Source organism: Microtus oregoni, unplaced genomic scaffold, assembly GCF_018167655.1.
Source record: "Microtus oregoni isolate MIOR12 unplaced genomic scaffold, Mior012 000080F_ref0000499, whole genome shotgun sequence".
In the NCBI taxonomy this organism is placed as follows: Eukaryota; Metazoa; Chordata; class Mammalia; order Rodentia; family Cricetidae; genus Microtus; species Microtus oregoni.
The window spans coordinates 3,122,401-3,194,489 of record NW_024544538.1 but is presented as its reverse complement, the minus strand read 5'-3'; positions in this window follow the sequence as shown (position 1 = coordinate 3,194,489).

Sequence of the window (72,089 nt, the reverse complement as noted above, 5' to 3'; positions counted from 1 at the left end):
TATGAGGTGGGCTGGGACTTTGATCTCATGTCAAGCAGTGGGTATGCTGATTTCCAACTTTACCCAATCCAACATGCTATTCAATATCTATAATAACCCCCAGATTACCACACTCCTCACAAGACACCATCAAACATTTCCCCTCTGACCCTGGGGTCCTTGTATTTTCTCCAGGGCTCTTGTTTCCTCCCTTCTACCCCACGCACCTTGGCACGCCTCTGACCTCTCATCACTGACCCTTTGATCCCTATTTGTATATTTCTGACTTATGTGGGGGGCATTCAAGGTCTGAATATGAGGCCTTCAATAGTGTTTCCATTGACCAAGGGTGTCTCACACATACTCTTTTCCTTTAATGGAGTATTCAAACTCCACATCTGGCCAAGAGAACTTCAGATCTTCCTTTTCTGTAATGTATGGTGTCTATACTTACATGCTTATCCAAAGGGCCTCTAGTTTTACCTTCTGACCAAGCAAGTCTCTGACATTCCCACTCTGCTCAAAGACAGACGTATATGAGGTAGACAGAAGTCTTGGGCACACTCCTTCTAATCAATAACATTCTTCCCCTCAAGATTGAGGCCTCAGAGAGCAAGAGTAACAAGGAGAGTCTGGAAAGCAGCCATCAGTCTTCAGGGCATTCATCAGAACATCAGAAATGGACTTCTTCCAACCTTAGTGCACTGAACAGGATGACTGGACACCAACCCGTGAGGCTTCAAAAGTGACAGACACCAGCCACGCTCTTGCAATAATGTTCAGATTACTGCATATCCTTCTGAAGATGCCACAGATGATACTGTTACTTTGTTGTTGTTTTGATTGTTGTTCTCTTCTTGGTGTTATTGTTTACTTTTAAGTTTAGTAGAGGACATCTTGATATTTTCTTGGTATGTTAATTATCTACTGGCATTAAAATCCGGCAACCAATTGCATAAATGTTTCACATGTGCTAATCTATTTGGAAACCACAACGTATGCACATCTTCCAACTTTTTGTATCAAAGACATACTGCTATGTAATTCTATTTTGCAAATGTAGTCATTTTATCCAACATTCATATATGTGTGTGTGTGTGTTTTCAAAACTGTTTCTTGTGCTATGATTTATTTTTTTAAAAACTAAATTCATTTATTTATTTACTTTACATTCCAAATGCAACCTCCACCCTCCCCTCCTTGTCCTATTCCATCCCCTTCGGTTCCCACCTCCAATCCACTCCTCCTCTATTTCTGTTTAAGAAAGGGCAGGTAACCTATGAAAATCAACAAAACATAGCAAACAAAGTTGCAGTAAGACTAAGCACCTCCCGTGCACCAAGGCAGTGCAAGGTGACCCAGAATGAGGAGTATGTTTCCAAAGCCTGTAAAAGAGCTGGAGATAGTACCTGTTCCCATAGTCAGGAGACCCACAGTAGGATCAAGGCACACAACTATAACACATATGCAGAGAAATTTCATTTGATGCCATTTGGAAGATCCTTTCTTACATGTGCTGGCCCCTCCTCCTCCTGCAATTTCACAGTGATTAGAAGGATGTTATAAGTACCATATTCAGAAATAAGCCCAATACAACCCGGACAACATCATCTGACTAAGAAAATCTTTCTGATAAATGCCAGTCCTTTCTTGTGAAAGCTGAGAGCAGCTTTCATCTCTGGATTCAAGCATAGCTTCGTGCAAGGAAATTTGCTTTAGGGTGAAACTGGTTTAAGCCTTCATGGGGGCACAATGAGCTTGTTGTCTCTGAGACCAAGTGGAACAATAGTGACATAGAAGCACTGAGCAGAACCAAAGGAGAGAGAGAGAGGGTGAGCAGGAGAAACATTGCATGGAGTAGAAAACTCTTGGATGACAGAAAGAGGAGGTTTGATCAGGGTCTCAGAGGGAATAAGCAGAACTTGCTGGGGCAAAGATTCTGTGTGTAGCTATCATGAGGAGAAACCAAAGTATGATTTGATAATCAAGGTCAAGGGAGGAGGGGGTGAAGTAGCTCTCCAGGGCTGAGGACTACTGGATTCTGTCCAGAAGAGAGGCTAGGAAGACTTTGTACCTATGGAGCTTCATTTGCATCCTGTCCTACAAAGAGCTCTATTGAAGTAGGCTTTTTTTAGAAGTAACTCTAAAAACTTGTGTTCCTGATAAAGGTGGGCTTAGAACCAATGGAACCTCAAACTTTCCCATGTTAATAAAGGGTGATACAGAAATTCCACCTCTGTGCAATATAGCCTCTATGGTTATCTCTATGGCTATAAGAGCCCCATAGATCCTCCCAGGAGGTGATGGTCCTCAGGCATTCCCATTCTGCCCTAGGAAGCTTATTTTTTGCCACGAGAATTTAAAAAATAACCCTGATAGCCAAGGTTCCACAGATATTTTCCAGCTTTGCCTGAAGTTTTGTATATAATCCCTATGGCCAAGGAGGTCTATGATTTTCTTCCTGTGACCACTGATTTGGAATATTGTCATTGGACAAACACATTTTGGATCACACTGGTTTGAGGTCTTGGGTGTCAAGCTTACTTTCTGTGAATAATGAGAAATATAATCACATAATGAATTGTTCAAGAGTGTCCTTATTTCTGTGAATCCATTCTATGACCCCAGAAGGCAATTGACACCACATGTTTGAACACTATTAGACACAATTCTCCAATACTTACATCCTGATGATGAACTTTAACTAATCATGTTGGTGCAATAGATGATTAACAGACACTAACAATCCATAGAAGAATTATATTCTAAAAACATAAAATAAAAACTGTTCTGTCACCTATAAGTATTCATTTTAATACATTTAATTCTATATTTTGTGCTTCGGATGAACTGAAACATGAGCTAGTTTTTCCAACATAATGAAGAAGAAAGAAACATTCTTATGGATCCTGTGTATATTTTCTGTATGCTGCTTTTTCCCTGAAAATATCTCTAAATATGGCTTATTAAAGAGCCATGTGGCCTTCCAGATGCAGGATGACATTAAAAGGAGATTCTGGAGTGACACTCTAAACATGCAAGTTTATCTATGAAAATCCATGCCCCTTTGACTTATTCCCCCATTCCTTCTGATTGAGCTTCATTAAGTTGTATTTTTTTTTTATTTTAAAGCCAGTTAAGTAGAATCCTTTCCACGATAAAACAAAAAACAGTCTCTGCTCAGGTGAGATGCATTTAGAGGGGTTACAGGAGCAGATGAACATGAGTGTGTCCTCCTTGGCAACACACTAATAATATCACCACCACAGACAGGAGCTTTCTGATTTGTTGAGCACATTTCTCATGGAGGCAATGGCAAAGTAGGGGCTATAGATATTGGGGAAGTTGCAGGAAGTCTAAATGAATAAGGGATTGTTGATTCTTGATCTGCATGGCTCCCCTTTCCAGTCCCCATATCCATCATCACCACTTCCTGGAGATCTCTCATCAGCATTTTGAGACTTTAAATTTGCACATTTCCCCCTGCCTCCACTACTAGTGCAGTCCGAAGGCTAAGGAAAGTGGATCTCAAGACACATGAATTCAACCCTGTCCCTAGACCAGCATATCATACACAAAGACCAGTGCTTTGGTCAGTGTTTTACTGCTGTGAAGAGACACCATGATCATAGCAACTCTTGGAAAGCATTTAATTGGGGCTCGATTGTTGCTTCAGAGATTTAGTCCATTGTCATCATGGCAAAGAAGGAGCATGCGATGCATAGGCAGACATAGTGGCTGAGAGTTCTACATCCAGATCCAAAGACAGCACGAAGAGAGAAACTTCAGGTTTGGAATGGTATCGAAAGTCAGCAGAGTCCAGCTCTGCTGACTTCCTCCCAGGGTTCTGTCAGGTTGCCTCAGCATAACGAAAAGTATCTTAGGATAGCTCTAATTTGAGGGAAAAGGCTCATGCTTTCAGCTCCAGTCATGTCTCTTTATTGTTCAGTATTAATTCTAATTTTCTTGCCCTAAGTATCAATAATTTCTTCGCTTCAATTCTCTCTCAGTTCTAATTCCAATTCTCTATTACAAATTTCTGCTCCAATTCATTATTGTTATAATTACTCTACATTCTTTCTTCTTCTTTTTTCTTCTTCATTTTTCTGCATTCTTTACTCTTTCAATCTTATTTTTTCTGCTGCTGCAAATTCCCAAAGGTGTGTGTGTGTGTGTGTGTGTGTGTGTGTGTGTGTGTATCCACTCATTAGCAATAAAAAAACTACAAGAAAAATTCTTAGAGACACATGCATTCTTTGAAGATATGTAACAAAACTTATCAGCTACTTTGTAGCTAACTGCAGCTGCAGCTGTGTGGAAATCTTTGCCCTCTCTTAAAGGGAACCTCTACAGGTTACAAAGAAAGGGAGCTAAACCATTGAGAGATCTAAGAAAGAGACAAAGAGTACATGTACTATTTTACATTTCTTTATTTTTAATTGAGCTATACATTTTTCTCTGTTTCCCTCCATTCACCCTTCCCTTCTACACGCTCCCATTATCCCCATGTTCCCAATTTACTCACATGATCTTGTCTTTTTCTACTTTCCATGTAGATGAGTTCCACATATGTCTCTCTTAGGGTCCTCTTTGTTTTCTAGGTACTCTGGGATTGTGAATTGTAGGCTGTTTTTTTATTTGCTTTATGTCTAAAAGTCACTTATGTCTGAATACAGATGATATTTATCTTTCTGGTGGTCATCTCACTCAATATGGCGTTTTCTAGATCTATCCATTGGCCCACAAATTTCAAGATGTCATTATTTTTTCCACTCTGTAGTACTCCATTGTGTAAATACACATCTTCTTTATCCATTCTTCAGTCAAAGGGCATTTAGGTTATTTCCAGGTTCTGGTTATGTCAAATAATGCTGCTATTAACACAGTTGAGCACATGTCCTTGTGGTACAATTGAGCATCCTTTGGGTTTATACCCAAAAGTAGCATTGCTGGGTACCTCAACAGGTAGGTTGTTTCCTAATTTTCTGAGAAATCATCATACAGATTTCCAAAGTGACTATATCAGATTCCACTCCCATCAGCATTGTAGGAGTATTCTCTTTACCCCATGACCTCTCCAGCATAAGTAGTCATCAGTATTTTTTAAAATATATTTATTTATTATGAGTATAATATTCTGCCTGTGTGTATGGCCAGAAGAGGGCACCAGACCCCATTACAGATGGATGTGAGCCACCATGTGGTTGCTGGGAATTGAACTCAGGAACTTTGGAAGAGTAGGCAATGCTCTTAACCTCTGAGCCATCTCTCCAGCCCAGTCATCAGTATTTTTGATCTTAGCCATTCTGACAGGTTTAAGATGGAATCTTATAGTTGTTTGATTTTCATTTCTCTGATGGCTAAGGATGTTGAGCATTTCCTTAATGGCTGAAAAGCCATTTTAGATTAATCTGTTGAGAGTTCTGTGTTTAGGTCTATTCCCCATTTTTATTACATTATCTGTTCTTTTAATGACCAATTTCATGAGTTCTTTATATATTTTGGAGTTCAGTCCTTGTCTGATATGAGTTGGGTGAAGATCTTTCCCATTCTGTAGGCTGCTGTTTTGTCTTTTGCTTTACAGAAGCTTCTCAGTCTCCCATGTTCTTGGGTAGGTAGAATAAACATAATAAAAACGGCAATCTTACCAAAAGCAATCTACAGATTCAATGCAATGCCCAGCAAAATTCTTCACGGACCAAAAAAGATCAATACTCAACCTCCTATAGAAAAGCAAAAAACCCAGGATAGCCAAAACAATTCTGTACAATAAAGGAACTTCTGAAAGTATCACATTCCCTGACTTCAAACTCTACTCCAAAGCTACAGTACTGGAAACACCCTGGTATTGGCATAAAAACAGACAGGAGGCCAATGGAATCTAATAAAAAAACATGGCTATCAATCCACACACCTACCAACTCCTGATTTTTCACAAAGAAGCAAAAATATAAAATTGAAAAAAGAAAGCGTATTCAGAAAATGATGCTAGTATAACCGGATATTAACATATAAAATAATGAAAATAGATCCATATCTACCACCATACACAAACTCAAGTTCAAATGGATCAAAGACCTCAACATAAAACCAACAACACTGAACCTCATAGAAGAGAAAGTGGGAAGTACACTTGGACGCATTGACACAGGAAACCACTTCCTAAATATAACCCCAGTAGCACAGACACTGAAAGCAACAATTAATAAATTGGATCTCCTGAAACTGAGAAACATCCATTTTACATTTCTTAAGTGTGATTAATAATATCTGGACATGGTTAGTCAGTTAGGTGCTGTTGATCTTTTGGAGGACTAAGATATAGAAAGGACAGATACCTGCAATACAGTTCTAATTCATCATAAACCTTTGAATGACATAGATCTAGCAAGGCCAGACACCTACAGTTTCTCTTTGTGAAAGTTCCTCCTGTAATCATTCCACAAGGACTTTTGTCTGGCTGAATCAAATCATACTCTCAGGGAGTTAATTATAGAGAACAGGCTTCTAAGGCATTCTTTCTTTCTTTCTTTCTTTCTTTCTTTCTTTCTTTCTTTCTTTCTTTCTTTCTTTCTTTCTTCTTCTTCCTCCTCTCTCTCTCTCTTTCTCTCTCTCTCTCTCTCTCTCTCTCTCTCTCTCTCTCTCTCTCTCTCTCTCTCTCTCTCTCTCTCTCTCTCTCTCTCTCTCGCAGTTTAGGACTAACGGTTTGGCTGTATTAGTTTATTTGCCAGAATACACAGTTTGGGGAAAAAGTTATCCTACTTGTAGAACACAGGAAGACTGTGCCTGACATATGAGGAATACAATGGTTAAGAGTCCCAAAGCTAAGTTAGAGTGGGAGCATGTTATCTATCACACAAGAGAATTTGTAGAGACAGTATTTTTCATGGGTCATGCCTAAGTGAATTTAACCTCCATCAAATATGTCAATCTCTGATGGATTGGTCTTCTAAATGCCAGATGATCTACTGTGTAACCTTGCAGATCCCATGAGAATGGCCTCTTTGAAACTTCAAAGCACACCCCAACGACACACTTCTCCAATAAGGCCACACCTTGTAATAATTTCAATAGTGACATTCCCTGGTGACCAAATATTCAAATCTATAAGCATACGGGGAACATTCTTATTTCAACCACCATTACCAACATGTCTTTAACACCAATGTTTCATTCCTCTAACATGGTCTACGGCCTCCCCTCAACTTGGAAACTCTACTGCCTCAATAAGGCTGCCTGCACTCAAGTGGCACTGAGCATTTGCAGCAGCAGGCTCTCCTTGGGCAGTGACAATCTTGTTGGTGGGCCAGCTCCTGCAACCGCTCAGCAGGAGGATTCCCATTAGTACTAGGCTCCTGCCGTACTTTGTTTCTTAGCCTGCATACTTGCAGGATCACTTCAGAAACTTGCTGGGCTGCCATGAGACCCAGTGTATACTCTATTCAGGCATAGAGTCCACTGAACCCAGAATGGTATGAGGGCACAGCTTAACTGCTAATTTTTCAAGACTAAAGTGAGCCTATGTGGTGGGGTAGTGATGAGAGTAATAGCCACCTCTAATTCCAGTAGGGCATGAAAACACACCTCACCTGTTATTATCTCATGTTGTATAGTGCCTGCTGGCTTGCTCAGTGACCCAAGCTGTAACAGTCCTTTTCCAATTCTTACTCCCAGTCTATCTCTGACCAAAAAGCAGGGAATGAAGGCACATGGTGGAATATTCCAGATTCGCCACAAGGGTTAACAGTTTATGGGTGGGGCCCACAAATTGATGTTCACCATGAGCTAATGTGAATGGACAAAGTTCTGGCACATGCTCAGTGAGCCTAAGAGGTTGTGCCCTCTGTCAAGAATGAGTCAAGTCAGATTACAAGATGATGTGAGGGTCCATGGTGAAGTATTTCTGGCAACTGGTTCACAAGGTGGCCCCAACTCGTTGGCATCCACTCTGAGACAGTATATGTGGCCCTAGTACTGATGTGTGTTCAGTAACCTCACCAGAGAGTTGCCTGTTGCATTGGCTCCTGTCTGCACTTCTAAAATAGAAGAATAGATGTCTGAGTCCATTTACCTCTTTGGCAACTGTGAAGGACTAAAAGTTTGGCAAATGAAAGCTGTTTGAGAAGTTTAAATACACACATTTAAAAGGGATAAAAATTAAAGAATGAGAAATATTTTTCTAGACATCAAATTACCAAGTAATCCAATAAAAAATGGGGTACAGATCTTAACAGAGAATTCTCAGCAGAAGAATTACAAATGGCAAAAAAAGACACTTAAGAAATTACTCAATATCCCCAGCCATCAGGGAAATGCAAATCAAAATGACTCTGAGATACCATCTTACACTAGTCAGAATGACTAAGATCAAAAACACCAAAGAGAGTTTATGCTGGAGAGGATGCAGAGTAAGGGGAACACTCCTCCATTGCTGGTGGGAATGCAAACCTGTACAGACACTTCGGAAATCAGTGTGGCAGTTTCTTAGAAAATTGGAAATCTATCTACTTCAAGGCTCAGCAATACCACTCTTGGACATATACCCAAAGGATGCAAACTCATATCACTAGGACATTTGCTCAACTGTGTTCAGAGCAACACCTTATTTGTAATAGCCAGAACCTAGAAACAGCCTAGGTGTCCCTTGACTGAACAATAGATAAACAAAAATGTGGTACATTTACACAATGGAGTACTATTCAGCTGGAAAATACAATGACATATTGAAATTTGGAGTCAAATGGATAGAACTTGAGAAAATCATCCTGAGTGAGCTAACCCAGACCCAGATAGACAAACATGATATGTTCTGACTCATAAGTGCATATTAGACATAAAGCAAAAGATAACGAGCCTACAGTCTCAGAGATCTAGGGAACAAGCAGAACCCTAACAGATACATTCATGGATCCCTCTGGGAAAGGGACACAGACAAGATCTCCTGAAGAACTGCGAGTATGGAGGAAGAAAAGGGAGGGAGCAAAGGAAGGGGAGGGGATAAGAGGAGAGAGGGGGAAAACATGAGGAAACAGAATGCTCAAGAAGGGGAAGGACAGAGAGGGAGAACAAGGAAAGAGGTATCTTGATTGAGGGAACTATTAAAGCACTAGCAAGAAATGTGGCCCTAGGGAAATTCCCAGGAATCTACAAGGATGACACCAGCAAAGACTCTAAGCAACAGTGGAGAGGACACCTAAACTGGCCTTCCCCCTGTTGTCAGACTGATGACTACCTTAATTGTCCATCCAGCAACTGATGGAAGCAGATACAGAGATCTACAGCAAAGCCCTGGACCGAGCTACCTGAGACCAATCCAAGAGAGAGAGGAGTGATGATATGAGCAAAGTGGTCAAGACCATGACAGTGATACCCACAGAAACAACTGACCTGAGCTAATGAGAGCTCAGACTCTAGACTGATAAGTGGGGGAACCTGCATAGGACCAATCTAGGACAACTGAATGTGGAGGACAGTTTTGAGGCTTAGGAAGTCTATAGGGCCACTAGCAGTGGGACCAGGTGTACTTATTACTAGTGTTTGAACTGGCATCTTGGAGCACATTCTGGCTGGAGAAATACCTTGCTCAGCCTAGATATAGCAGGGTGTACTTTGGTCTTGCATTGAAGTGAAGTGTCAGAATTTTGACTCCCCATGACAAACTTTACCCTCTCTGAGGAGTGTATGGAGGATAGGGCAAGGGGAAGAGAAGGACTGGAAATGGGGTAGCTATAGCTATGCGAAATGAGAAAAGATTGTATTAAAAATTCTTAATAAAAAGCAATATATATATTATTTTTCTTTTTTTTAATTGTGTCACTGAATTTTTTAATAGAGCAGTGGTGTGACAGGTCTCTTTGGATAGAGCTTTTTTCTTTCTTTCAAAATTTATGTATTTATTTACATTAAAAATTTAGAAAAAATATCCATTATGATCAAGTAGGATTCATCCCAGAGATGCAGGGCTGGTTCAACATACGCAAATCTATCAATGTAATCCACCATATAAATAAACTGAAAGAAAAAAAACCATATGATCATTTCATTAGATGCTGAAAAAGCATTCGACAAAATTCAACACCCCTTTATGATAAAGGTCTTGGAGAGAATAGGGATACAAGGGTCCTACCTAAATATAATAAAAGCTATTTGCAGCAAGCCAACAGCTAACATTAAATTAAACGGAGAAAAACTCAAAGCCATCCAACTAAAATCAGGAACACGACAAGGATGTCCACTCTCTCCATACCTCTTCAACATAGTGCTTGAAGTTCTAGCAATAGCAATAAGACAACATAAGGAGATCAAGGGGATTCATATTGGAAAGGAAGAAGTTAAGCTTTCGTTATTTGCAGATGATATGATAGTGTACATAAGCGACCTCAAAAATTCTACCAAAGAACTCCTACAGCTGATAAACACCTTTAGTAATGTGGCAGGATACAAGATCAACTCCAAAAAATCAGTTGCCTTCCTATACACTAAGGATAAGGAAGCAGAGAGGGAAATCAGAGAAGCATCACCTTTCACGATAGCCACAAATAGCATAAAATATCTTGGGGTAACTCTGACCAAGGAAGTGAAAGATCTATTTGACAAGAACTATAAGTCTTTGAAGAAAGAAATTGAAGAAGACACCAGAAAATGGAAAGACCTCCCTTGCTCTTGGATTGGGAGGATCAACATAGTAAAAATGGCAATTCTACCAAAAGTAATCTATAGATTCAATGCAATCCCCATCAAAATCCCATCAAAATTCTTCACAGATCTGGAGAAGACAATAATCAACTTTATATGGAAAAATAAAAAACCCAGGATAGCCAAAACAATCTTATACAATAAAGGATTATCTGGAGGCATTACCATTTCTGACTTCAAACTCTATTACAGAGATACAGTATTGAAAACAGCTTGGTATTGGAATAAAAATAGAGAAGTCGACCAATGGAATCGAATAGAAGACCCTGACTTTAACCCACAAACCTATGAACACCTGATTTTCCATAAAAGAGCTAAAAGTATACAATGGAAAAAAGAGAGCATCTTCAACAAATTGTGCTGGCAAAACTGGATGTCAATCTGTAGAAGAATGAAAATAGATCCATATCTATCACCGTGCACAAAACTCAAGTCCAAATGGATTAAAGACCTCAATATCAGTCCGAACACACTGAACCTGATAGAAGAGAAAGTGGGAAGTACTCTACAGCACATGGGCACAGGAGACCACTTCCTACGTATAACCCCAGCAGCACTGACACTAAGGGCATCATTGAATAAATGGGACCTCCTGAGGCTGAGAAGCTTCTGTAAAGCAAAGGACACTGTCACTAAGACACAAAGGCAACCCATTGACTGGGAGAAGATCTTCACCAACCCTGCAACTGACAAAGGTTTGATCTCCAAAATATATAAAGAACTCAAGAAACTAGACCGCAAAAGGCTAATCAACCCAATTAAAAAATGGGGCACTGATCTGAACAGAGAATTCTCAACAGAAGAAGTTCAAATGGCCAAAAGACACTTAAGGTCATGCTCAACTTCCTTAGTGATCAGGGAAATGCAAATCAAGACAACTTTAAGATACCACCTTACACCTGTCAGAATGGCTAAAATAAAAAAACACCAATGATAGCCTTTGCTGGAGAGGTTGTGGAGAAAGGGGTACACTCACCCATTGCTGGTGGGAATGCAAACTTGTGCAACCACTATGGAAAGCAGTGTTTCGGTTTCTCAGGAAATTCGGGATCAACCTACCGCAGGACCCAGCAATACCACTCTTGGGAATATACCCAAGAGAGGCCCTATCATACAACAAAAGTATATGCTCAACTATGTTCATGGCAGCATTGTTTGTAATAGCCAGAACCTGGAAACAACCTAGATGCTCTTCAATGGAAGAATAGATGAAGAAAGTGTGGAATATATACATATTAGAGTACTACTCAGCAGTAAAAAACAAGGACTTCTTGAATTTTGCATACAAATGGATGGAAATAGAAAACACTATCCTGAGTGAGGTAAGCCAGACCCAAAAAGAGGAGCATGGGATGTACTCACTCATATTTGGTTTCTAGCCATAAATAAAGGACATTGAGCTTATATTTCATGTTCCTAGAGAAGCTAAATAAGAAGGTGAATCCAAAGACAAACACATAGGCATCCTCATGAATATTAACCTTCATCAGGCGATGAAAGGAGACAGAGACAGAGACCCACATGGGAGAACGGGACAGAAATCTCAAGGTCCAAATCAGGAGCAGAAGGAGACGGAGCACGAGCAAGGAACTCAGGACCACGAGGGGTGCACCCACACACTAAGTCAATGGGGATGTTCTATTGGGAACTCACCAAGGCCAGCTGGCCTAGGTCTGAAAAAGCATGGGATAAATCCGGACTAGCTGAACATAGCGGACAATGAGGAATACTGAGAATTCAAGAACAATCACAGTGGGTTTTTGATCCTACTGCACGTACTGGCTTTGTGGGAGCCTAGGCAGTTTGGATGCTCACCTTAGGAGACCTGGATAGAGGTGGGCAGTCCTTGGGCTTCCCACAGGTCAGGGAACCCTGATTGCTCTTCGAGCTGATGAGGGAGGGGGACTTGATCGGGGGAGGGGGAGGGAAATGGGAAGCGGTTGCTGGGACGAGGCAGAAATCCTTAATAAATAAATTAATTAAAAAAAAATAAAAAAATAAAAAAAAATTCTGCCTCCTCCCAGCCTCCCTTTTCCCTCCCCCTCCCCCCAGTCCCCATGCCTCACTCCCCTCCTTTTCCCTTTCCAGTCCCAAGAGCAGTCAAGGTTCCCTGCCCTGTGGGCAGTTCAAAGTCCTCCCCCCTCCATCCAGGTCTAGGAAGGTGAGAATCCAAACAGGCTAGGCTCCCACAAAGCCAGTACATGCTGTAGGATCAAAACTCAGTGCCATTGTTCTTGGCTTCTCAGCAGCCCTCATTTTCCACCATATTCAGAGAGTACGGTTTTATCCCATGCTTTTTCAGTTCCCGTCCAGCTGGCCTTGGTGAGCTCCCAATAGATCAGCCCCACCATCTCAGTGGGTGGGTGCCCCCCTCGAGGTCTTGACTTCCTTGCTCATGTTCTCCCTCCTTCTGTTCCTCATTTGGACCTTGGGAGCTCAGTCCTTTGCTCAAATGTGGGTCTCTGTCTCTATCTCCATCCATCGCCAGATGAAGGTACTATGGTGATACGCAAGATATTCGTTAGTATGGTTATAGAATCGGGCCATTTCAGGCTCTCTCTCTTCAGCTGCCCAAGGACCTAGTTGGGGACATCTCTCTGGACCCCTGGAAACCCCTCTAAAGTCAAGGCTCTTGCCAACCCTAAAATGACTCCCTTAATTAAGATATATACTTCCCTGCTCCCATATCCATCCTTCCATTATCCCAATAATCCCATTCCCCCAAGTTCTCCCTATCCTCCTCTTCTCACTTGTCTCTCCCCATCTCCCCTTTCCCCTATCCCACCCCACAACCCAGTTCCCAATTTTTGCTCAGCAATCTTGTCTACATCCAATATCCAGGAGGATAACTATATGTTTTTCTTTGGGTTCACCTTCTTATTTAGCTTCTCTAATTATAGGCTCAATGTCCTTTATTTATGGCTAAAAACCAATTATGAGTGAGTACATCCCATGTTCATCTTTTTGGGTCTGGCTTACCTCACTCAGGATAGTGTTTTCTATGTCCTCCATTTGCATGCAAAATTCAAGATGTCATTGTTTTTTACTGCTGAGTAGTACTCTAATATGTATATATTCCACACTTTCTTCATCTATTCTTCCATTGAAGAGCATCTAGGTTGTTTCCAGGTTCTGGTTATTACAAGCAATGCTGGTATGAACATAGTTGAACAAATACTTTTGTCATATAATAGGGTATCTCTTGGGTATATTCCCAATAGTGGTGTTGCTGGGTCCTGCGGTAGGTTGATCCCAAATTTCTTGAGAAACCACCACACTGCTTTCCATAGTGGTTGCACAAGTTTGCATTCCCACCAGCAATGGATGAATGTACCTTTTACTCCACATCCTCTCCAGCAAAGGCTATCATTGGTGTTTTTTATTTTAGCCATCCTGACAGGTGTAAGATGGTATCTCAAAATTGTTTTAATTTGCATTTCCCTGATCACCAAAGAGGATGAGCATGACCTTAAGTGTCCTTTGGCCATTTGAATTTCTTCTGTTGAGAATTCTCTGTTCAGTTCAGTGCCCCATTTTTTAATTGGGTTAATTAGCATTTTAAAGTCTAGCTTCTTGAGTTCTTTATATAAGTTTAACAGATGTGTGTGGAGGCTTGCTTCCCACTTCTGGTGGATGGAATTCAACAGATAACTGTATTGTATGCATTCTCTCCTTTTACGTCTTCTTCGAATCTGCAGGTTGGATTCGGGTCCCAGGACCAAATTGATTTTACATCCTTGAGAGTCAAGCGCCATTCTCTACCCCGCCATTTTGCAGAACTTGGCCTCTTGGTCTAATGAAGCAATACTTACTGTTTCATTTTTTAATAGTTATTAAGATTTATATTTGCTATTATTTTCATAATAATGACCAGTATAATGGATATCCTTGATTTTCAACTTAACAACATCCTGAATTAACTACAACTGAAGTGGCTGTGTACACCTATGAGGAATTTTTCATAATATCATTTTAAGTGGGAAGACGTACTCTAAATCCAGATCTTTTGAGATGGGAATATGCACCTTGTTTCTAGGCCACACCTTCTGGTCGCAGTCTCTATAAAGGAAATGGAAGACATTCTTGTCCCGTTTATATGTGGAAAGTCATTCTGACTAATACACACAATGTAGGCTTTTTTTTTTTTTAAAAAAATGCCTGTATTATTATAGTATGAAATAGAAATACAACTCAAGTGATAAAGTAAATGAGGTAATTCACCTTATTTGTAATACAAATTTGTTCAACTATAATTCATAACAGTATCCTAGAAAAATTCTAAATGATGATTTGTGAAGCCTTGGAAATACAGAAATGAGTATGACACCAAGGAATTTGCCTGGAAGCAATAAAACGTAATTGGAGGATTTGATAAGGGATTTTTCTGTCCATTTTTTTATCTTACATATTGTACAATGGCTTGAAAGGTCATTTTGTGATTTAAGTGCTCTGCAAAAGCTTAAGGATTTGAGTTCAGATCCCTATCCATGTAAAATCTAGGTATTGTGACATACACACATGTATTCTCAGGGCTGGGACAAGGAATTTGCAGATCATCAGATTCTGGAGTTCACTGGCCAGTCAGCCAGGCAGCCTAAATGAATCAGTAAGCTACAGATTCAGTGAGAGTTTCTATCTCAAAATGAGATGGATTGCCATAGAGGTAGACATCCTCTGTCAACTTCTGGCCCCTAAATGAGCTTCTACAGTTACACATGTTCACGTGCACATGCACACACTTAGACACACATGCATATACTACACATAAATCAATTTTAAATTCTTGACAAGTAGCTGGAGTTTAAAGTTTCTCTGTGAAGATCCATTTGGAGTGTGCTAAACCTAAAAGTAAGGAGAATGAAAATCTTTTACGGTAACCGAGATGATGAGTAACATCAGAGTGAATTATGTTTAGATGATAGGCTATATACATTTTTGTGCTTGGGGTTATAGGAGGCAGGAGAGTAATGAATAACACCTAACATGCTTGTATGTGTGTATGCTTGTGTGTGTGCATGTGATTGTGTTATATAGTGCATGTTATGTATGTACTGAATTCATAGAGTCTGTCATAAATTTATCCAGAAAACACTCAAGTAGGCGATCCATAAAATACAAAATATTATTTGTAATATATGATACTTTGCCTTGTTCATTACATTCAAAGGAATGTATCTAAGGTTGCATTGCTGGGTCTTGAGGAAGGTTGTTTCCTAATTTTCAGAGAAATTGCCATACTGATATCCAAAAGGGCTGTACAGTTTGCACTCCTACAAGCAATGCAGGAGTTTTCCCTTTACCCCACATCCTCTCCAGCATAAGTTGTCATCAGTGTTTTTGATCTTGTCCATTCTTACAGGTGTAGGATTTTGTATTTAATGGATCGCCTACTTGAGTGTTTTCTGGATAAATTTATGACAGACTCTAAGAATTGTTTTGATTTGCATTTCTCTGATGGCTAAGGATGTTGAGCATTTCCTTAAGTGACTTTCAACCATTTTAGATTTCTCTGTTTAGAGTTTTCTGTTCATGTCTGTACTTCATATTTTTATGGGATTATAGGGTCTAAGTAAGTATGGCTGCTATATATTGATAGTTTATTGACTTTTTAAGATAAGGAAGTATCTTCACATCCTAGTTTATGAGATTTTTCTAGTTATTCATAATTGGTACTGGATTCAATGATATATTTTTATTTGCACACTTTGGTTAAGAATGTTTTTTATTTGTATCAATGTGTTCACTCATATTGACATATTTGATTGGTAAACTGTCCTTTCATATTATCAAGTAGCTCTCGTTAATGGTTGTTTTCAAAACCACATCTTCTTGAGTAAATTCTTTTTCTTATAATATTTATATGCCCTTGAAAGATAAATTATTCTGCTTTATTGATTTTACTTCATACAAAGTTATTTCAAGACTACTAAATGGTTATTTTGACATTTAGTTATACTATTTGCCTAAAATTATAGTATTTAATTATTTTGAGTAGTATCTTTATCTGTTTCCCCTTTAACTATGTTCTTATTCTCTTATAATGTTCACTTTTTATGTTTTGGCAAGTCTAGATGGATATTAGTCTACCATATTAATCTTTTTAGAGATAAAATTATTTCTACCATGCACTCATCCTCTGTACTGTGAGCAAGACTCAAATTAAATGCTTTTTAAAATAGTTTGTCTTAGTCATGGTGTCTCTTCAGAGTAATACAAAAGTAACATATACACCATCCTTAGCACCTAGAGAAATGTTAGTTCAAATAAACTTTGAGATTTTGTCTCAGCTCAGTCTAAGTCTGAATGGTTAAGATGAAGAAAACAACCAACAACAGATGCTGGTGGGGTTAGAGGGAAAGAGGAATAGTCATGACTGTTGATGAGAATGCAAATTTATGCAACCACTCTGAATATCAGTATGAAGAATCCACAAAAAACAAAATTAAATCTATTATATGCTCTAACTATGCCCCATGTTCTCATAGGGCCAAATGCATGCCATCCTACGCCACAGATACTTCTTTTTTTTAAAAAAAAATATTTATTTATTAAGGATTTCTGCCTCCTCCCTGCCACCGCCTCCCATTTCCCTACCCCTCCCCCGATCAAGTCCCCCTCCCTCCTCAGCCCAAAGAGCAATCAGGGTTCCCTGACCTGTGGGAAGTCCAAGGACCGCCCACCTCCATCCAGGTTTAGTAAGGTGAGCATCCAAACTGCCTAGGCTCCCCCAAAGTCAGTACATGCAGTAGGATCAAAAACCCTTAAGTTGAAATCACAGTTAGTTCGCAGATCATGCATCATTTTTAAGAGAAGTTTTTATAAAACAATAAATTTCTCTCCAAGTACTCGTTTAACTCCCAGCTTTGGCATTACTCAGTGAGTTCTGGAGCAGTGGTGTGCACTTGAGACATTTACTGGCTTTTAAAACAGAATTCAGATTACCTCGCCAGGATTTGTTTAGCGTCTATCATGTATAATCCAGTTTAATTTCATATTTTTCCTATCAATTCTTCCTTTTAGAAATATTTTCTCTATTTTTTTATTTTGTCTCCAGATCTTTATCTCCCTCCATTTATTTCTCTTCCATCTTCTCTCCTACTGTTGCTTCTTCCTCCTACTCTTCTATTTTCCTTGTAAACTATGAAAATTAATGAGTTAAGGCAAATGAAATGTATGTTATAGGGATCCTATCACCCGGAAAGGGTATAAAACTAAGAAAAAATTGACCGCCAAAATGGCTCAGTGGATAAGGGCACATTCCAGGAAGCATGGTAATCTATCAAGTTCAATCTCCCAGACTAACATGGTAGACAGGAGCCACCTCCTGCAAGCATTGCTACAACTCCATATGCACACCATAGCATACATATATCCACACCTATGCACATATTCACAATTAATAAATCAATGTGTTTAAAATTTTTAAATAAAGCAAAACAGCCAAAGCTACATAGTAAGAACTTATCCCCCCCCCTAAAAACAACAAATATTTTAATGAGAAAAATAGTATAAGCAAGCAAAAAATAATGGTGTATTGAGGGATGATACATTGATGAGAGAATGGTTAAACCGATGGGGTGAAAACAGGAAAAGCATTGTAATAGAAAGGAACAAGTTCAGCTTTTGCTTTATAAAGAAATTTATCAAACTTGACAGTATAGGGAGACAAGGATAGTGTCTGGTAGTAATGACAAAATGTAAAGATTTATTAGAAGTTTGTCCTGTACTGTCTTGTGTTATAAGAGCTTTCCCTGTATTTTTTTTTGTTTGGTTGTCACCCATCATTTACAAAGCTATTTTCACATCAATACTTAATATTTAATTTTGGGTAAGAAATATCAAACAATTCTTTTCCTTGGCCATAATAAAAACTTTTGTGCAAAGATAATTAAAAAGAATAAATAGAAAATTAAAAATGGAGATAATTGAGCGTACATTGTTATTTCTGTTAATATTAAACATGGAAGGTCCTAACAAGGTTTCTAAAGCAATATACAGAACTATGACACTTAGTTTGTAGTGTTCCCATATTATTTAAAATGAGAGAGAACTTGTAACTATTACAAATATAGCTTGAATTTCAGGTAAGTGATAAAAACTAAGATTGCAGAAATAAGTTAATCTTTGCATCAGAAGAAGGACTCAGATAAGTGTCATCGCTTGTTCTGTGTTTCTGTAGAAGAATACTGCACAGTGGGTATTTATAAGAAAAGAAATTTATTTTTCAACATTATGTAGGCTACAAAGTCCAATATCCAGATAGTATCATGTTTTGAAAGTGTCATACTATGTTGGAAGGCAGGAAGAGAGGAGAGAACAAAAGGCCAAGAGAATAAGAGTGAACAAAATGCTGATAACTAATGCATTTATGATGGCATTGTTATCCTGAACTAATCACTTTTTATTAGGCCCTGTGTTCCAACACTATATATCTCAATCCATATCATGAGACCCTATAATAGAGAAAATATAAGAAGAGTTAAAGATGACTAGCATTCATACAAGCACATCCATGGAGAAGATGTTGATGAATCTGATTTGATGGTCTAGTTGGTGTAGGTCAAACAATAGTAAGATTATATGCTGACTAGGAGGAAGCATGTGGTCTAATAGGGCTGACAGAAGAATTATGTTTCCAAAGGATTTCATGGAACTACTAGTCTCATACTAACAATTCCTGAAGACTGCTTTATTTATAAAGAGGACATTAACCACTGTGCGTTAGAATTCCTTTATTTGATTCTATTTTAAAATTCAGTTAGCCTTCATTTTCTGTTTAATATAAAGCTGACACAGATCATGGATTTGAAGGAAATAACTCAGGAACTAGAAGAACTGTTACCATATTTAGTCATGTTGTTGACTATGATGTTTCCAAGTTTGCTCCAATATAAACTGACAGGGTACCTTGCCCACTAAAACTTATTAGTAATATTGGTGTAATACTGCAAATTGTAATAAAAATAATGACCCATATGAGAGACTCTGATGACAGGATTATGTGTACATGAAATGCATTGCAGTTATGTGAATTAACAATAAACTGCTACTTGGAACATTTTGCCGTAATATTAAAGGACTTTAAAGTATGTGAGTATTCTGACATTTTCCCATCATGGTTCCTGCAAAATTATGTCCAAACTGGGGCACAGTTGATAGTGAAAGTCAATACTAACAAGTTATATGCTTACCCAACAACATTGTCATACATACACAATTATTGTTTCATTGTTTAGATGCTTACAGTTTATTTAATAAAGCTCAAGGAAGTTCAAACAGTAATTGTAGTTATATGCAGCAGTTTAGGAAAGTATGAGAGCAATATTCAGCAAATATTGCTGGGACACTCTGAGGGGAATTTTATTTTACTGTCCTCCTTCAGTTCAAGTTGAAACAGAGCATGTAAAGCTATTTAAATGCTCTTTTATCTGTACTTACCTCACCTTCCTTCTCAGATCTCCTTTACCTTAAAATATATATCCAGGACTTTCATGCATTTATTATGTCCTTTGTGTATAAAACTGACATGTTTGGGGTCTGGCTTATGTGACTCCTTTCACATTTCTGAACTTTGAGTAGCTCATGTGAGAATCTGATTGGTCTCTGAGCTTCCCAGGAGCTCAACTAGTGCTAGATGTTATGTTATTTTTGTGTGCAAGAATGAGGAACAATATACAATTGAGCTTGATAGTTCCTTTAAGCAGAAAGCATTTTTTCTCATTCATTTCTTCTCTCGTGAATTTATATACACATATGCACACACGGACATACATCATTCATCAGACAGAGAAACAACATCAAGAAGATAAAAGAAGGTAGCAGAAAATGATGCAGGGTTGATGATGTTATATAAAAGTAGAGAATGGAAGGAGGAAAGAAGGGACAGGGAGAGAGGACAGGGAGGGAAGCAAGAAGGAGGAAGTCAGAAGGTGAGGCGAATGAGGCAGTGAACAAGGCAGGCCAGTAAGCAGCCAGCACTATCATACATACTCATGATTGCTACTCATCACAAATGGACTGTGAAAGCAAAAAAAAAAATGTCTTTTAAAGTCACTTCTATGTTACATTTTCAACTGGTAAGAAGTTTTATAATATGCAATCAATCAATAATTTGCAAGATCATTAAACTCTTACAATAAAATGAAAGAAGCCATTAGGTCTCATATATGTTCACAGTGGCAAGTCTCAAAAATAAATTATAATGAAAGCTGATTTCTACACACCGAGATCCCTGAACTAGAATCCAGAAGACAATTCTCATCAAGGTCCACCCCCCCCCCCCGGATTACAGATGTGCTTGGGCAAATTAAACCACAGATTTATTTAGTTCAAAATGATTTTATTTCTTTTTCTATCTTAATCACAAGGCACAAGAAAGAATATACAATAATATGACTTGCTCGACTAGGTAAGGGTCTTTCATTACTTGAATTCAGACTTGTTTTCCATCGTCATTTGATTGGAACTTATCAATGCACTCTATTGAGCCTTGAACTGTCAACTCAAAGGCAGAGAAGCATTTCTATGTTGAAGCATATTCAATACAAAGCAGGAAAGTCTGGATAGGGCAGAGTGGGAAGCAAGGAAATGTAACCTAAACTCTGGAGTGCATAACTGGGAAAGAAGATTATAAGAAAATGCTTTAAACTAAGTTTCAAGATCACTAAAATTTGTACCTGACTTGTTCATTGTCTACATGCACTACTCCAAAAGAGCACTGAATATGCCAGACATAGATCTCATGCTAGGGAACAAGAACTTAATTTATTTATTATTTTAAAACAATCTTTTCTTATTTTTAATACCAATACTACTTCCTCTGTTTCTTCTGCTCCCCCCCCCCATTTCTACCCACCCAAAAGTCCCATCCACTCCTCAGAGACGGTAAACCTTCTCAGGGGAAGTCAGCAAAGTCTGATACATCACTTTGATGCAGGATCAAGGCCCTCCCCCTGTATCTAGTGTGAGCAAGATACCCATCCCTCCAAAGAAAATTGGTTTCAAAAGGCCAGTACATGCAGTAGGGTTAAATCCTAGTCTCACTGCCAGTGGACCCACAGTCTGCCCAAGCCATAAACCTGTCAGTCACATTCCGACGACCTGGTTTGGTCCAATGTAGGTACTCCGAGCTGTCATCCTGGAGTCAGAGAGCTCTCACTAGCTCAGGTAAGCTGTCTCTGTGGGTTTACCCACCATGGTCTTGACTCTATTGCCTGTATACTCTCTTCTGCCTTTCTTCTACTGGACTTCAGGAGATTGGCTCACTGTTTAGCTATGGATATCATCATCTTCTTCCATCAGTGGTTGAATGAAAATTCTATCATGATAATTAGGGTGGTCAATAATCTGATTACAGAGGCAGGCCAGTTCAGACACCCTCTCCACTAGTACTAGGATTCTTTGCTGGGGCTGTTGTTAAGGATTCCTGAGAATTTTTCTGGCACCAGATTTCTCTTTAACCCCAATTTTGTTACCTATATCAAGATATTTCATTCATTGTTCTCCATCTCTGTCCTTCCCTCATCTCAACCATCCCATTCCTTCATTTCTCCTTGCCATCCCCTTCTTCCCTCTCCTTCCTCTTTCTCCAATCTTTCTTCCCCCAATGCTCCCACTTTTCTCAAGAGCTATTTTCTATTTCCCCATTCCCAGGGTTATCCATGCACACATCTCTTAGAATTTTCCTTCTTACCTTGTTGTTGACAGATGATTCTATCCTGCCGAGTCCCACAGCCATTCAGTTCCAAAGAGCACACAGAGGCTTATATTAATTAGGAACTAACTGTTTGGCCTATTAGCTCACACATATTATTAGCTAGCTCTTACATCTTATATTAACCCTTAATTCTTATGTATGTTTATCCCACATGGCTTGGTACCTTTTCTCAATAATGCATTCTCATCTTGTTTCTTCTGCCTCTAGCTGACAAATCACTCTGCCTTTCCCCTTTTCATAATTCTCTTAGTCTAGTAGCCTCACCTATACTTCCTACCTAGCTACAGGACTGTCTGTGTTTTATTAAACTAATATGAGTGACAAATCTTTATAATCTATAAGAATATTATCCCACAGCATTCCCCCTTTTTTCTTTAAAAAAAAAGAGCTCTGAATTTGATCTCATTTGTTTAGCTTTAGTATATATGTTGAAGGTATAAGTTGCAGTCTATAGGTGTGGGTGGCCTCAGGCCAGTGACAAGTCATATCAGGCCAGTCACAAGGAAGTTGAATTTTCATCATTAATGTGTTCCTTTATCTGGAGCTTTGCAGAGATGGAGAGTTTGAAAGCTTGGTCAAAACTTTCTGGAATTAAAAGGGACGAGTCCTTTTTGTCTGACAGTATAGAAAGTCTCAATTTTGAGGAGATGGGTTTTTAAAAGTTCAGTCCTACACTCTATGCATCAGCCTTCACCCCCAAGTCATGTTGACAGCCAATGGTCCTCCACACATGTGTCATCTTAAATGCTTCTGGAAGAATATATAGAGTGATTTGCTTATCCCTAGAACTACTCTGTACCCAATAATTTGTTTCTGTGGCTTTTAATGACTCATGTATATAGTGAGGGAACTCCCAAATTAGTTTTCCTATGTGCCTTTTATGGCTTGAGAGAGGGCCCTGACCTTGTGGAAAAGTGTCTTAATACAGTGTAACTCAGTAGACTAGATCTAGGGTAAGGCTCCAAGACCTATATATTACAAAAGTGGCCAGGATAGAACTCAGTTATCTTGAAGTATTGTGACATGTTGTTTGCTACTGTGGGATAATGCTCTTGTATCCTGTAAATATTTGTCATTTGTGTTGGTTTAATAAAATGCTCGCTGGTCAGAAGCCAGGCAGGTAGTATAGGCAGGGTAAATAGACTAGGAGAATTCTGGGAAGAGGAAAAGCTCAGTTTGCAGTCACCACCCAAATGCTGAGAAAACAAGATGAGAATGCTGCACTGAGTAAGGTACTAAACCATGTGGCTAAACATAGATAAGAATTATGGGTTAATTTAAGTTATAAGAGCTAGCTAGGAATATGTGTGAGCTGTTGGCCAAACAATGTTGTAATTAATATGGCTTTGTGTGATTATTTGGGTCTGGGTGACCAAGAAATGAAATTGCAGTGTCTATCTGCAATTTGCTGTCCTCTCTATATGTAATTCTCTATTTCTCTCTATACCTTTTTTATCTCTCTATCATTCTGTCATCTCTCTATCATCTCTATACTCCATCATTTCTTTCTCTATTATATCATCTCTTCCTCTATCATCTGTCATCTCTTTCTCTATCCTCTCTCTGTAATCTCTCTATCATCTCAATTATCTCTCTGTCATCTCTTTCTCTATCATCTCTTTTTCTATCATATCTCTGTCATCTATTATCTCTATCTCTATCCTCCATAATTTCTTTCTCTAGTCTATCATCCATTTCTCTATCACCTCTCTACCATCTCTTCTATTTCTCTATCATCTCTTTCTCTATCATCTCTTTCTCTATCATCTCTCCATCTCTCTATCATCTCTTTCTCTATTATTTCTTTCTCTATCCTCCATAATTTCTTTCTCTAGTCTATCATCCCTTTCTCTATCATCTCTTCCTCTATTATCTTTCTGTCATCTCTTCCTCTATCATCTCTTCCTCTATCATCTCTTTCTCTATCATCTCTTTATTATCTCTTTATTACCTCTTTATCTATCATCTCTTTCTCTATCATCTGTTCCTTTATCATCTCTCTGTCATTTTTCTCTATCATCTCTCTATTATTTCTTTCTCTATCATCTCTATCCTCTATAATTTCTTTCTCCAGTCTATCATCTCTTCCTCTATCATTGCAGTGTCATCTCTTTCTCTATTACCTCTTTCTCTATCATCTCTCTTTATTGATTCTCTATCATCTCTTTCTCTATGATCTCTATCACATATTTCTCTACCATCTTTTTTTTAAGTTCAACGATTGAAAACATTTAAGCCATTAGATTAATTTTAATTGTGGGATTTAACACATTTAGATGTAACATATAAACATTTATACAATACCATTTGATGTTTTAATACATGCATAAAATCTGTTATGGATATTTGCCTTTTATCAAATATAAATCTTGCATACATAATTATTCCATTAGTCCATTGCTTCTATTATCAGATTTATTTAAGACAATTGTCCATATCTCATTTTGCTTCTGTTTGCTGTGCTTCTGGAATCTGCTTCAAAATCCTTTATTGCTGCATTGTTGACTCTGTGACCTCCTCTGCTATCAATTTTAAAGGTTCTAACCTTATGTGTAAGCCATAAGTCCATTTTGAATTGATTTTTTAATGATTTTTTTAAAAAATAGAATATAGATGGAAAGTTTCCAATTTGTTACATGTGCTCTTTAAAATTTTACAGCACAATCCATCAAAAATAAAATAATTTCTTCATGGTGTATTCTTATCTTGATGATAAATATATTGGTTTTATATTGATTTATTCCTGGCTACATGTGTCATTGGTCCACAAGTCTCTTTTTTTTGTTTCAAATTTCTAGGTATTTATTTTTTTATTTTATTTTTTTATTTAATTAAAAATTTTCACCTCCTCCCATGTCCTTCCCGCTCCCCCCACCCCCCTTCCCCTCCCTCTCCAGTCCAAAGAGCAGTCGTGGTTCCCTTCCCTGTGGGAAGTCCAAGGTCCTCCCCCTCCATCCAGGACTAGGAAGATGAGTATCCAAACAGACCAGGCTCACACAAAGTCATTACATGCAGTAGGATCAAAACTCAGTGCCATTGTCCTTGGCTTCTCAGTCAGCACTCCTTATCAGCCACATTCAGGGATTCCTCAAAATTTATGCTTTGTAATTTATTCTGCTCAGTTTGCTCCCATTTTCATTATTAATCATCATTAGAGCTACCACGAAACGCAACACTACAGAGTGTATACTTCACTGTTTGAGATTTCCTCTGATGGCAGAATTAATACAAAACTCTTTAGTTTAGCCTCAGGCAGACTCTTCAGACAAAGACAAAAGGCAACCACTGTCTTCACTAAAATATTAGAAGAAAAATTTCTAGGCAACATATGAAAATAATCCCTGAAACGCCTTCCTAATACTGTTGTGTGAATTGTGTCTTTCTTTATTCCACGCCTCTACTAAAATTCTTCTCTGAACCATCTTGAGCCAGCTCCCGACATTTCAAATCATTATCAGCAACATTGTCTAATATGCTCTTACTAGTATGACCCATTAAATAGTGCTTAAAGCATTCTATCGATTTCATAACTCAAAGTGCCACAATCCAAATTCCTTCAAACAAGAACATGGTCAGGCCTATCACAGCTATTCTCTAATTCCTGGTACCAAATTCTTCCTTAGTTAGGGTCATTTATTTAATTTTTTATTCATTTAACATACAAACCACAGATTTTCCTCCCTCCTCTCCTTCCGTTCTCTCCTCTCATCTCCTTTCTATACTCCCATCCTCTCTTCAGAAAAGGTAAAGCCCTCCATGGGAATATCAAGTTGGGGCAGCTCATCCCTGCAACAGTGAGGCTGAGTGAGGCATCCCACCATTGGGAATAGGATCCAAAAAGCCAGCTCATGTACCAGGGGCAGATCCTGATCCCACTGCTCGGGATCCACAAATGGACGAAGCTACACAACTATAACCCACAAGAAGAGGGCCTAGTTTTTTTCCCATGTAGGCTCCCTAGCTGTTGGTCTACCATACACAAACTCAAACTAGCATGGCTCATTTGTCTCTATGGTTTTCTTATCATGATCTTGACCCCACTTGCTCATGTACTCCCTTCAACTGGTCTCCCAGAGCTTGGCCTGTACCATGCTGTGGATCTCTGCATCTGCCTCCATCAATTACTAGATGAAGGTTCTATGATGAAAATTAGGGTAGTTGCCAATCTGATTACATAAGGAGTCCATTTCAGGCATCCTCTCCACTATTGCTAGGAGTCTTAGCTGGGATCATCATGTGGTTTCCTGGGAGTTTCCCTGGTAACAGGTTTCTCCCTAACCTCACAATGGCCCCATTTAACAAGATAACTCTTTCATTGTTCTCCTACTCTCTCCATCCTCCAATTCACCATCCTGATCCCAAATGTTCCCATTCTCCATCCCCTCCCTTAACCATCCATTCCCAGTTTACTCAAAGATCTCATCTATTTCCTTTTCGCAGGATGATGCATGCACCTATCTTAGTGTCCTCCGTGTGACCTTGCTTCTCTAGGGCTATGGATTGTAGCCTGTTTATCCTTTGCTTTTTTTCTAATATCAAATACCACTTATGAGTGAAAATATACTGTGTTTGTTTTTCTGGGTCTGGGTTCCCTTATTCGTGATGTTTTGATCTAGTTCCATCCATTTGTCTTCGAATTTCATGATGTCACTGTTTTTTACCACTGAGTAATACTCCATTGTGTAAATGTACCACATTTCCTTATCCATTTGTCAGTTGAAAGGCACTTAGGTTGCTTCCAGCTTCTGGCTATTATAAATAATGCTGCTATAAACGTTATTGAGCAAATGCCCTTCTGATAATATTGTGCATCTTTCGGTATATGCTGAAGAGTAGTGTTGCTCGGTCTTGAGGTAGATTGATTCCAAACTTTCTGGGAAATTACCACACTGATATCCAAGGTGACTATATGAGTTTGCCCTCCCACCAACACTCCATATCCACTTCAACATAAGCTGTCATCAGTGTTTTTGATCTTACCATTCTAAAAGGTATAAAATGATATATTAGAGTGATTTTGATTCGCATTTTCCTGATTACTAAGAATATTGAGCAATTCTTTAAATGTCTTTCAACCATTTGAGATTCTTCTGTTGAAAATTCTGTTTAGATCTACACCCCAATTTTTATTTGTATTATTTGGTATTTTGATGTTTAGTTTCTTGATTTCTGTATTTATTTTGGAGATTATCACTCTCTGTCAGTTGTGGCATTAGTAAAGATCTTTTCCCATTCTGTAGGTTGCCATTTTGTCTTATTTATTATAGTCTTTGCCTTACAGAAGCTTCTTAGTTTAAGGAGGACCCATTTATTGATTGTTGTTCTCAATGTCTGTGCTACTGGTGTTTTATTTAGTAAGTGGCTTCCTATAATAACGTTTTCAAGGCTATCTCACATTTTCTCTATCAGGTTCCATATAACTGGATTTATGGTGCGGTCTTTGATCTACTTGGACTTGAGTTTTGAGCATGGGGATAGATATGGATTTATTTGCATTCTTCTACATGTCAACATCCAGTTATGTTAGCGCCACTTTTGGAAGATGCTTTCTTTTTTCCATTGTAAAATTTTGGCTTCTTTGTCAAAAATCAGGTGTATATAGGTGTGTACTTTAGTGTCATCATCTTCAATTTGATTCCAATGATCCATATATCTGTTCTTATGCCAATAACAAGCAATTTTTATTATAATAGTTCTATAGTAGAACTTGAAGACAGGAATGGTGGTACTTCCAGATGTTCTTTGATTGTATAGTTTTTTTTTTAACTATCCTGGGTTTTTTTGTTTTTCCTATGAAGTTGAGTATTGTTCTTTTGATGTCTTTGAAGAATTTTGTTAGTATTTTGATGGGGTTTGCATTGAATCTGTATATTGGCATTTTTATTATGTTGATCCTACCTATCCAATAGCATGGGAGATTTTTCCATTTTCTGCTATCTTCTTCAATATCTTTCTTCAAAGGCTTCTCATTGTACAGGTCTTTAACTTGCTTGATTAGATTTACCTGCAAGACATTTTATGTTATTTGTTGCTATTGTAAAGAGTGATGTTCCATTGATTTTTTTTCAGCCCATTTATCATCTATATAAAGGAGGGCTATTGATTCTTTTAGTTAATCTTGTATCCTGCCACATTACTGAAGGGTTTTTTTTTTTTTATCAACTATAGGAGATACCTAGTAGAATTTTTGGGGTCACTTAGGTTTACTATCATGTCATCTGAAAATAGTGAAAGTTTAACTTATTTCCTTCCAACTTCTATCCCTTTGGTCTCCTTTTGTTGTCTTATCAATCTAGCTAGAACTTTGAATAATATATTGAATAGATATGGAGAGAGTGGACAGCCTTGTCTTGTTCCTGATTTTAGTGGAACATGAAATGCCCTTTTTCATCTCTTTTGATTGATTTTAGTTTGAAGTCTATTTTGTTAGATATTAGGATAGCTACACTTGCTTGTTTCTTAGGTCCATTTGATTGGAAAACCTTTTTCCAACCCTTTACACTGAGATATGTCTATGTGAGGTTTGAAGTATGTTTTCTTTTTTTTTATTTTTATTTTTTTTATTGAGAAAAGAAAAAAAACAAATTTCCTCCTCCTCCCAGCCTCCCATTTCCCTCCCCCTCCTACCACCCTTCTCCCCCTCCCCCCACTCCTCTCCCCCTCCCTCTCCAGCCCAAAGAGCAATCAGATTTCCCTGCCCTGTGGTAAGTCCTAGGTCCCCCCCACTCCGTGCATTTCTAGGAAGGTGAACATCCAAACTGGCTAGGCTCCCACAAAGCCAGCACATTACGTAGGTTCAAAACCCCGTGCCATTGTCCTTGGGTTCTCATCAGCCCTCATTGTTCGCCATGCTCAGAGAGTCCAGTTTTATCCCATGCTTTTTCAGTCACAGTTCAGCTGGCCTTGGTGAGCTCCCAATAGATCAGCTCCACTGTCTCAGTGGGTGGGTGCTCCCCTCGTGGTCCCGACTTCTTTGCTCATGTTCTCCAAAGCATATAGTTGTCCTCTTGGCTATGGGAAGTAGACAAAATTGCCGGGGAGAAAATTGAGATCTTGGGGGTGGGGTGGGATGGGGGTAAGGGGAGATGGGGAGAGAGGGGGGATAGGGGGAGAATCTGGGGAGCTTGGGGAAGGGGGAGGATTGGGATGAAGGAAGGTTGGATGGGGGAGCACGGAAGCATGGTTCTTAGTTAAGGGAGCCACCTTAGGGTTGGCAAGAGACTTGAACCTAGAGTGGCTTCCAGGTGCCCAAGCCGAGGTCCCCAGTTAGTTCCTTGGGCAGCTGAAGTTGGGGAACCTGAAATGACCTTATCCTATAGCAATACTGACGAATATCTTGCATATCATCATAGAACCTTCATCTGGTGATGGATGGAGACAGAGACAGAGACCCACACTGGAGCACTGGACTGAGCTCCCAAGGTCCCGATGAGGAGCAGAAGGAGGGAGAACATGAGTAAAGTATGTTTTCTTATACAGCCAAAGGATGGATCTTTTTTCCATATCTGTTCTGTTAGCCTGTGTCTTTTTGTAGGTGAATTGAGTCCATTAATAGTAAGATATATCAATGACTAGTGACCGTCAATTCCTGTTATTTTTTTGGTAGTAGTGTTTGTGTATTTCCTTACTTTGGGGTTTGTTGGTATGAGGTTATCTTTTGCCTGTGGGGGTTTGTTTTTTTTTTTGGTGCAGCTAACTTCTTTGGGTTGGATTTTTCCTTCTATTCTAGTACTTTCTGCAAGGCTGAATTTGCAGAAAGGTATTACTTAAATATGGTTTTGTCATGGAAAATCTTGTTTTCTCTATCTATGGGGATTGTAAGCTTTGCTGGGTGCAGTTGTCTGGACTGGCATCTGTGGCCTCTAAGTGTCTGCAGCACATCTGTCTAGGACATTTTGGCTTTTAGAGTTTCCATTGAGAATTCAGGTGTAATTCTGATAGGTATGCCTTTATATGTTACTTGGTCTTTTTTTCCTTTGTACCTCTTGATATTTTTTCTTTATTCTATATGTTTAGTGTTTTGATTATTATATGGGGAGGGAACATTTTTGGTCCAGTCTATTTGGTGTTCCGTAAGTTTCTTATCACTGCACAGGCATATACTTCTTTAGGGTGGAAAAGTTTTCTTCTATGATTTTTGTTGAATATATTTTCTATGCCTTTGAGCTGGAGTCATCCTTCTTTTATCCCTATTATTCTCAGCTTTGATCTTCTCATAATGTCTTTGATTTCCTAGATGTTTTGTGTTAAGAATTTGTCGTGCATATCTAGGAAGGTGAACATCCAAACTGGCTAGGCTCCCACAAAGCCAGCACATTACATAGGATCAAAACCCGGTGCCAGACGGATGGGGGAGGACCTAGGACTTACCACAGGGCAGGGAACCCTGACTGCTCTTTGGACTGGAGAGGGAGGGGGAGAGGAGTGGGGGGAGGGGGAGAAGGATGGGAGGATGGGGAGAAGGGTGGGAGGAGGAGGAGGGAAATCGGAGGCTGGGAGGAGGTGGAAACTTGTTTTTATTTTTCTCCTTTTCTCAATAAAAAAAAGAAAAAAAAGAATTTGTCGTGTTTAACATTTTATTTGACTGATGAATCTATTTTCTCTATTGTATCTCAAATTCCTGAAATTCCTTTTCTATCTTTTTGTATTCTGTTGGAAATTCCTGCATCTGTAGTTCCTGTTCATTTACCCAGATTTTCCACTTCCAAAATTCCTTCAGTTTGAGTTTCCTTTATTGCCTATATTCAATTTTTAAGCTCTAAACTATTTAAACTGTTTGTTGATTTTTTTTTTTTAGTTTTGTGGTTTACTTTAAGGGATTTATTGATTTCTTACAATTTCCTCTTTGCCTTTTTCTCCCTTTCTTTAAGGGAATTTTTCATTTCTTCTTTAAGGGCCTCTATCATCTTCATAAAGTTATTTTAAGGCCATTTCTTTTCATTTCTCTTGTACTGGTCTTGCTGATGTAGGATCACTAATGTTTGGTGATGCCATATTGTTCTTTGTGTTGTTGAATGTATTCTTACCCTGCTGTCTCCCCATCTCTTCCTCCAGGAGGTTGAGTTGGAGCCTGAGCCTCTGTGGATCTTGCTTCCTCCAGTTGGTACAAGTGAACCTACCATTCAGGTTTTCACTCTTCCTCTATGTACAGCTGGGTCTTTATCCTCCATGTGTAGTTGGTGCCTATGGCTCTGATGGTTACTGGTGTTTTCCCTCCAGGCACAGGTAGAGTCCATGGGGCTGGTAGTCACTATTGCTTCAGGGACTGTTAGGCCTATGGGGCAGTCACTTGTGATGAGGTCAGGATGGTTGGTGGGAGAAGGTGCTGTTGCTGGTGGTACCATGAGTGGGGGAAATGCAAGGGCTAGGGCCTAGAAAGCAGAGTTCCCCTTCTGGAATTTCAGACACCTGTTTGTCCAGGAGCAGCTGAGGCCAGTGCGGTTGGTGGTTGCTGACTTGGATACATATGCAAGATATGGATGGCAATAGAGAATTCTGCAGCTTGATCACTAAGGGTGCCTTGGGTCAGTAAAGAGCAATTAACAGTGTTTGACTAGAACAGAGAATGTGGGGAATTGGGTGAAGAAAGAATGGAAATCTAGAGAAGTACTAAAATTTGATCATACAGTTTTGTAAACCATTTAAGGACTTAAAAGACTGTTCTGATACAAGCAGATGATAATTGATGATTCACTGAGAGACAATTACTATTTTCCAGGTGTCTTTTTATAATCAATATTGTGGGTTATCATGTGCCACAGCAAGTGTGGAAGTCAGAAGAAACTTGATGAACTCAGTGTTCTCCATCAACCATGTGGATCCCAGGGATTTAGTTCAAGTCATCATCCTTATCTGCTAAGATATTTCATCAAGTTCTGTGTGTGTGTGTGTGTATGTGTGTGTGTTTTCTTAAGGACAATTAGGATTTAAAAGAAGAACACTAGAAAAGGCAAACTGAACTCTTAATCACTGTTTTGAAAGAGGAAAATAGAGTAGAGAAAGGGGAAAAACATACTGCTTGAGTTAAGTTGCCATGGGGGTCTGCCACATGATATGAAGCTGGGCTTTGCAGAAAGTGTAAGGAAGTCCAAAGTGTTTGTGAAAGCACAACTATAACACAATAGAAAGAAAAGTAAAACATATGCTTTTATGAGTAATATAGAAAATCAGGTTTATTTGGGAAGGCACACAGACATCCTTGGTAAGAGTTTGCCTCAGAAATGTATTGAACATCTTTTGGGACAGGTTATGGAGGATGTGTAGGGAATGCTTGATTGTTTGTTCAAGGGGAAAAGTTAGTAGGTGTTTAAAATGGTTGGACAGGGGATGATATGCAGCCTGGACTTGGGAACCAAATGAATTAGGAGTACAAAGGTGACAATGGTGAAAAAAGAAGTCAAGAACAATCTATACACTTCTGGCTTAGTCTAGTAGGTTAATTGTGGTGTGTATATGCTAAAAGAGTACATACAGGAAAAGGAAGGCAAATTCTTTGCAGAGATAACAGGGGAAAGGATTAAATACTTGACATATTGTCTTTGGTTATATATAAAAAGAAAATTCATAAATTAAAATTAAAATATAGCAGGTCATTAACAGACTAACGGTAGTTCAAGACTTAAGTATAGGCAGGACTGTGAACAAGCATGATTGAAAAGACTCATAAAAAGAGGGAAGCAATCATAGTAAACACCAAGATTTAAAGGATAATCAGACAAAAAGAAACAGAGTAGAACTGAGAATAAATCAGGAATAAATGGTGTTATGAAATCCAGAGAAGAGTATGCTTCAGGAGGAGTTTGTCCAACACTTTTTTCATTGTGGAGATCCATCTCCCTTTCTTACAATCCTCATAAGGTATTGATAAGAATGATGAGCTGAACATTCTTTAAATATCCTCTCAGCTTTCCTATTCTGCTCCATGGGAGACTTGAAACATGTAAATGGAGCTGCAAGCAGGCCTGCTTTTCGTCCCACCTGGCTCCCCCACAGCTAGCTTAACACCCGAAATAACAACACACAAGTTGTATTCTTTTAAACACTGCTTGGCCCATTAGCTCTAGCCTCTTACTGGCTAATTCTCACATCTTGCTTAACCCATTTCTAATAGTCTGTATAGCACCACAAAGTGGTGGCTTACCGAGAAAGATTCAGCATGTATTACCTGGCGGCTGGTTCCATTGTGTCTGTCCCGGAGAGGAGAGGCATGGTGATTGCCTCACTTCCCTCTTCCTCCCAGCATTCTGTTCTGTCTACTCCACCAACCTAAGTGCTGGTCTATCAAATGGTCAAGGCAGTTTCTTTATTAACTAATGAAATAAACACAAAACAGAAGACCCTCCCACATCAGAAACATCCTTGGGCTGATGGTAGAAAGAACAGTAAAAAATTAGGGCTTTAAGAATCCTTAACTATTGTCACCAGCTTAATCAAATTGCCTACATAGATGAATCATATCTTTAACACACCAATAACAATTAACACAAGTCTAATAAATTGATAACAAAGAAACAGCATACTAAACGATAGCAATGCATTCCTGAGTATCTAGTAGGTGATATGTTCTGTCATAATTTATCCTTTAACTGATATACATAGCATAAATACAAGTAAATATTGGTGTCCATATGTTAGAGAAGAGAAAAATCAAACAAAATTTTACTGAATGTGTAAAGTACTAATTTGTGATATAGGCAGATTTTGAGAGTGGTTCTGTGTGATTTCAGCTTTCTCCACAATGTAGAACTGTCCACCCAGAAGTGCTTCTAGTTCTTGCCATATTTGAAATACAGAGGATACAACTTCCTTTCTCCTTATTTTATCATCTCATCAATCTTAGTCAAATTATTTAATAAAATAATTGAAGTCAGTTGAAAATTTAATCTTGTCTTGCAGTATTATAGATGTCTCTATATTGTCACAGCAAAGTGATCTCTTTTAAGATCACATCAACCAGCATCCTCACAAAAATGGGCATAAACAATTGCAAATGTATGATCCTCTAAAACTTTCTAATATTAATGGTGATTTGCTTTCATCAGATCACATCTTGCATGCGTTCATTTCCCCATCCCTTTTTTTTTCATACAAGCCTCTCCCTAAAATGCCTGTGTATTTAGTTTGTCTATACAATAAAATCAGTTGTGTATAAACAGAAAGAGGAATAATACAAACCAGCAATATGTCCTACAGAGGCATCTACATATAAGTGAATGCGTGAAAATTACACATAAAATATATACTAAAATTCTAGGCAATGCATGGATGCACACATACATTTGAGCATGTTTCTGTATGTGATGGCACAAAGAATATGAAATAGAAATGACTTTTACCTATGTTCTTTTGTATTTTTTTGAGTATATACCACCACACATGGTTCATGTTGTGCTGAGGATGGACCCTAAGTCTACACACATGGTAAACAAGCACTCTATCAACTAAGCCACACCCACTACTCTGCATTTTTAACTTAATTATAAAGGCTTGAAATAATAACAAGAATAACACAAATTGTATCCTATCATTAGTCTGCTAAAACCTGAATGGGCCTAGGAAGCAGGTGGTGAGAGGAGGGGAGGGGTGAGAGCAAGAACTGGGTTTGGATTGTATAATAAAATTTTATATATATATATATATATATTAAGAGAGAGACTGAATGGGTATCTTACCTTCCCACAATTTTTCAGTAGGTATCTATCTCTGGGGAGCTTTTAACCTGTATGATTTGAAAACTACCTTTGCACAAGCTGAGGATGACATCTGCTCAGTTTTTATTGCATGTGATCAAAAGTGGGCCCAGGACAATATAATTGATTTCTCTTTTCTGTGTTTGAAATTGATACTCTGATGGACTGGTCACAGACAATTGGTTGAGCTGACCCTAAACTACTTTGGAAATAGCAGCTGGATTATCTTCTTTAGGTTAATGAATACAAAGTGAGTCTGTAATGAAAAGATGAAATAAAATCATTGAGGGACACAAAAAGCATGATCACAAAATGACTCAAAAAAGAAAATGGGTTGTTATGGAGGGATTATCTTTATTCTTGGTTTCCTGGAGTCCAAGAAGTATACATGACCCTGGTTCCTGTTAATAAGCCTTTATTTTTGCTTACACTACTGTGTAACATCTGCCATTTGTAACATGAAATTGCTTGCCCAAGAAAACTTTTCTGCTGAAACTTCAAACAACAACAATGTGACTTCAAATGAAAGATCCCATGCACTTGATATTCCAAAGGCAGAACAAAAGAAATTGATTTTAGAGCTGTTATTTCCTTCCAACCTAATTGAAATTTACAATATATCACTTCATGCTGTGAGGTTAAAAGTAGTCTTTGGGACTGTCCCCTTTTGACTTGTTGAAGAGAAGGACTAAATTTATGAATTTTTTTTAACACATATTAATTCTCATCTTCCTTTGTGTCTAGTGAGAACCAAAAAAAATGTAGCTAGTTGGAATTTTTGTCATCTATCCCCTTCAAAAGAATAAAACAGGATCTTGATGGGGAACTTTTTTCAGCCAATGGCCTTTGAGAGGCTGGACCAGGAGGGGTGTGGCATAGGCTCAAAGATCTCTTTGAAAAAAAGGAAAATTAAATTGGATAGTAGGTATATTAATGTTAACTTATAATAATAATGCTAATATAATAATATAATAACCCTAAAAATAATAATAGTGAGTAATAGAGTGAATACTTTTGAGCTATTTTTATACACAATTTACATTGTTATAGATTCTTGTATATTGACACAAATTCAAATTATATTTGTTATATTGAATATGCTCCAATTTCTGTTTACAATATTTGTACACCTATGCAAAGTTATTTTGCTAGATTTTATGCATGCTTGTTTCTATCTCTGCTTTAGAGATTTGTATATTGTTACAATTTTAGGATATATCTATCATAATGCATTATATATCTCTAACTTTGATCAAAATGCTTATATATTGTTTACATTTTGAGGTCATCATTTGTTGCACAGTTGTTTAAAGATTGTTTAATATTCTAATATGAAGTCTTAGTCTTTAAGTTATATAGGTAGTAGTTATTATAGCTCAATAGTTGTCCATGTTTGTCATACTTATAGTTAGACTAATCAGGTTCATAAGATACATAGAGATTGTATTCTGCATAGATGAGTAATCTTCAAATACCTCAAGGAACTGTAGAACATGACATTTAAATTACTTAGGGTTCTGTTGATGTGAGACACGATTGATTGCTCCTTGCAGCACTGATCTATTCCTGAAAGAATGTTGAGCGCTGAAGACACTCCACTTGGAGCTTATTTTCTTCTTGGCAAAACTGGCCTTTGGTCAAGGAATTGCCCTTGTCTTGACCACTGACAAAATGCATGGGGTCTGGACTGGACAAGCAAGATACAAAAAAAAAAAAAGACTGTCAAATCTTGCCAAGATAGGGTAAGATGGTTTGTAAAATCTTCCTGCCTCTGAAAAAGGTCTGTCCGTTACTCTAGGCCTTGGCCAAAGTTGTTTGCTTCAACATTGCAAATGAGACTTTGGGTGATTGCCCAGGTAGCAGGATGTCTCTGTCATCTACTGCAGATTTTGGAAGCAGCTTGATTGGCCTTACTGCCTAATTAAGTAATATTATATCTCTCTTCTCTTGCCTCGATGGGGGTTGAAGATTTGATAGTTGTAGCTACCTTCCTCTTATGAACTAGCCAACACATTACTAATACAAGACTAAGGCTCCTTAGGATAAAACAATTATTAAAACATTTAGCATATATTTTTTGCTTAATATTGCCTATACTGGTTATAATTCTAATTTTTATACTTGATATCTTTTCTTATTGTATATAGCTTTGTATTGGGTTTTGACTTTCTTATTTAGACAAAAGGAGGAGGTGATGGGGAACCTCCTTCAGCCAATGGCCTTTGAGACGCTCGACCAGGTGTGATGTGACTTTAGGGTACCAAAAAGCACTCAGGAGAGCCCTTTCTGCCTCTTTCCATTCACTACACCTGGATGTTGGGCCCTGTTCCTGTTTCCCCGTTGTGATCTGTGAGTTTTCCTATTACAAAAGAAAAACCTTAGCATACTCTATTCGGAGCTAGTGTGGGATTATTTGAACGCTGCCCCCCCCCCCCTCCCATTTGACACATTCTGCTTCAGGATCTCTAATAAAATCTTCTAAGACTCAACTTCATTTATTCATGGGTCTCATTAAAAATGGGGTTTGGAGCTGGGCTGTAGCTCAGTAGTACTGTTTGTTCAGCATTTACAATTACTTGGTTTCAGGTGTCAGAACTGCAAAGTTCGAGTGAATTTTAATAAGGCCAAAGTGTCTCTGTCACTGATTCTGTATATATTTGAAATATTTTCCTATGTGTGCAACTTAATCTACTTAGTACTATTGAAAACCAAAATGTATTTTCTCAAGTATGATTCTAACTGAAATATTTCTTCAAACTTTCAAAATTCATTTTTATTCTGTTTTATAACTAAGCTCTCCAATAAGCTTATTTATATTCTGTGTCATAATATAGACTTTTTATCTGTATGTGTATCTTTTTTCTGTATGAAACAGTAATAAAATAAAAGATTTTTAAATGTCTCACAGTAAAAAGGTAGAATAAAAAATAATAAAATATATTATATGCCAGTGATAAAATTCCCGTTGGACTTACTGCCCTTTAAATCTTCCTCATCCCTATGTGGCTGCCTTTGAATATAGATGCCATGAATCAGACATTAGCTCTTGAATGCCTATGACAATGTGATTTTGCCCCAAGCCAAAGATAATGCCATCTGGCTTATACCGACAATTTGTTTATTTTCACAGGATATGCTGGAAATACCAGGGTAAGGCAGACTGGGTGATACATGTTGAACCAGTGAAATTAGCAATGAAGGTAGAAGCAGTGATTTCTTCCTGCATTTCCTCTCCCAGAAATCTTCAAGTGGTCACAAAAGATAAAATTGAAATAATTCAGAGCAGCCAGAAGAATCAGAAGGAAGTTGATGACCTCTGCAGGAGGCCCCCTTATTCCTTTCAGAGTTTTTGACAAGTGTTAGAAGTAAACGTCTGCGATAATAATTCACTGCATCTGTTTGCACTCCAGTGTGATATTGTCCTGTTTGTGGGGTCTCAAGACCCTCATTTGTCCAGTCATACCCTTCAGTCATGAACTTATTGCCAAATTTTACTCTAGCAAACATGAATAATAGACTTCCTGTCTATCTCCCTCTGCCCCAGTCAATCTTATTGTTTGTTACTATTCTTAATTCTTCCAAATGTCAGTTTCTTTACAATTATCCTGTCTTAAATCTTAAATCACCTTTAGCAGAATCTTCTAGCATTTATGGCAGAAGTAGTGCTATCCCTGATAACCAACTGGCAATTGAAGGTTCCTTAAAGTAGGAGCTCTACAATGTTCTGGTTCTTACTGAAAAAAGTTCATTGGAGTTGATGCTAGCTTTGGGAGAAGTGATCTGCAGGCCATTTATCTTACTGACAAAAAGTTGATGGTATTTGAAGATGCCAGGTGTGTGGGGTTCCACAGCCCCTATCTCTTACTTAGAAGATACTGGCAGTTGAAGCTCCTATGAAGAAGAGCTCTCCTATCCAATTACTGGAGACTGATTGGCAGTTGTAGTTGCATATGGGATGGTGCTCCAACAGGCCTTACCTTTACTGAGGAACTCAGGAAGCTGCAATGAGGAGCTGTTCTCCAAGCCCTCTCTATCACTTACTTAGGAGATGTTGGCAAATGAAGCTGCCATGAGGGCCATCTATAGGCACTAGCCCTTACAGATGTGTTACTGGAAGTTAATATGTCATGGAGGAGATAACTTAAAGGCCCCATCCCACACTGAATAGCTGTTCGCCATTGAAGCTGCCATGGGAGCAGCTCTCCAAGCCCTATCTCTTACTGAAGGTATATGAGAGATAAAACTCACATGAAATGCCTTTCTGGTCCAGTCCCTTATTGGAGATGCTGTTAGTAGACTCTGCTATGGAAAATACTCTCCAGATAATATTCCACACTTAGGACCTATTAGTAGATGAAGCTGCATTGAAGGAAATGATGTACCAGGCTCTATCCCATACTGAAGAGTTGTTGATTATATCAGCTGTCATAAGTATGTGCTCTACCTCAAATTTTATCTTACTAAGGAGCTGAAGGCAGTTCAATCTTCTATACTTAAGGGTTCTCCAGGTTCTGCCTCTTAATTGTAAGCTATGAGAGGTTCAATCTCTTAGGGGAGGTTCTCTTGGGGTTCTATCTTTTGCTAAATAGTTACTGACAATTGTAGCAGCCTTGGGAGAGGTACTATTCAGGACTCATTCCTAATTGAGTTAGAGCTGGTTGAAGATGTCATCGGAGAGGTGCCATATCCCTTAGTGAGGAGATGTTGCTAGCAGAATCTGCCATGGGAAATGTTCTCCAAGTTCCAGCCCTGACTAAGGAGCTACTAGCATATGAGTCTTCCATGGGGAGAAGTGACCTTAGGCTTAGTCTTAGAATTCCTTGGATAAACACCATGACCAACACCAATTTAGTGAAGAAACAATTAATTTAATCTTATATCTTGCAGTCCATCATCCATGGAACTCAGTTCTGGCACTCAAGGCAGGAACCTGAAGTCACAAGCTAAAGCAGAGACCGTGGAAGAACAGTGTTTACTGAATTGCTGGCAGTACCATGCTGAGCTTGCTTTTTTATTTCACCCAGGAATAAATGCCAAATAAGGAAACCTCTGAAAATGAACCGAACCCTCCCACATTAATGATCTATCAAGAAATTTTTCTGTGAGTTGGCTATAGGTCAATCTTTTGGAGTTAATTTTCTCAATTGAAGTTCTTTCCTCTCAGATGATTTTAGCTTTTTCCACCTTGAGAGACCGTTAGCCAGCTTAGGCCCTATCCATTACTGGAGAGCTATTGACAGTTGAAAATGTCATGATAAATGTGGCAAACCACCAGACTCTACTCATACTGGGGAGACACTGGTAGAAAAAGCTGTCAAGAGTGTGGTGATCTTCCATCAATTTTTTTCCTACTGAAGAGTTGCTGGCAGGATGATTTACTATGGGCAAGTCATCTCCAGGTTTTCTACCTTACTTATGAGCTAACGGTAGTTAAAACTGGCGATTCGGTTTTAGGAAAGTACCCTCCATGTCAAATCCTTTCTTGGGACAGCTGGCAAATGAAGCTGTCAGGAGGGTGGTACTCTTCCAGCCCTCCCATTTCCTTAGAAGATGTTGGCAGTTTATGCAGCCTTATCCCTAAGCCAAGAGCTTTTTCCAGTTGAAGTGGCCATGGGGTAGATGCCCTCTAGGCCTTAGCTCTTATTGAAGAGCTATTAGCCATTGAAGCTGCCATCAGATATGTTTTCCTGGCCTTATCACATACTGAGGTCCCATTGGAAATTGAGGCTGCCATTAGAGAAGGTGCTTTACAGGCTCAGTTCCTTACTGAGGTGCTTTGACAATTCTTCATTGAGGCAGACCTATGGACTCTGTCTCTTACTTAGATATTCAGAGTTGAAGCTGTCATGAAGAGATGCTCTCCGGGCCCTATTTCTTACTGAGTATCTATTGGCTGTTGAGGCTATAATGGAGGAGATGCTCTCCAGGCCCCATTTCTTACTTAGAAGCTAGTTGCAGTTTAAGATGCCATGGAGAGTGTGACCACAATGCAGTATCTCTATATACTGAGGAGATATACGCAATTGAAGTTGCTATGGGAAAATATTCCCCAGACTCCATCCTGACTGAGGAGTTACTAGCATATGAAGCTTCTAATAGCCAATGTGACCCTGAAGCCCTCTATTACTTGGGGTTTCTATTGCTTCGATAAACATCATAAGCAAGTTCATTTGGAGAAGAAAAGGCTTATTTTATTTTACGACTTGTAGTCCATTATTCATGAAGTCAAGACAGAAACTCAAGCCAGTAACATGGAGGCAGGAACTGAAACAGAGATTATGAAGAAATGTTGCTTACTAGCTTGTTGGTCACTGCTTACCCATCCTGCTTTCTTACAGCACCCAGGATAACCTTTCCAGGAGTGGTACCTCCCATAGTGATCTGGGCATTACCACACAAATCTTCAATTTAAAAATCCGCCTAGGAGTTGGCTTCAAGCCAGTCTTTAGAAGGCATTTTCTGAAACAAGTTTCTTTCATCTAAAATGGCTAGCTTGTGTAAAGTGGACAGAAAACAAAAGCTAAGCAGAACAACAGTCACAAACTCTATCCCTCATTTTAGCTCTATAGGCAGTTGAAGCTGGCATGAAGGATGTGTTCTCAACCCTATCGCTCACTGAGCAGCTACTGACAGTTGAAACTGCCATAGAGGAGGAACACTCCAGGCAATATACTTTACCGAGGAGCTACTGACAGTTAATGCAGCCATGGAGGAGGTGTTGTCTAGCCAATTTCTCTGATGCCTGTTCTTGCTTGTCAACTTATCTGCATTGGAATTAACTAAAAGCCAAATGTCTCAGTACACCTGTGAGGGGTTTTTTCTTAATTAAATCATTTGAGGTAGGAAGACCCACTTTTAATACAGATCTTTGGAGTTGGGAAGATTCACCTTTAATCCGGGCCACACCTTCAGCCTATATAAAGGACAAGGAAGAAGGAAGCTTGCTTGCTCTACCAGCTTGCAATCACACTCACTGACAAATCCATTCCTTCACTGGCATTAAACCCTACTCTTTTGGGATTCTGATATATACTGAAACCAGCTGAGACATTCAGCCTCATAGACTGAACAACTACTGGATTCCTGGATCTTCCATTGGTAGACAGCCATTGTAGAACTAGCTGTACCACAATCAGAAAGTCATTCTAATAAATCTGCTTTCTATAGATATAAAATTATTCTATTAAGTTCTGTTACTCCAGAAAATTCTAATATATTATCCCTTACTGACTTTCAGAGTATCCATTGAAAATTCAGGTGTTATTCTAATAGGTCTATATTTATATGATACTTGGTATTTTTACTTTACACCTTTTAATATTCTTTCTTTGTGTACATTTAGTGTGTTGATTGTTGTGTCCCAAGAGGAATTTCTTTTCATCTATATGGTGTTCTGAATGCTTCTTGTACCTTGATAGGCCACCTCCTTCTTTGGGTTAGGTAAAATTCATTTTATGGTTTTGTTGAAAATATTTTCTGTGCCTTTGAACTAGAATTCTTCTTCCTCCACTTCTACTATTCTTAGGTTTGGTCTTTGCATACTGTCTCAGATATCCTTGATCTTTTGTGCCAGGAGCTTTTTAGATTTAATATTTTCTTTGACAGATATATTCATTTCTTCTCTTGAATCTTCAACCCCTAAGATTCTCTCTTCTACATTTGCATTCCATTGGGAAACTAGTCCCCATTCGAATTCCTTAAATTTTCACTTCCAGGACTCTCTCCGTTTATGTCTTCTGAATTGCTTCTATTTTCATTTTCATGTCTGGAGCAGTTTGATTCTGTATGATTCACTAGTGTTGGAGTGTGGTGGGGAAAAGGGGGCTTATCAGGTGGTCGCTACAGAACTGGAGAAAAGACTGGTGGATTGGATTTGGAAGAACTGAGTGGAAGGTGGAGAACTGTAATTAGTCTACCTGTTTTCCTGATTGGAATGGCCTGTGGGTTTCCAGGAAATGCCTGTTTGAGTTGGGTGCAGAAATAAAGCAATGAGTGGGGATAGGGAAGTTTGGAGGGCAAGATCTGTGGGATCCACTGGAGATGGAGCAGATAGAAAGGGGAAGCTGCTCCCGGTGGGTTGTGCAGAGCAGGAGATGAGACTGGGAGACTGTACTTGATGGGGATGAGAGAGAGAATTAAAGATCTGAAGTTAACATACCTGCTTCCCCAGCTTTCTTTTTTATAGCCCCCAAGTCAATTTGCCCAGAATGAGCTGGGCCCTCTTGCAGTAACTGTCAATCAAGAAAAGGCCACACGGGCTACATTAAGGCCAATTTTGGAGGTGTGTTCTCAGTTGATACTCTTTCCCCTTAGATGAGTCTAGGCTGCAACAAGTTGATAAAACAATTTCCAAGAACAAGGCCCTCTTCCCTGCATCTAGGCTAAACAAGACATGCCTCCAAGGGAATGGTCTCCAAAGAACCATTTCATGCACTAGGGATGAACACTGTTTCTGAAGAGTGGATGGAGGATGGGTGGGGAGAAGTTGGGGGGAGTGGGATGACAGGAGAAATAGGTAACTGGGGTATGTAAAATAAGATAGTTCTAAAAATAAAATAGAAAGAAAAAAACTCTTGCCAGAAGAGGCCCTGCCCCTTATTGGGGAGTCGCTGGCAGATGAATCTGAAATCAAGGAGGTGCACTATTCCCAGCACTTTCCTAAGAGGCAACTGGCAGCTGAAGCTGCTATGGAGGATGTGCTTTCCAGGCAATATCCCATATTGAAGGGCTATTGTTGGCTAAAGATGCCATGATGGCATCTGTTGGACAAGTGTCCTTAGTAGAGGAGGCTTATCATTGCAGGAGTTATGTCCTTGTGGAAATGGGCAGTTCCTTGTGGGAGGAGGCATGTCCCTGTGGAAGGGGGTGTGTCCTTGTGGAAGGGGGCTTGTCCTTGTGGGAGAGGCATGTCCTTGCAGGAGGAGGCCTGTCAGTCATTGTAAGAGGCCTAACCTTGGTGAGGGGGCATATCCTTGTGGAAGAGTGTGTGTCCTTGAGGAAGGGGGCTTGTCTTTCCACTTCCTGAAGAGTTATTGACAATAAACATTTTTATGAGGAAGTTCTATCCAGGTTCTTTTCCTTACTTTTCAGTTATTGTGAGCTGAAACTGCCATAGGGAGAGGCTCTCTGGTCCTAATTCCTTATTCACTTTTTTTTTTTATTGCGAAAAGAAGAAAAAAAAACATAAACAAAAAACAAGTTTCCACCTCCTCCCAGCCTCCCATTTCCCTTCCCCTCCTCCCACCCTTCTCCCCCTCCTCCCACCCTTCTCCCCCTCCTCCCACCCTTCTCCCCCTCCCCCCCACTCCTCTCCCCCTCCCTCTCCAGTCCACAGAGCAGTCCGGGTTCCCTGCCCTGTGTTAAGTCCTAGGTCCTCTCCGTCCATATCTAGGAAGGTGAACATCCAAACTGGCTAGGCTCCCACAAAGCCAGCACATTAAGTAGGATCAAAACCCCCTAGCATTGTCCTTGGTGTCTCATCAGCCCTCATTGTTCGCCATGTTCAGAGAGTCCGGTTTTATCCCATGCTTTTTCGGTCACAGTCCAGCTGGCCTTGGTGAGCTCCCCATAGATCAGCTCCTCTGTCTCAGTGGGTGGATGCACGCCTCGTGGTCCCGAATTCTTTGCTCATGTTCTCCCTCCTTCTGCTCCTCCTTGGGACCTTGGGAGCTCAGTCCAGTGCTCCTGTGTGGGTCACTGTCTCGATCTCTATCCATCACCAGATGAAGATTCTATGATGATATGCAAGATATTCGTCAGTATTGCTCTAGGATAGGGTCATTTCAGGTTCCCAATCCTCAGCTGCCCAAGGAACTAACTGGGAACCTCATCTTGGGCACTAGGGAGCCCCTCTAGGGTCAAGTCGCTTGCCCACCCTAAAGTGGCTCCCTTAACTAAGAATTGTGGTTCCGTGCTCCCCTATCCACCTTTCCTTTATCCCAATTCTCCCGTTTCCCAGGTCCCCCCTCCTTCCCTTCTACCTTTTCTCTCCCCATCTCCCCTTACCCCCATCCCCCCCACCCAAGAACCCATTTTCTCCCCGGAAATTTGGTCTACTTCCCTTAGCGAAGAGGACAACTATATGTTTTTCCTTCGGTTCACCTTCTTCCTTAGCTTCTTTAGGTTCACCTATTGTAGACTCCGTGGTCCTTATTTATGGCTAGAAACCAATTATGAGTGAGTACATCCCATATTCATCTTTTTGGGTCTGGGACGAGAACTCAAGAAACTAGACTTTAAAATGCTAATTAACCCAATTAAAAAATGGGGCACTGAACTGAACAGAGAATTCTCAACAGAAGAAGTTCAAATGGCCAAAAGACACTTAAGGTCGTGCTCAACTTCCTTAGCAATCAGGGAAATGCAAATCAAAACAACTTTGAGATATCATCTTACACCTGTCAGAATGGCTAAACTCAAAAACAGCAAGGATAACCTTTGCTGGAGAGGCTGTGGAAGAACGGGTACCCTCATCCATTGCTGGTGGGAATGCAATCTTGTGCAACCACTGTGGAAGTCAGTGTTTCGGTTTATCAGGAAATTCGGGATCAACTTACCCCTGGACCCAGCAATACCACTCTTGGGAATATACCCAAGAGATGCTCTATCAAATGACAAAAGCATTTGTTCAACTATGTTCATAGCAGTATTATTTGTAATAGCCAGAACCTGGAAACAACCTAGATGCCCTTCAATGGAAGAATGGATGAAGAAAGTATGGAATATATACACGCTAGAGTACTACGCTGCGGTAAAAAACAATGACTTCTCGAATTTTGCATGCAAATGGATGGAAATAGAAAACACTATCCTGAGTGAGGTGTCCCAGATTCACTTTCTTTTGAAAGTTGAAGTTGCCTTTGGAGAGGTGCTCTCTAGGCCCTCTCCCTTACTGAAGAGTTACTGGGAGGTACACTTATAGTGAGTGGAAGCCACGCTCCCGCCCTAGCTCAGACCAGAAGAAGGTGTTCTCCAGTCCTCATCTCTTCCCATGGAACTAGTGACAGATTCACTGGCCTTGGGGAGATGCTCTCTTTTTCCTGCATGAAGAGCTAATGACAGTTGCTGTGGTCAGACACCATGATGGAAAACAATTTAGCAAAAAGGGATTATCTCAGCTCTCAAGTCACATTTCATCAAAGACTGGAATCAGGGCAGGAACTGACAGGAGGAACTTATAATAAGGAACTGAAACGGTGTCCAGGGTTCATGGAGAAACCCCTTTCCTGGTTTGATCTACATGGCTTGCTCAGTCTGTTTTCCTATCTACCCCTGTACCATTTGGCCAGGGGCAACATTCCCTATCATGGACTGGGGCCTACCACATCAATCACTAATTAAGAAATTTCCCCACAGTCTTGCCTACAGGGTAGTCTTATAGAATCATTTTCTCAATTTTGCTTCCCTCTCTTCAGATAACTCTAGGAAGTATTATCTAGCTACCAACCCTTAATGATGAGCCTGATGAAGAGGGCATCTCTAAGGAGAATTGTGATGGTTTTTATTTTAATTTATAGCAAGTTTCAGTGTATGGTACCACATTCTTTTTTATTATTATTAAAAATTTTCACCTCCTCCCCTCCTCCCATTTTTCTCCCATTCCTCCTACCCCTTCCCCCTCCCTCTCCAGTCCAAAGAGCAGTCAGGGTTCCCTGCCCTGTGGGAAGTCCAAGGTCATCCCCCACATTCTTACACATATGGACAGCACTAATTTGAGTTAAATGGTTAAGAAGTTGGTAGGGACCTATATTAAGGAAACTTAGAGAGTTAAAGGTGAAATGAAACTTAAATACTCTCTTGTTTAATCTCATACTTGAATGAACTACTCAAGAATAAAGAACCAACTGTTTAATTGATTTTTAAGACTATTGAAAGAAAGAGGATACAAGTAGAAAATAAAGAATTTAAAGTGTCTTTATTTACATATTTTATGATTTTATACATAAAAACCAAATATTTTCACAAGAAAATTCCAATACCAGATAAATACATTCAGCAAAGTAGTAGGATACAAAATTAGGACAAAAACTGGAAGTCTTCCAATATAAAAATTATACAAACACTGAGAAGAAAAGAAAGAAGCAATGTCATTCACAATAGCCTCAAAAATATGTTGGAATAAATCTAATCTGGGAAAGTAAAGATGTTTACAATGTAAACTTTAAGACACTGATGAAAAAATGAAAAAGATAGCCAAATATGGAAGGACCACTGTAACACAGTTAATAAATCCCAAAGGCAGATACTGGGATTCAACCTGAATACCAGAAAAGCAAAGCAATCCAGGAATCCTCAGAATGAGACTGTCAGAGTGCTGTCTCCTCCCATCTTATATTCCTCTCTAGTCCTGGGATTAAAGATGTGCACCACTACTGCCTGGTTTCTATGGCAAACTAGTGTGGCTACTGGGACTAAAGGTGTGTGTTACCATTGCCTGGTCTGTAAGGCTGACCAGTGGGGCTGTTTTGCACTCTGAACTTAAGGCAAACTTTATTTATTAAAATACGAATGAAATATCACTACAGATCATAAACACTCTTGATAGGATCAATTTTGGAAAATGCCCATCCTACAAAAAGCAATCTAAAGATTTGACACAATCCCCATTAAAATTCCAATGTAATTCCCCACAGAAATTTAAAAAGCCACCTTAAATTTTACATGGAAATATAAAAGATCTAGGAGAATGAAGCAACAACAAATTCCTGGCAGTACCACCATGCAAGATCTCAAGGTAAGTCACAATCAATAGTAAAATAAACATCTCGGTACTGACATAAAAACAGACTCATTCATGAATGGAATAGAATTGAATGACTACATACAAACCCACACACTTTCATCCACATGAATTTTGACAATGAGTCCATCAAAACACATTGGAGAGAAAAATTACATTACAAAAAATGGTACTGGTCAATATATATATATATATATATATATATATATATGAATGAAACTTGATTTTTATTTTCCAACGTGCAAAAAAAGCTCAATTCAAAATAGATCAATGATCTCAACATCAGACCTGATGCTTACATCTGATAGAGGAGAATGCACTTGAAGTCATTGGCATAGGAAAGGACTTTCTGAACAGGGCTCAAATAGTGCAGTCATTAAAACCAACAATTAATAAACAGGACCTCATGAAACTTAGAAGTTCTGTGCAACAAAGTATACTATGCTTCAACTGAAGAGACAGCCTACATAAATGGAAAGCATATTTACCAGAAATACATCTGGCAGTAGGTTCATATCTAAACTATACAAAGAACTAGAAAAATATTAAACAGCATGGAAATAAATAACACAATTTAAAAATGGGGCATGGAACTAAACATAGTTCTCAAAAAAAGAAATACAGATGGCTAAGGAACATTTCTAAACATATTTAGTAACTTTAGTCATTAGGTAAATATGCATCAAAATTTATTTGAGATTTCATCTCAGTACAGGCACAATGACTAAGATTAAAGAAAGCAAATAAAGACAAATGCTCGCATGGATGTGGGGAAATGGGAACACATGTTCACTGCTAGTGGAAGTAAACAATAGTACAGACACTATGATAATCAGTATAAAGATTCCTCAAAAAACATCTTTGAATCGATATACCACATTCTATATTTGGATCAATCTACTTCTGTGATACCTACTTTTCTACATTCATCGCTGTTCTATTAACAATAGTCATGAAATGATAACAGTCAGGATGGAAAATAAAATATTGTGTATTTACATAATGTAATATTATTCATCCATTGAGTAATTTAAAATACGAAATTCTGAATGATGCAGGTAAATTGATGGAACTGGAAACAATTATCCTATTTCAAGTGAGGTAACCCAGATCCAGAAATACAAGTGCCATATATTCTCTACTTTTGCAGATTTTATCTTTGAATCTTCAGATATTTATGTTTAATTTGGAATGCTCACAGAGATAGGAAAATTGCTGAAGGAAAGAAGATATAAGACATTAGTATAATGGCATAAAGGGGAATAATGGAACCAGAAATATTAAACCAGGGTGGGTGAAGCAAAGGGCAGGGGCTATGGGAAAGAATAAATAACACTGAAAACCTTCAGAAAAAGTAAAATGGCCCAGGAATAGAAGCATAGGCATTTAATCCAAGTTCTTGGGAAGCAGAGGTAGGTCAATCTCTCTGAGTTCAAGCATTGTCTAGTGTGGTTTAAATAGCAAGTTCCAGCAGTTCTGGAATTACAATGTGAGACTTTTTCTCAAAAAAACAAAAGAGAAAAAAGTCATATGAAGCCTTCTATTGCATAAGTAAGATTATAGAAAACAAGAAAGAAAGAAAGAAAGAGAGAGAGAGAGAGAGAGAGAGAGAGAGAGAGAGAGAGAGAGAAAGAAAGAAAGAAAGAAAGAAAGAAAGAAAGAAAGAAAGAAAGAAAGAAAGAAAGAAAGAAAGAAAGAAAGAAAGTGAAGGTAGAGCTAACTTATAACAGGCCAACAGTTTTCCTCCTGGACAATAGAAACAAGCAATTAGAAGTTCAGTTCCATGAATGAATTACTTCTTTTGGATTAGTTGCCAGTGAGTTCCCATAGACCCACATTGCAGGCTATTGTCATTGCTTTGTTTTTGGTTATCATCCAGAACTTAATGGCAAGATTCGATTGCTGAGGATAACAACTGAGCTATTGACTATGCATAAATCAAGCTAGACATGACCAGGAAATTCATCTTTTCTGGTTAGCTTTCTTAAGGCTGGAAGTTGCAGGAACCGCTTGTTCATCCCCGCCACCCAGAACCTAAATAATCACACAGAAACTGTATTAATTAAACCGCTGCTTAGACCATTAGTTCTAGCTTCTTATTGGCTAACATTTACATCATCATTTAACCCATTTCTATTAATCTGTATATAACCATGAGGTCGTGGCCTAACAGCAAAATTTCAGCATGTCTGACTCTGGCAGTGACTCCATAGCATCTCTCTCCCTACCTTCCTCCTCCCAGCATTTAGTCAAATTTTCTCCACCTACCTAAGTTCTGTCCTATCAACAGGCCAGGGCAGCTTCTTGATTCATTAATGGTAATCCCAGCATACAGATAGGAATCCCACATCACCTTCCCTTTTCTATTTAAATAAAAAAAAGAAGGCTTTAACTTTAACATAGTAAAATTACATATAACAAAACAAGTATCAAGAAAGAATTACAGTTACAATATTTCTATTTACTTTATCTTTTATCATAACTAAGGAAAACTATAACTACCTATCTATTCTTCAATTCCATCAAAGACTCCAAAAGGATATACTATTACCTAAGTAAACAGGAAGTACATCAATTCTGAGCTGGCGTGGGAATTATTTTAAGCATCCTTCTTCAGCTATATATAGTATGAAAGAAAAAAGCCACTGTCAGTCTTATCCAGATCTGAATATTGTGAGCTGTAATAATGAAAGACCTGGCAAAACATATGTACTGATACAATAGTGGCACAAATATCATTAAAATAACTAACCACTTTTTGATTAAATTTGTCTTATTCCATAAGATAAAACCCATGCTTGGCACAACTGTTAGGCTACTAACCTAAGACAAGACAAGTATAGGCTCTTGTAAATGGACTTATGTAAACTAATTCCTTATGATAAATTCTGATAGCTACAGACTATGAATCTTGCAACCATTGTCTGGAAATCTTCTTTTCTTGGTAGAGGATAATCAATGCAGACTCACAACTAGCCAATGTGAAAAGAATAAGGAATTCTTAGCCATCTATGGATCCTGTACATTGCACCCTCTCCTTCCAAAGCTTGGGTATAATTGAAGAAGAAAAAACAGAAAGAGAGTAAGAGACAATTGTGGATAAAACAGTGCCTTTTGGACATCAGCAAAGAAGCTACACATGTGAACTCACAGAAGTTGTGACACAAGTCAGACTAAATCCCATCATGGATGTGGCAACTGGACAGGAAATCCCACCACAACCCATAGAGCTATTGGCAGTTGTTAGCTGTTTGGAGAAGGAGAGTCAGTTTTCTCTAATAGTATAGCCATGAAAAATTGACCAGGGAAAGATTACACATACAAGGAACTGGTTTGGAAAGATTGGTTTTAATGTGTGTTTTGGTTCCTGCTCTATTGCTATAAAGAGATAGCCATGACAAAGTCAATGCTTACAAGCAAAAAAAAAAAAAAAAAAAAAAAAAAAAACCATTTAATTGAATGCTTGCTTACAGTTATAAAGGGTTAGTCTGAGATCACTATAACAGGAACAAACAGGCATGGTGCTGGAGCCTCTAACAAGGCTACACCTCCCAATCCTTCCCTAACATTTCCACTAATTGGGGACCAAGCATTCAAATATAATGAGCCTATAGGGGTCATTGTAGTAGGAGCTGCGGGCAGCTTCCCACCACCCGACTCCCAACTACCAGCTAGATTTACCAAAAATAATTACACCTAAACTGTATTCATTTAAACACTGCCTGGCCCATTAGTTTCAGCCTCTTATTGGCTAATCCTTACATCTTGATTAACCCATTTCTAATAATCTGTGTAGCACCACGAGGTTGTGGCTTACCAGAAAAGATTCTAGCCTACATCCATCTCGGGTCAGAGAATCATGGCGTCTGACTCACTTCCCTTCGTCACAGCATTCTATACTGTCTACTCCACCAACCTATGTTCTGATCTATCAGGCCAATCAGTTTCTTTATTAATTAACCAATAAAAGCAACACATAGAAAGAAGACCCACCTACATCAGGTCATCATCATTCAAACTATCCCATTCCATCCCCTGGTTCTCATAGGCTTAAAGCCATATCATAATGCAAAATGTATTTAGTCCAACTTCAATAGTAACTATATTCTTTGATAGATCAACACTGTTTCAAAAGTCTAATCCGTTCTGAGACTCAAGGTAATCTCTAAAATATAAGCCCCTGTAAAATCAAAATTAAAAGCAGATTATGTACTTTCAGCATAAAATGCCACAGAATATGCATTACCATTCCTAAAAAAGGAGAGAGACAGTGAGGAAGTACTGAACAAATCAAGACAGAAAAATATAAAACAGAACAAATTCCAAATCCTGTTACCCCTGTAACTGTCTGATGTAAAATGGTTTATTAGATGGCTCTGCCCTTCCATCTTTGTTGACTGCAACACAGTCTCTTGAGCTGGTTCCACACCCTTCCGAAGCTTTCACCAGAGCTCTGAAATCTGCAACCTCTTGGGTTCTGGGGTCTCCCTTTATTCCATTTAGCAGCAAGCATTTCTTTAGGTTCTCATCTGGTTGAACACAGGACTTGACTCCATCATTACATTTTTTTTGGTTAACTTTTTTCTCCTCAAAATGTACATTTTGTATATATCTTTGTCCTACTTGTTTTTTATTGTAGTTCTCTATAAGAGTGATTGCTAATGATCTCATAAAAGTCAATACCAGGACCTTTTGAACTCCCCTCTGCCAATGAAGTTCATCCATAGCCCTTGAATTTAGCTTCTGGTAGATTTTTAGGACAAGATGAAAAGCAGCCATATTCTTTGTCAAAATATCACAAGAATAGTCTGTAGGCCACTTACAAATATTCTTCTCTAAAACCTCTTGAGCTGGATGTGCATAGTCCAATTCACCCTCAGTGCTTCTGTTGCTCCTGCTTTACTAGGATCACCTATTAAGCCCTGCATAAAGCTTCCAGCCACTTTTCTGGTTCCAAGTCTCAGAGTCTTCCATATTCCTCCAACAAACAGCATGATTAGTCATGTCACATTAGCCTTTCACTCTTGGTGAAAACTTCTGCTTTGGTTACTGTTTTGTTTCTGTGAAGAGACATCATGATCAAGGAAACTATTACAAAAAACACATTTAATTGGGGGACTTGATAACAATTTAGAACGTTATTCCATGAAAATCATAATAGGAAGCAAACAGCCGCAGTGCTTGGACAGTAGCTGGAAGCATTATATCCTGATCTACAGGTAGCAGGAAGCTGCCAGTGAGTGACACACAGAGAGATATACAGAGAATTGGCCTGGTATGGTCCTTTGAAACCTCAAAACCACTACCCCTAGTGACATACCATCTCCAATAAGGCCACACCTCCTATTCTTTCCCAAATAGTTCCATCAGCCGAGGACCAAGCATTCAAACACATGAGGCCATGGGGTCATTCTCATCCAAACCACCACAATGGATTTAAGAAAAAAGGAAACAAAGTTGGACAAGTAGAGAGGAGGGTGAATCTGGAAAGAGTTGCGTGAGGAGGTGAGAGTGTGCAAGGGTACATGGGAAGGTTTGAAGGAAGGAAATGGAAGGTGGAAATGATGTAACTATATTAAAATCTCAAAAATGAAAAACGGTTTGAAAGAAGATGATGTGATTTCTTGTAGAATGAAAACATCAAAAGCAAGGATTTTGTGATGGTATAGTATTCTGGCATATATAGTACTCAAATCAATAAGTGTATAGAATTCACTAAGTAGTGACTTATATTTGGAAAGTCATTTTCAGAACTTTGATAAAATTCTTAACTCTCATGATAGCATCAAATCCCAGAAAAATCTAAATGAATTGAGAGTTGTGTGTCAGTCTCTATGAAAGGCAAATAAAAAAGTTTTTAAGCTATACTCAGTAGAGAATTTAAAGAGCATTCAAAAATTAATAAGAAAGTTGGTTAAAATTTGAAAGTCAAATAAGACTTAGATATTATACAATAAAGGACTCAAGAGTCTAATTCTAACTTGTTACATCCAAGGAAAGTCTCAGAGTAATCATTATATAAAAAGATTAACTGTAAGTAAAATTTCTATTCACTAATAATTGGACATAGGGGCTGAAGAAATGGGTTGGTGGATAAATACACTTGTTCTTCCAGAGAATCTGCAATTAATTTTCAGAGCCCACATGGTAGCTCACAACTAGATGGTCATTCCTGTCCCAGGGAATCTAATGCTCTCTTCTGGCCTCCTTAGGCTCCCCCATGCATGTGGTGCACATAAAGTCACATAAATACACACACACACACACACACACAAATAATAAATGTAACAAATATTTTAAATATTAAAACTAATTTATACAAAAATGTTATTAAAGCTTTCCTGGTTTTAATACCAGATTGTTCTATATAAAAATCCAACCAACTTGCATTTTTACACTTTTCTAAGAGAATTATTTTTCTTTTATTCTATATTTTATACACATTTGTCAGCATGGGATAAAGAATAAAAGACAATGAACACACATCAAATTTAAGGTTATAACAATAATGCTTTACTACAATTCACAGCTTGTCTTTCTCACCCTCACACCTAAATCAGAAAATGAGTCTCAGCATCTTCCTTTTCCCAGCCCCCAAATGCATTTCAACCAGTTTAAATACATTTTAGATTTTATTTAGTTTTGATAATATTTTTTATTGATTTGGGGAACATGCATGTTATAGCATACATGTGGAAGTCATAAGACAACCTGCAAAGGTCAGTTCTCTTTCATTTTGTGAGTTCAAGTGATTAAACCCATGTAGTCAGGCTTACCAGCAAATACCCTTACCCAATGAGTCAAATTTTTAGTGATTATTTTTATGTATACTCTAGAACAAAGAAAAATAAAAGACCTATATCTACTATTGAAGTTGGATTTGTGAAGTTATAGGTATAGTAGCTGATATTTGTTTAAAATATGTAAGAACTTTAAGACACATTCTTCAAGAGTATCTGTTCATTTCATGAGACTCAAAAACTGAAAGTAAAAATGAATTACTTTAAAGTTATTACAGACTGAATAGGCCATGTTCCATACGAACTATCAGATATTGTATGATTTATCTGGGTGACTTCAAATGAGTTTTGGTACTATGGTTTCGATTCAACAATAATTCTTTTTATTTGATCATCTTAGCTATTTCATGTAAGAAGTTTCATGACCTACCAGAAATTCAGTAAAGTATAGGAAATTCTTGCTGTTTTCTGCTGACAAAATAAAATAGGACCTTATGTATTAAAAGTGACTGTTTAATTATAGAGGCAGAGCAGAAATGGGAGGCATAAGTGGAAGAGAAACAATAAACTTTCACTGGTTGCTAGAGTAAATCCAAATAATCCAACATTCCTAATATACAAAAGTTATAGACTGAAGTAGAGGTTCTAATCTTTAGTCCCAGTTTTTAACCAATAAATTACTAAATGTGTTCATTATCTTATGCATTCTACTAACTTTTCAATTCTTATCTGCTTGTATTAATTATACATAACATTGGGTTTCATTATCCTGTACTTAAACATATCATACTGTGACCAGTAAAATGGTGTAATAGTTAACAACACCTTCTTAGCATTCAGGCACCTGCACTGGCCTGTCCTTGGGGACCTGGAAGGATATGTTGTCCCCTAGTCAGTTCTCAGGCAGTTATGCTAGCCTGTTTAGGATCCTGACAATGTCATTTGCTACAGTGCTATGTGGTCTCTGTGTACATGCCCTATGCCCCCTTTTAAGATACAAGCTCCGCCCACCCACTCCCTCTCTTCCAGCTGCTTCTGCATGAGTCAGGAAGACCTTTTCACCTTTCCCTTCCAGTCCTGCCCCCTTCTCCCTTAGTAATACCCTCACATGAGAGTTATGCTGTATGGTGTTCCTTGTAGACATTCTTTAATTATAACACACCTGCCACCAAGACCTGATTATGGTTACCAGGGCACACATCAAGGAAGGAGAGAACTGTCTCCCACTAGTTGTTCTCTGATATCCACACAAATCAAGGCTTGCATTTGTCTGTGAGCAGACACACACACACGCACAAGTGAACAATAAATAAAATGTATAAACAATATACTTCCCTGCTCCCATATTCATCCTTCCATTATCCCAACCATCCCATTCCCCCAAGTTCTCCCTATCCTCCCCTTCTCACTTTTCTCTCCCCATCTCCCCTTTCCCCCATCTCACCCCATCCCCCAGTTCCCAAATTTTTGCCCAGCAATCTTGACTACTTCCAATATCCAGGAGGATAACTATATGTTTTTCTTCGGGCTCACCTTCGTATTTACCTTCTCTAGGATTGTGAATTATAGGCTCAATGTTCTATATTTATGGTTAAAAACCAATTATGAGTGAGTATATCCCATGTTCATCTTTTTGGGTCTGGGTTACCTCACTCAGGATAATTTTTTTCTATTTCCATCCATTTGCATGCAAAATTCAAGAAGTTATAGCTTTTTACCGCTGAGTAGTACTCCAATATGTATATACTCCACACTTTCTTCATTCTTCCTTGGAAGGGCATCTAGGTTCCAGGTACTGGCTATTACAAATAATGCTGCTATGAACATAGTTGAACAAATACTTTGGTAGGATGATAGGGCATCTCTTGGGTATTTTAGGGTTGGCAAGAGCCTTGACTCTAGAGGGGTTCCCAGGGGTTCAGAGAGATGTATCCAACTAGGTCCTTGGGCAGCTGAGGAGAGAGAGCCTGAAATGGCCTGATCCTACAGCCCTACTAATGAATATCTTGCATATCACCATAGAACCTTCATCTGGCGATGGATGAAGATAGAAAAAGGGACCCACATTGGAGCAATGAACTGAGCTCCCAAAGTCTAAATGAGGAGCAGAAGGAGGGAGAACATGAGCAAGGAAGTCAAGACCGCGAGGGGAGCACCCAACCAATGAGATGGTGGGGCTGATCTATTAGGAGATTACCAAGGCCAGCTGGAATGGGACTGAAAATGCATGGGATAAAACCGGACTCACTGAATATGGTGGACAATGAGGGCTGCTCAGAAGAAAAGGACAACGGCACTGAGTTTTGACCCTACTGCATGTACTGGCTTTGTGGGAGCCTAGCCGGTTTGGATGTTCACCTTCCTAGATCTGGATGGAGGGAGGAGGACCTTGGACTGCCCACAGGGCAGGGAACCCTGACTGCTCTTTGGACTAGAGAGGGAGGGGAGTGGGGTGTGGGGACTGGGGGGAGGGGGAGGGAAAAGGGAGGCGGGGAAGAGGCGGAAATTTTTAATTAAAAAAATTTAATAAAAAAAGTATAAACAAAGTGATATCATAGTAGAGGTAAATATATAAGCAAAATAAACACTTTCATAAAGTTATTCTAGTTAATAAAGGCACAAATAAATAAACCAGTCATTTGCAAGTATGTTAAAAATAAAATAATTAAAACATCTGTGTTAATGACTTTCTTGTTTGCTGTGATAAAATATGTGACAAACGCAACTTAGGGAAGAAAAGACTTGTGGTATTGACAGACAGTTCCAGTAGAATACAGCCCATTATACCAAGGAAGATATAGTGAGTGGAAGAGCAGGAGGTGACTGGTCACACTGATTTTGCAATCACTATGTTGAGCGATGAATGCTGGTCTAAGCGTGTTTCTCTTTTTAGTTCAATTTAGAACCCAAGTCTATGCAACAGTGCTGCCCACAGTTATTCTATGTCTTCCCATGTCAGTTCACCTAATCTAGAAATCCCTCACACACATGCCCAGAAATTTCTGTACAAGATGACTCTAGAATCTGGCAGTTGACAATCAATATAAATCATCCTATTGTATAGAGAAAAAAAAAGCATCAGTTTGGGGTAGGTTGCCATTGTCGGTTTCAGTTAGAAGAGTATTGGAGCCTTAGTGTCCAAACTGGGGCCTGAATGGAATGAAGAAATTTCAGGAGATTTAAGTTTCTGACAGAGACAAAAGCACAAAAGTCCCAAGGTAAGTGCAGCCAAGCAGGTTTCCGGAACATCAAGAGCAATGTTGTGAAAATTGTGTGAAATTATTGGAAAGAAAGCATTACATAAGTCAACAAAACAGAGCAATCAACTAGAGCCTTGTAAGCCAGCAGAAGAGCTTGACCTTTGTCACTGAGTGAAGTGGAGAATGATGTGGAAAGTTTTTCAGCAAGAGCACAACATGACACCACCTATATTTTAACAGAGTGAATCTAACTAATCCACATTATTTTACAGCACTGGGAGTGGCAGAGAAGAATAAAAGCTTAAAAGCAAGAACTTAATAAGGATGACACCAGTGGACATGACAAAGTGGATGGAGAAGGTAGATGGAGGAATTTGAAGGAAAGCAAGGACGGGTGTATGGGAGGATTAGTAGCAAGGAAAGGCAGGAGATAAATGCTGTGACTATATTATAACCTCAAAAACAACAACAAACCCCAGAAGTTAAAAAGCTGCTGTTGTAGTCCACCAAGAACTGATTATGAAAAGTGGTCCCATTCAGAATCAAAGTTCATCAGTTTTTATTGCTCAAAATATAAATTTTCTTAATAGCTGATGGTTCAATCTCTTACCTCCCCCTTTTCTAATTTATCTACTGTGATGTCAAACACAGAGTAAAGGATATACTTTATTAATGCGTATTATTATACTAATAACCAAGTGATGCTTAAATTTATGTGTCAGGTTGACTAGGTCATGGCGATCTAATACTTGATAAAGCACCAGTCTAGCCATTGCTATGAGAATAATATTTAAACCAGGAGACTTTGAATATAATAGATTCTTTTCCATAAAATAAGTTGCATTCAATCACACTAACAACCCTAAATGAAGAAAGACTTGTACTTCCCTAAGGAAGACAGAACTATGCTTTTCAGCGGCTTCAACTCTTCTGACTTCTAGCCTGCCAATATGTCCTTCAAGTTCATGGTTATTAGACTCATTAGACATTGAGACATATATGTATTCCTAAGTGTGCACTTTCTTGCTTGATATGTCCTACTGTGATTGATCCATCTATGTTCAGTGGTGTGAAAGTCCTTCTGCCACTGTTGAGCATTTATTACATCTCAGTTCTGGGACAAGCTCGATTGCTGCAATGCATAAAGTTGCCACCAGGCTGTAGAAATGCTATTGAAATTGGCTCAGATCAGGCTGTTTGTGAAATGATGGGAAGTTTGTTTTCAAACACAAGATCTGTGTTCGTAGAACTGTTAATGTACAGTTTTTGTTGTCTAATTATCTTAATTTACTGAAGGAAATAACCTGAACATAGTGCTTCAGTGGGTTGGAAACCCAGAATATTAATATCTAAAAAATAGATGAGACAAAAATAAAGTTTATTATTTCTAAAAAACTTACCCATATGGTGACTAATACACCAAAAGCCATTGCCTCAAGATAATAAGTTAATGAAATGACAATTCCAATAATGATCAGTTTAGCTCTTCAAGATAAGGCTTTTAGAATATTGAACCTTATTTTGAAAGACTGAACACTATGGCTGTAAAATCTGATTTATTAAAAGGACTGAAGAAGAAACTGACCAGTTTAGTAATTTTCACTGGGTTAGAGAATTTTCACTGAAAAATGCTGAGCCCCTGTATCCCTGTTGAAGCAACAGAGTACAGCAATGTATTATTTTTAAAATGCTTCTCTCTGATGAAAACCATGTTTAGTCCCACCTTTTTTTATTCATGTTTGAATTTAGTATTATGTATTAAAAAAAGGTTTCTCTAAAAACAACTTGTCCTTTCTAAACTCTTTAATGTAAGGCAAAAGTTAACATAAATGAAAACAAATTATAAAGTGTAGGAGTAGGCCAAAGCCACTCCTGCATAGAATTAATCCTGTACCATATACAGAACATATGACAGAAACAATATATACCATGAACAGTGCATATTTTGAATCTAGTTTGGGTGTTTGTGTCAATTTATATACCAAACTTTGGCAAGTTTTGGAACAGGATATTTTTAATTAAATAAGCTATTTTTTTCTTTAAATCAATAGGATCCAAGTAAATTGTCTTGTACACTTCCTAGAATGCTTATGTCCATTTTTGAGGGGGTGAATTTAGAGAAGAGATTTACTCTGGAAGACCTTGGTTTCAACCTGTGTTCTTTTATTCTAACCATACAACCTTAGGAAAGACATAACTTCCTTAAGCAACAGTTTTTGTTATCTATAAAATAGAGATAATAAAATGCTTATCTCCTGGTATCAGATAATTAGATAGTGTGTGTATGTCTGGATGGGTAGTTCAGTCATAGAGGACATTTTTGGCATATGTGAAGCCCTGGGTTTAATTGCAAACACTGACAAGAAATAATATAATAATATGACTACTACTAATATTACAACTACTGATGATAGTATATGCAATAATGTCACATAATTAACACATAATACTTTTGTCCATTTTTATCAGAATTCCTACTACTAAGGTCTCCAAAATCTAGAGTTTGTGTGAAAATTTAAACTGTAATTGAAAAAGGAGAAATAGGGGCTGAAGAGTTTACTCAGTGGTTAAGAGCATGGTCTTCTCTCCCAGAGGAATTAGGTTCAATTCTCAGTTCCTACATGGCAGCTCACAACTGTCTGTAACTCCAATATCAGAGCATCTGACACTCTCACCTGCCCTCTGAAAACATTGCATAGCCATATACATAAAATGAGAGGGGAAAATACCCACTCTATGATATGTAAGTTTGTCCTCAGAAGATAACCAGTTGGGAATATGCCCTGGGATTCTTTCCCAAACAAGCTATGTTTAAGAAAGAAATGAGTTCATGGTGAATAAATTCATTGGTACTTTGGGGAGTATATTCTTTACAGTTTGATTTTCTAGCAAATGTGCCTCACTCACTTGTGTATTGCCTGGTTTGTACATCTCAGAGAAATCAATTCACACTTTCTTCCTTAATCATCATCATCTTCTTCTTCTTCTTCTTCTTCTTCTTCTTCTTCTTCTTCTTCTTCTTCTTCTTCTTCCTCCTCCTCCTCCTCCTCCTCCTCCCCCCCTCCTCCTCCCCCCTCCTCCTCCTCCTCTTCTTCTTCCTCCTCCTCCCCCCTCCTCCTCCTCTTCTTCTTCTTCTTCTTCTTCTTCTTCTTCTTCTTCTTCTTCTTCTTCTTCTTCTTCTTCTTCTTCTTCTTCTTCTTTTCTTCTCCTCTTCTTCTTCTTTTATACATTATGTCTTATCGCAAAGATTTGTTTCACACACACACATATGTGTGTAACATAAAAACCTAAAGAAGAATAAACTAAAACCAGAAGCATCTTAGGATGAAAAACATTTAGGAATAACTAGACTGTAACATGAGGTCCTGCTTGTTGGGGTTTCTGTCCTCCCACCAGGTCCCACAGCCATTTGGCCTCAAACACACACACACACACACACACACACACACACACACACAGAAGGTCTACATAAGTTATAAAACTGATTGACCCATTAGATTAGGATTCTTATTAATTCTTATAACTTATATTAGCTCATTATTCTAGTATATACTAGCCACAGGGCTCGGTACCTTTTTCGGTGGGGCAAGTCACATCTTCCTTCTTCGGTGTCTAGGCAGGACTAAACACCCCCACAAAGAAAATGCTTCACCCAGATGCTGGCTGAGATGAACCTAGCACAACAAGGCCCCCATAGAGCAGGAGGAAGTTTGGAGAGAAATAACTATGTCCATATTCCCAAATATTGTTTATAAATGTTTGTTTACATTTAAAGGGGGATATGATATAGATATGAATAATTTGCATTGGTATAGATTTTAATGTCAATTTTGTTATATGTATACGTATTTCTGAACTTGATTAAGGTATTGTGATTGTATGATTCATTTAAAAATGTAATGTATAATTAAGAAATAAAGGTTAATAGATAATCTCTATAATAGTTAAGTTTGTAGTCATGTTAATTAGATTTTCTATATGTGCATGTCAGATGAATAGGCATTCTTCATAACTTTCAAAGACTACAGAATATGGCATTTATAATTTAGGACTTTTCATGACAATGAGACACATCTGCTCCTGCAGCACCAAGCTACTTCGAAAGGAAGACGGGCATCAAAGAGGCTCCTTAGCCATTTGGGCATAAAACTGCTCTTGCCTGGACTGGTTCACTGGACATGCAGTACCCACAGAGAGATGATTGCTGAAGTTGCCTAGATGTGAGATGATCCTTCGGGGTTCCTGCTTCATGAAAGAATCTGTGAGACATTCTGCAGGATACAGAAGAAAGTGACTTAAATGTCTTTGAAATTTCCTGTTTCATGGAAAAGTCTGCTGGATACTATGGGCCTGTAGGCAGAAAATGGATTCCCCAAATGGTAGAGAAGAACTTTGGGTAAATGTCCAGGCAGTAAGAGGTTTCTGTCAATCTAGAGTTTTAGAAGTTGTTTATAATGCACTTCCAGTTTACAGAGGTAATATATCCTCTGGAGTCTTTGATGGACTTGAAGAATTTATACTTATAGTTAGTTATAGTTTTCCTTAGTTATGATAAAAGATAAAACAGATATAAATGCTATAACTGTAATTCTTGCTTGATACCTGTTATATGTAATTTTACTATGTTAAAACTTTCCTTTTTGTTTAAACAGAAAAGGTGAAATGGTATAGTGTGCTGTTTATGTGTTGCTTTCATTGATTAATCAATAAAGAAACTGCTTGGCCTGATAGGGAAGAACTTAGGTAGGCAGAGAAGACAGAACTGAATTCTGGAAGAAAGAAAGCAGAACCAGAGAGCTGCCATGGAGCCACTAGGTCAGACATGCAGAATATTTCCTGGTAAGCCACTACCTCACAGTGATATACAGATTATTAGAAGTGGGTTAAATCAAGATGTGAGAGTTAGCCAATAAGAGGCTAGAGATAAGAGGCCAGGCAGTGATATAATTAATACATTTTCTTTGTGGTTATTTCTGGTGTAAGCTAGCTGGGTGGCAGAGACAGAAACAATGGCTTCTCTTTCATTGTAACACTAGACTATTAATAGTCTTCAGCTACATTTTTCCACAATTAGTTTAAATATGTTCGGGCTGGAGAGATGGCTCAGTGGTTAAGAGCATTGCCTGCTCTTCCAAAGGTCCTGAGTTCAATTCCCAGCAACCACATGGTGGCTCACAACCATCTGTAAAGAGGTCTGGCGCCCTCTTCTGGCCTTCAGGCATACAGACAGAATATTGTATACATAATAATTAATTAATTAATTAATTAATTAAATATAAAAAAACAAAAAAAATAAATAAATATGTTCTTATATGTTAACAAAATGAAACCTGTTTGTTGGTGATAGTTTTGTATATAAAGCAAACAATATTCAGCCTATAGTTATAATCCTAGAGAAGCTAAGTAACAAAGTGAACCCTAAGCAAAACATACATGGGGCTAACAAGAAACCTTGCACTAGAGAAATTCCCAGGAATCCACAAGAATGACCCCAGCTAAGACCCTAAGTAATAGAGAAGATGGTGCCCAAACTGGCCTTGCACTGTAGTCAGAACTGATGAATACCTTAAATATCACCATAGAACCTTCATCTCACAACTGCTGGGAACAGAAGCAGAGACCTTCATCGGAACATTGGACTGAGTTATCAAAGTTCAGTTGAAGAGTGAGAGGTGTGGGAATAAGAGCAAAGAGGTCAAGACCATGACGGGTACACCCACTGAAACAGTTTACCTGAGCTAATGGGAGCTCACCAACTCCAGGCAGACAGGGAAAGAAACAGCATAGGTCTAAACTAGTCCCTCTGAATGTGGGTGACAGTTGCATGGCTGGGGCAGACTACAGGGCCACTAGCAGCAACACCAAGTTTTATCGCTACTGCTTGTACTGGCTTTTTTTTTTTTTTTTGGAACCTATTCTCCTTGGATGAATACCTTGCTCAGCCTAGATATTGTACGGAGGGCCTTGGACCTTCCTCAAAGAAATGTGCCTTACTCTCTCTGAGGAGTGGATGGGGGATGGAGTGGGGGTTTAGGTGGAGGGAACGGAAGAAGGGAAGTGAGTGGGAACTGGGATTGGTATGTACAATGAAAAAAGACTGTTTTCTTTACAAAAATAGGTAAACAAATGCTCACATAATATAAAGAAGAATTGTGTTTAAACAATTTAGCCATCTATGCCAAAAGTTAGGGATGATTGCTAAATGTTCATGAGAAATTCTTTTTTTTTACTTTTTATGATAATAACTTCCTATTTTCCTATTTATTTATTAAAGATTTCTGTCTCCTCCCTGCCACCGCCTCCCATTTCCCTCCCCCTCCCCCAATCAAGTCTACCTCCCTCATCAGCCCGAAGAGAAATCAGGGTTCCCTGCCCTGTGGGAAGTCCAAGGACCAGCCACCTCCATCCAGGTCTAGTAAGGTGAGCATCCAAACTGCCTAGGTTCCCACAAAGCCAGTATGTGCAGTAGGATCAAAACCCAGTGCCATTGTTCTTGCTAGCCATAAATAAAGGACATTGAGCCTATAATTCGTGATCCTAGAGAAGCTAAATAAGAAGGAGAACCCAAAGAAAAACATATAGGCATTCTCCTGGATATTAACCTTCATCAGGCGATGAAAGGAGACCGAGACAGAGACCCAAAATGGAGCACCGGACTGAATCCCCAAGTTCCAAATCACGAGCAGAAGGAGAGAGAGCACGAGCAAGGAACTCAGGACCACAAGGGGTGCACCCACACACTGAGACAATGGGGATGTTCTATCGGGAACTCACCAAGGCCAGCTGGCCTGGGTCTGAAAAAGCATGGGATAAAACTGGACTCGCTGAACATGGCGGACAATGAGGACTACTGAGAACTCATGAGAAATTCTTAAAGAAAATTGCTTTCCGTTTAACCCTGGGTTGTAAAATGACTTGTCGGAGAAGAAAGCATGACATTTATATTGAATAGAATGAAACCAATCAATTTGGATACTCCAACACGCTAACAAATTGGTATTGCCTGCTTAGAATGCATGGTGGTGGGTAGAGGGAATATTAGGAATTCTAAGGGTATGGCATTTTTGCAGCTTTGAGAAAAAGTGATGGAATAGGTCCACAAATAAAGGCCTGCCTTTCCTAAACTGTAAACATAGCTCGCTAATTATGGCTGTGAAAGCATGGACCCTAGAGGAAAACCTGCCACTTTCCCCAACCAGCATAATATAAAACTGCATTGGAAAAGCTTATCCGTACATCCACTGATAAGCTCTCATCCATCATCAAAGAAGCTTCTTATTGCAGCAGATAGAGGATATTACAGAATTCACAGCTCGTCCAAATGCAGAGAACAACTGACTGTTGTCTGCTCATCCTCAGCTAACAGATCTACAAACACATCCCCTACAACTAAGACTCAGGGAACAAAACAAAAGAGGAAAAGTTTGTAAAAGCCAGAGGTCCAGGATGTGTGCTATGAGATAGTGTCTTCTAGACATGTGAACCCATGAAAGCATAACAATATGATTGGCTAAACTATATTGCACAATGACAGCACCAGTGGACAGGACAAAGTGGATGTGGGAAATGCCACAGTGCCCCAACCCTATTTAAAGAGGTAGTGAAAACTAATGACTGCTGAGAGAAATGGACTCAGTCTTCAGGGGTGAGCTTGCTCTTAGGTTATCTAAGTCCTTAGCACGAGCTACATGTGCATACAAGTAACACTGCAGAGTTACTTGTGTGTGTGTGTGTGTGTGTGTGTGTGTGTGTAATGATAATTAGAGAATAAGTGTTCATGAATTTAAAGAGGTAGTTGATGGATGACATGAGAGGAATTGAATTGAAGAGAAAGAAACATGAAATTATTTAAACACAATATCATACTTGAAATCTTGAAAAATTAAAAAGAAATCTTACCTTGTATAGAGAATGAAAATTCTTTATTTCCCCACTCTTTCATTTCATAACCACGGACCAAGGCCCTAGGCTAAATTTATCAGTGTTTTCTAGCATTAAAAAGTTGGCCTGCATGTGCCCTTGCCTTGAAAATGCATTAAAAATTCTAAACTATTCAATTACAAAGAAAGGTTGGAGCACACATATTTTCTCAGATTGAAGATTACCTTAGTCCCTTTATCCTGATCTGTTCTGAGAAAGAGTACACATACCTACCATTGCCATCAGGAAGGTGTAAAAATGGTGCAAAGCCACATTCCAGTAAAACAGTTCTAGTTTCTGCCTACTGCAATTTCCCAGTTTGTCTGCACTGGAGGGATATTCTCTTCAAACATATGCTCCACTTGTTTCAAAGCCTTGGTCTTGTTATTGTTTCTAATGAGTTATAACTTGACCCAGAGATGGAATCTGACCTCATTCCGAGGACAACAAGCTAAGAAAGTTTTACTGAGAGTCTTTGGTTCTGTGTAAATTTTTGAGGTCTGAGGTAAAATAACAAAATAAATTGGTTCCCAAAAGAACAATAGCAAGCACATACTAAAGAGACCCCATGCTGCTTGCCATTCCAATCAAATTCTAAGCCAGTCTGCAATAAAAATGACTGATTTGTATTCCCTTGTATCATCACGCTTTATTTTCCCTCCTCACTCAGACCATCTGGTAGGTTTCTGTCGACAATGCCCTGCACAGTGACTGTAGAAGGAGAATTGCCTTGTGGGAAAGAAAATCAATTATCAGTTCCCTTTTCTCTTTCATTGCAGTCAAGACTGCTCTGTACCATTGTAAGGTGTTGTATCCTCCAATACATTAAACTTTTTCTGTCTTAAACCATAACACCACAGTCACTTCCTGTTCTATTGCTCTCTTTTGTTCCTCTGTACACCGATGAGCAATATTTCTTTAGAAATTTGGATGATTCACTGACACTTTTTTTTTTTTGGTCAGGAAGCACTAAATTCTAGGATAGCAGTTCTTTTTCAGAATTTCTTGTGTTAATACTATATTTATCTTATTTTCTCCTCTCTTCCTCATCTCTCCAACTGTCCTTATGTTCTCCTTACTCCATCTCATATCAGTAATCTCTTTTTCGTTAATTACAATTACTATACATACACACAACCTACTGAGTTCATTTAGTGTTTTAAGTACATGTGTTTAAGACTGACTATTTGGGATTGAATAATTTATCAGAGAATTTATCATTAGAAAAACTGATTCGCAGAAGCCATTCATTGCCTATAGCTTTTCACCTAAGGATGGAGCTTGTGAAATTTCCCCATCCACATTGGCATATAAATAGAAGTTGTACTTATGCATCTTTTATTTAGGCAACCATACTGTTAAGATTGCATGGGTGCAGTTTCCTTGTCATGTCTAGCAGACAGTGTCTCACAGCACACTTCGTGATCATCTGAATAGTGCAATCTTTCTGCCCATTTTCTGTGAGTTTCCCTGAGCCTTAGCTTAAAGCTGCACATTGTAAATGTATCAATTGGAGCCATGTACCCCCTATCGTTTGTTCTCTGTGTTTTGAAGAGTTGTGAATCTCTGTAATGGTTACCATCTCCTTCAAAAAAAAAAAAAGAATCTTCTTTAATGAGGGGTAAGAACTACATTTATCTGAAGATTTCACGATAAACAATTAGAATGCAGTTAAGAACTAGTTAGTTTAGGAAGATGGCACTCTTCATCCTCAAGTAGTTGACTGTGTTTACAGTAATGATCATGAATACCTCTCTATTAAAAAGGATTTAGATCTAATATACAGCTGTTGGCTACCCCCAAGATTAAAAGTGCTACTACTGTACATTAGAGATATCTTGCCTGGCCACAAGTCCTTGCTGTGTTTCATAGACTTTATACCTGGTTGGGATTACTCATCACTTTTTTTTTCCTTAGGAGATTGAATTGCACCTCTAATGCTATAAAAGCTAGTTCTCAGTGTGGAGGCTTTCAGGTCTAGTTCCACCTTGATTCCTCCAAGTCTTATGTCATGTCTGAGCATGTGGTGTCTTCAGGATTGAATCTTATCTCCAAGTCCTAGGAGACTCCAATGAGTGCCTTGGACCCCTTGATCAACAGCTCAATGGAAGGATTCCCATAATAGGCACTAGGATTTGTGTTATGTAGTTTATGGATTTTACGGGGAGCTTTATTACCTCATATGGCATAATTCCATTTAATCATATGTGTATGTTGTGTGCCTGCACACATATTTTTAGGTAGGCATAAAATAATGTATTTTCCAATGATCTTTCAGACATTTAATATTATTTATCCTTTGTTCCTTCCTCACCCCATATATTACCTACCTGTCTACTCCAATAAAATGTGTAACATTTTATCACAAACTTCTTTTCTCTCCTTTAAATCAATAACTACGGGAATATCTTTCCATTTATACACACCTAGTCTTTGCTCTGATTTCTTATGTATATGAGTTTCAATGACCAAAGTACTGTAAGTAGAATTTTTTTTGTCCAGACTGCCAACAAGCTCTGTCCTACCAGCTGGCTACCAAGTAACCACAAAGATAATTAATTATTAATTATAAATTCTCAGCCAATAAGTTATGTTTTTTACTCACTAGCTCTTATAACTTAAATTAATCCATGTTTTTTATCTACACTCTATCACATGGTGGTATCTTTTCTCAACATGGCATAGTTATTCCTTCTTCCTTTGAGTCTGGTTGGCAGTTCTTCATCACTCTGTGCTTCTCCTTCCTAGGCTCCTCTCAGACTGGTTCTCCCACCTTACTTCTTCGTATCTAGCTGTTGACCAGTCAGATCTTTTGTTAAACCAATTGGAATGTGCCTTGTCAAAGACACAGCTTCACAGTGTACAAAAAGATTATTCCACAACATTTCCCCCTTTTTTCCAATTAAAAAGGAAGGTTTTAATTTTTTAGGTGTTGTTTCCTGGCCTGACAGTCAGCTATGACCTGCCAACTGGCTCCTAAATAACCAAACAGAGACCTATTATTAATTATAAATGCTGGGCCAATAGCTTAAGCTTGTTACTAACTAGCCCTAGCATCTTAAATGAATCCTTATTTTTTATCTACAGTCTGCCACGTAGCAGTACCTTTTTTCCACATGGTATGTTCATCTCCTGTTTCCTCTGTGTCTGGCTGGTGACTCTGCCCTTCCTCTTCTCAGTCTGGCTTTCTCACCTAACCTCTTTCTGCCTAGCTATTGAAGAGTCAACTCTTTTAGTAAATCTATTAGAAGGCACCTTGGCAAAGATATATTTTCACAGTGAACAAAAATATTATTCCATAAAAAAAAACATTATCCTAATGGAGTCTTATATTGTGTTCTGAATGGGATTCTCCACTTTTACATGAAGAGTGGATGTTTAAGCAAATTTATCTGCCAGTCTATGTTTATGAACAGACTGTGGAAATGATGTCTTTGATATCTGCTTTTGATATGTGGCCTGCATTTAAAAAAATTTTCCAATGAAGAGAAATTAAATAATTAGGAACTTTGGAGATAGCCTGGATATTTATTCAACAGGAAGCTATCTTTTCTAAAATTATTGTTCTCCTACAACTGAAGTTGCAGGGCTTCAGAGACAGCCAGATATAAGACAGAACCTTTCATCCTCAACACCTAGTAACAATCATTATCTACACAGGGTCAGTGACTGCCACATAGGAGAGTCTGAGGTTATCTCCCATAACTACTTATTGAAGTATTGAATAGGTGTTTCTAATCACCTATTTAAAAACGTGGATGCTTTAAAGTCTATCAGATAATTCAAACATCCCTATCATCTGACGTGGCATTTGTGGTCCCTGGTAGAAGAGCAGAAGTGAAGACTCCATGGAGAATACGGATTAAAAAGTATTAGCAGAGAAAGACACACAAAGAATAAGATGTGATGATAGAGAAATGGTTCAGCAGATAAGACACACTTGGCATTCCAGCGGAGAATCCAAGTTCAATTCCAAGCACCCACATAGTAGATCACCACCATTCATAACCCCAGTTTTAAAGGATCCAACACTCTTCTCAGGTCCCTGAGCACCAGGCACACACGTGAAACATATACATTGCAAAACACCCAAACACATAAAATAAAATTAATTTATCTAAAACATTTTTTATAAAATAAGTTGGAAATTTGAAAACTTAGAATTACATAAACTTAATTGAAAGACTCCATCCTTGAATGGGTTTCACAATATGAACAGAACAAAGAATCAGTGAACTGAAAAACAAACTAGAAATTATACAATCTGAACAACATAATTAAGATTTCAGGGGCTATATTGTAAGAATCAGTAAGAATAAAAGAAACCAAGGAAACAAGACCTTCTAGATACAAAAGGACTGACACACTTGTGAACTTACAGAGACTGTGAAAGCTTGCACAGGTCCTGCACAAATCTAAGACAGGCAGGGTCTGAATGCTGAGAGAGAAAGTAGACATGGGTTCCCATGCCTAAGCCAGAAGCTCTCTCCAACTAATATCTGCTCACAGAGGAAAAATTAGTTTTCTCCAATGGTGCCTCACTGGGTATAAAAACTGCACTTAAGGGAAGGCCCCATGAAAAAAAATGTGTGTCTCTGTGTCTATATGTTTCCTTGGCTCTTTTTTCTCGCCTGTTTGTTAGGTTTGTCATATTCTGGCTTGTTTACTTTTGTTTTATCTTATTTTATCCTGTTATTATTTCCTATGTCTATTTGTATTCTAACGAGAGAGAGAGAGAGAGAGAGAGAGAGAGAGAGAGAGAGAGAGAGAGAGAGAGAAGATGTGGATTTGGGTGGGTGGAGAAGTGGAGAGGAACTGTCAGGAGCTGGGAGATATGGGGGAGGAGAAACCATAATCAGAATATACTATATGAAAAAGTTAACTTTCAATTAGAAACAAAGAATTATTTTTAGTGAGAAACAAAGAATCAAGGGAATAGAAAGATGGTTCAGCAGTGTGTAATGTAGTGTTCTTACAGATCATTAGTATCTAACACCTATGTCAAGTGGCTCACAAACACCTGTTATTCCCGTTTCAAGGGAATTGATGCCCTCTTCTGGACAATATGTGCTCCTGCACATGCACAGACAAAATTCAAAAGTAAAATAAAAACCATTTTTAAAAAAAAATTAAAAAGAGCTGAGACCCAAGGGCTTCAGAAGTATACTAGAAGCGTCAACTGCTTATTGTGCCATCAGAGAAGAGAAAAGTTTGTGGGTGAAAAAGCACTCAAGGAAATCAAGATTGCAAGTTTCTCAAAACTCCTTCCAAAGCATGAAGCTACATATTCAATAAGTCTATTGAATTCCTGGTATCTGGGGTATGCAATAATCCTAAACATTAAAAGGTGAAGGAGTAAAGAGAACATTATGCACATACATATGCATACAAATACAGGAGGAGTAGTATTTAGCCATGAAGACTGAATTCACTTGTAGAAAATTTGTGCAATTGCTGATCATCAAGTTAAGCCGAAAAGTTGGACTCAGAAAGTTAAGAATTTCCCAGGTTCTTCCATATATGGAATCTAGAGGAAAGACTAAATACAGAAAAATATAAGTAAGACAGTTGTGTAAAGGGAAGGGATTACCAGGAGAAAGTAGAAGGATAAGAGAGGAAAGTTTTCAGTTCATTTGTACAATTGTTTGAATTTCAGTGCGTCTCAATAGATTCAAAGACATATGTACCAGTGTACATCTAAGTTTTTGAGAAATTATCTTAAATTGAACACCATTGGAATGACAATTTCTCTTCTGTGGAGGACAAAAAGAGGTGCCACAAGGTTTTTGTTTTTGTTTTAAACTCACCACTGTATATTCAGCAAAAGTAAGCTTCAAGGATGAATGAAAAAGATGTGTCTGCTGAAAGGAAAGACAATTTGTTGTCTGGAAACTTAAATAATGAGTAAAGCAGGTTCTGTAAACAGACAGGAAACTATGAAATGATGATGGGCTATCAAGAAGGAAGGTAAAATTTAGCAAGCAAAAGTATGGATAAATACTATGAGCTATTATTTCCCTACAAGGGATCTTAATTATGTTTTGTGGTGGATCAAAAAGTCTAAGAATGGTATGTTTCTAAATGTAAAAAGAAATATTTAAGGTCATAATATTGTGTAAGGGTGATAATATTGTAAAGGAAACTAAACTAATATGTTTATTATAATTCACTAAGTATGACAAAATAAAAACAACAATGCACTGTGAAACAACCCAAATATTCTTCATTGACTATGATTAGATAAGCTAGCATATCCAAGTAATGGAGTACTGCTTAGGAATCAAAAGGAATGCACCATTCCTGAAAGTACAAATTTGCTAAGAATTATACTTCTGTGGAAATTTGGAAATTTTAACTAAGTGCTTAGAGTATTCACCATAGTCCTAATAATACCCAATACATTAATACTAA